The 72089-nt window shown below is 40.4% G+C and overlaps 1 long non-coding RNA gene across 1 annotated transcript; it reads right to left on the bottom strand.

The window, feature by feature from the left end:
* Positions 1 to 16210: 16210 nt before the first annotated feature.
* On the bottom strand, positions 16211 to 20664 carry LOC141627277 (uncharacterized). Its single transcript, XR_012536843.1, has 3 exons — positions 20379 to 20664; positions 18701 to 20239; positions 16211 to 17008 (listed from the first exon to the last, which is right to left on the bottom strand). It is a non-coding gene; the product is annotated as an uncharacterized LOC141627277 (long non-coding RNA).
* Between the last annotated feature and the right edge of the window lie 51425 nt (positions 20665 to 72089).

Consider the following 72089-nt stretch of genomic DNA (forward strand, 5'->3'; position numbering starts at 1 on the left):
TTTCCAAGGACCTTTCCCATCTAGCAGAGGTAACAGGTATATCTTGGTAGCTGTAAATTATGTGTCTAAGTAGGTGGAGGCAATTGCTTCACCTAATTGTGATGCCAAGACCGTGATTAAGATGCTTAAAAATATCATATTTCCCCGATTTGGTGTCCCTAGGGTCGTCATTAGTGATGGGGGAATGCATTTTAAGGAAAAGAAACTAACTTTTATTTTGTCTAAGGTTGGTGTTCAACACCGGCGTGGTTTGGCGTATAATCCCCAAATTAGAGGGCAAGTTAAGGTCTCTAATCGTGAGATTAAAGAGATTTTAGCTAAGGTAGTTACTAAATCACGTAAGGACTGGAGTCTTAAACTAGAAGACACATTATGGCATATAGGACTGCCTTTAAAACACCGATTGGTGCATCACCATATCGGCTGGTTTATGGGAAGTCCTGCCACTTACCTGTTGAGTTAGAATGTAAGGCTTGGTGGGCAATTTGTGAACTTAACTTTGATCCTACGTTGTGTGGTCAGAATCGTTTATTGCAGCTAGATGAACCGGAGGAGTTTAGGCTCAATTCCTATGATAGCTCACGCATCTACAAAGAGAAGACGAAGAGATGACACGACAAACGGATCCTACCTCGAGAGTTTCATATCGGGCAAAAGGTGTTGCTGTTTGATGCCCGACTACGATTATTTCCTGGCAAGCTGAAGTCCAGGTGGAGTGGTCCTTATACAGTGACAGCTGTCACTAAGTTTGGGTCTATTGATCTAGAAGGTTCCGAGGGAAATAGGTTCAAGGTAAATGGCCAGTATGTGAAGCACTATCAGGAGGCAAATGATGCAGACAACCGTGTTGAAGTCCTGTACTTCGACAATCTTGATGAGCCAGCTAATTGAAGCCAGAAAGGTCGTGCGGGACCTCTTAAACCTGCGCTATCCGGGAGGCAACCCGGCCTATTTTAGTGTACTTTTATTTGAACTTATTTTTCTTTTCATGTTGTCTGCTTGAAACTTCTTTTACGCTGAACTATCACGCATCTCCTAGCCTTGTATGTCCTTTTTATACGGTTTTCAGGTGTTTTAGGTCGATCGAGTGGTTTTTTCTACTCGATCGAACCTTTTTGCTGGAATTTAACTCGATCGAGCATCTGCTGTTCTCGATCGAAATGCTGCAAAACCACTTCTCTCGATCGAGTATCCCACCTTCTCGATCGAGCTCTTTTGGCACCAATTCCACTTGATCGACCCATCCTGATTTGTTCGATTGAGTCATTTCGCAGGCCAACTCCTATCTTTCGCTCCAAGTGATGCTGCGTGGCTACCCGTGACCTCCCATGTTCATGGTCGGTTTGGGGAGGTTCCTCCCTACGTTGTCTTGTAAGTTTTCCGACTCCCGATATCCTTTTCTCTTTAGTTTGCATTCTTTTCCATATTCTTGGTATAATGAGGGCATTCTACGGTTTGGTTTGGGGAGGTATGCATCCATATCTGTGTCTGCATGTTTTCTTGTATTTCCGTTTACACGTTTATTCTTTTCTTGCATGCATCATTGGTTTTAATTCGAAAAATCACATAAAATTCAAAAAAATTTCACGTTTATTTTGAGTCGGAACGATTGAACTTTGACGCTACTTTGAGTCTTTACCCTTGCCTTCCATATTCTTGACATTTTGTTGGCATGGTAATCTGCATAATCTACGAGTTTTTGTTTCTTTCTTATCTGAACGAATAGACTTGACTCATTTATTGGCAAACTACATTACATTCTGAGGTTAGAGGTTAATAAACTGGTGACATTCATGACCAGTTTCATATAGGATGTGAGTAGTACTCTCTATATGATATGTAACGTCAATTATTATAAGCATGAATTTGGTCTTCTTGATACCTGTATGCATCCGGTCTGTGGATGGTGACACATGTAAGGAGAGGCAGTTCCCTTTATTTCATTTTACCCATGAGCCTCACTTAGCCAAATTGCCTAATTTGTCCTGTTTAGCTACAATCTATAATTATGCCTACCCTAACCGAGCTAGTAATCAGTAGCTGTTTGGAGTGTTTTATTGCGGTTTGGTTATATATCTGACCTGAGAAGTTGGTGGAAATGTTGAAGGGAAAGGAAAGAAGAAAAATACGAAAAGAAAAAATTGTGTGAAAAGAAAAAATTAGAAAAAGAATTGAAAAAAAAAGAAAGAAAAAAAAGAAAAAGAAAATTACGAAACACCATAAGCTGAAGTTTGATATGTTGTGTTTTGCCTCCCATGTTCTATTAGTATCTTATAGGGAGTTAATAATTTTATGGTGGTTGGTGAGTTTTGTGCTTTAATATGGCACCGATCTGCATTAATTTATTGAGTATGAAGTTGGGATGCGCTTCGAGTTTGGATCCGTCGTTGCTAGCTTGGCTGCTAACTCCACACTTCCAAATTCATTATAGCCCCTTCCTACCATTACCTCACTTACCCAAATGTAAGTCCTCGGCATGTGTTTTGGTCATTAGTTGGTTGGAATGCATATGTACGGTTGTAAAGACCTTATTCATGTTAAACTACATGTATGTTCTTGTAGGTTGAGTTAGGTGAGTGTCTTTACTTCTTTCTATCTTCTACATATATACTCGCCTTGTGTATCAATTGAGTGATAAGCGACCTGTGAGAGTCCGATATTTATGAGTCTTGCAAGGTCGATGGTTCAGTAGTTTGAAACATTGATTTAATTCGTTTGCACTTACCACTTGCCACTTTGTTAGTTGTTGCATTAAATTGGTTTGGGTGGGTGATTTTTAGCTGATGAGTTGGTCCCGTTCCACTAGTTGTCTTTAGTTGCATTCATAGTTTGTTTGGGGACAAGCAAAGGTTTGGTTTGGGGAGATTTGATGCGTGTATTTTATATAAGGTTTTTACCTCATTTTTACATGCATTTCTATACTATTTATGTAGCATCTAGCTACGAATACCCCCAAATGGTCTACTTTGGTTTGTCTTGTGTAAATTGCAGGTACGGACCAGAAAGGAGCAAAACCGAGCCTAAACTTATCTCATTTGCATGCATTTGTGGAGAATAAGGAATTGGAGCTTGGAAACCATCACTTGAAGACACTTGAGCTGACTTCAGAAGGCGGCAAGGAGTCCTATGAGCTAATATAGCTCGATCGACTAACTATTTAGTCGATCGAATGCTTTATCTATCGAAGGTTCACTCGATCGAGCTGTTCTGGTGCTCGATCGATAGGGCTAATACAAGAAGTACTCCATCGAACCCTTTTCTATTCGATCGAGAGGAATTACTGGATATGTCCTCGATCGAGTGGTTTCATTCCACTTGATCGAGAGGTTTTACCTTGTATGTGTGTTTTTACCTTATTTCGAGTTGGGCTTTGTAATTAGGATTTAAGCTAGGTTAAGTACTACGTGATACGACTTCTTCTTGTTCTCTCTGACCTCGACATTCTCTTCTCTCTCTCGACTCTCTACTCTCTCATACTCTTACTCTAGAACTTTTGCTTGGATCTAAAACTTGTAATCGGTACCATCACTCTTTCTTTATTCTTAATTATTCATTGCTCTTTATTTATTTCTCTCTTTACCTTCAATTGTTATTATCAATCTTTCATTGCTTTGTTATTATGTTGAACTTCTCTTGCTTATGTGTGATTGTTGCTACCCCGATAATTATGCATAGCTAAATTCCCTTGCTAAGACATAGGGGAGCCATGATTCTAAGGGAATGGTAAATTGAATTATTAGGTTATAAGGCATAAGAGAGCCATGACACCAGTTTATAAGGCTCTAATTCCATAGAATTTATAACTAGGTTGCCAAAATTACAGGTCAAGTCTATTCGTTCAGCTAAATTTCAACATTAACTCGTAGATATGCAAAAGACAAAGCTAATAAGACATCAATTTGTTGCAAGGCTTAAGCAAAAGGACTAAAAGTAGTGCAATTTCATCATTGAAATCCACCGTTCCGACTCAACCTATATGCAAAAGTAAACGTGAATTTTTTTTGAATTTTTCGTAATTTTCTAATTTTTATGAGATTTTTGAATTTTTATAAAAATAAACAACAATGCATACAGAAATTAAATGTGATAACAGAAATGCAATAAAAACATAAATGCAGACACAGATATGTTATATATCGGCTATTATATTAGAGAAAAAATTTGACAGGCTAATCGTATACCTACCAAAAATAACCAACTGGTCTCTAACTAATATAGTTAGGGAAGTCGGGATCGTATCCACAGGGAGGCAAGATATCTGTTAAAGGTCCGTCTATTAGGTCACAAAATGGGGGTTTGATTTTGATTTCTAAACTAACAAAAGATCAAGGGAAAGAGAAATTAAGCAAGAGTAACAAAAGTAGAAAATGTGATAAAGATGATCAAATAAAGAGAGTATGCCAGGATTTTAGTTCACCATGGTAGTCTATCGACTCAGCTGCAAATAGCCTGGACAATCTACTGTGAGAAGGATACATGAAAGGTACTTCCGGTCCACTTTTTATCCTAGATTTACACTAATTTAACTTCCGTCCTCATTAAGGTAGTCTATTATTCATAGCAGGTCTATTTAATCCAATCTTCCGATCCAGGAGTAAAATTAACCAAATTAAAGGTAACTTAAAAGCGTGCACTCAACTAAGTTGATATTACAATTAAATTGCTATGGGGACAGATTCTCACAAATAAATCGTCTAGTCTATTCGCTACATCGTCACAATCCTACCATGGATTCCCTAATCCCGACATAAGAGGAATTAGCTACTCATGTTATTAAGGGTGTCAATAATAATAATAGTAAGTATACTAATCAAAGGCATGATGGAATAATGATAATTAAGCATAAACTAAATTAGGGCAGAAATAATAAAGAAGAAACAGGGATTAAAGCAAACAAAATAAATAAGATTAAAATTAAGAAAGAAAGAATGATTACAATCAATAGCGATCCGGCGTAAAGATCGATCCACTAAGCAAAGCAAGAGATTAAGGGAAGGGAAAAGAGTAATTAACAGTGAAGAGTATATGAAAGAGAGTTTAGAGTTCTTAAGCGTCTGCCAAAAATGTCCGAATGACCTAATTAACGTTTGCTTAAATAGGAAAACAAAAGACTTAACAAAATAAAACTAACACGGGTCACTAAAGCCCGCATAAGACTAAAAACCTCTCGATCGAGTGAGTTCAGACCACTCGATCGAGGTCTTCTCTAGCTTTTCCTCTCGATCGAGCAAATAAACCTCTCGATCGAGAAACTCTCAATATCAGCATTTCGATCGAGCATGTAGAAGTACTCGATCAACCTCTTGTGTCAGCCAATCCACTCGATCGAACACTAGAACCCTTCGATCGAGTGCTTTTCCTTCAAGACAGCCTCTAACTCGTCTTTGGCAGCTCTTGTGACCATCCTTCACGTACTCCAAGGCACTACTCTCGCTCTAATACTCCCGTCTCCTCATAATGCATGCTAAATGGGACGAATAAGATGCGGTTTCACCACTTTCAGGTTCATTTCTGCAAATTAGACAAAACAAACCAAAGTAGCCAATTCGAGGCATATTGCAATACATATCGGTACAAAAATGCATAGAAATACGTGCAATAAAAGGCTAAAAAGACTATATAAATTGCATGTATCAAATCTCCCCAAACCGAACCTTTACTCGTCCTCGAGTAAACTAAATGCAAACTAATGGAACGGAAATGAAAACTCAGAGCTAGCTATAACTTGTCTGCTTGAACCAATTTAATGCAAACAAAAATTGACAGTCATAGCTACAGCAGTCAATACGCAAACGAGTTATAAGATGTCCCTGACCTATCGACCTTGCAAGACCAACAAAATCGGACTCTCACGTGGTCACTCTTCTCTCATGAAGCAAAGGGTGAAATATATAAGTATAAGAGAGAAAGAGAAATAGTCACTCACCTAAACCGCGACCTACATAACATGCATGCAACAAAAATGATAGACGATTCAAGTACTATACATACATTCCAACCAACAATGTCTGTCACTGCTGAGGGCTTACAAATAGTATGGGAAAGTGAGGTTCAGGCGAGAGAAGGCAAAACAAATTATGGGAATGTGAAGGTAAGCGCCAAGCTAGTTCCTAAACAAGACCATATAAGACCATCCGAATCTCAACTGACTGAAAATAGAGTACAAGTACCCTTCGTGGCACAAAACTCACTAACGAAATACACTATCTCCTCAAAAATATATGAATAAGAACAAAGCAGTAGACCATCACAAACTTCCTTTTTTTTAATACGGTCCTATTTTCAATTCCAATTAACTTTCAATTTTTTTTTCTTTTTTTTTTCTTCTTCACACGTTTCCTTCTTTTTTTTTTTCTTTTCTTTTTCATGTCTTTTTTTCATTCCTTCTCAAAATCTCATCCTTCCTCATTTTTCTACCAACTCCAATCAAATGAACATACGAGCCAAACTCGCAACATGGATCAAAATACCGCAAAAGTTACACTAAACCAGCTTGACAAGGCAGGCTTAATTATGGGTGTAGCTAATGGGTCAGAAAGGCTAAATTTGGCTTAAGTGGAGCTAAATGGGTGAAAAATGAAAGAAAGGTGAATTTGCAAGCGCCTCCCTGCATGTGACACCGACCACAAACCCGAATGTATATAATTGACAAGAAATCGAATTTCATAAATGTGCAAAAATAATAAACATGATATGCAAGGAGTACTACTCTTAATTCCTATGTAAACTGGTCATGAATGTCACGTGCTATAAGGCTCTAAAACTCAGAAATTCTAAGTAGGTTGCTAATTTATCAGGTCAAGTCTACACAGTCAGCTAAATTTGAACAAAAACTCGTAGATATGGGCAAGACTCAGCTAATAACTGTCAATAAAGTGCAAGGCTCAAGTAAAAATGACAAGTTACAGTGCAATATCATCACGAAAATCAACCGTTCCGACTCAACCTATATGCAAAATTAAACGTGAATTTTTTTGTGATTTTGAAAATTTCTAATTTTTTTGGTATTTTTTTTTGGTTTTTGAAATAAATAAATACAATGCAAGCAGAAAAAAGAAACGTGAATTCAAAAACAAATGCAGATGCAGACTCAAAGGATGCATTACACTCCCCAAACCAAAATGGACAACGCCCTCGTTGTCCTCCAGCATACACCAGAAGATAAATACAGGGGAACGGGAAAATACAACCGATAAAGGCATGATAAATAAAAGGAGACTGAAATAAGTAAAAGGGCAAGAGTATACATACAAAACACGAACTTCCCCAAACCAGCCTGAAAACTGGCGAAGTGAGTAGACCAGTAGCTACTCGTCACCCTCGTCCTCCACGTCCTCCACCGTGAAGTCTGGGTCCTCCTGCTGCTCCCTCCTCCTCGCCTCCTCAACTTGAGTCCTCGCCGCCTCCTCAGCTGTGTCCTCGACACTGGCTGGCTGTGGGTACCCCTCAGCTGGGTACCGATAGAACTACGGGTATGGCCAACCCTCCGGAACGGGACGCTGCCTCATCATGTGATACTCGTATATAGGGAACAAAGCCAGAGCTATGTCCCGTTCCATACGAGCCTGCCTGCCAAGAAGCTCAAGAAGCAAACTGTCACGGCACCCTTGGTCAAGGACCGCGGACGCCTCAAAGGGTGGAGGAGGAAAAAAATTAGCTGGGTAAACCGGCTGTGTCTGGTCGGGCGTAGAAGTAGGAGTAGGAGTAGCGATCGGGGTAGGAATCGCCATGGAAGTCTCGCCACCCGTAGAAGGTGTGGATCCCTCTCCGGTCTCAGGTCTCTTCCGCTTCTTAGAAGCGGACATGGTAGGAGATGGAACAAGTGGGAGGTGGTACATGGGTAGTGGTGGAGTTATCTTGCCTTTGACAATGGGCAGGGGAACAAGACGAGGCAAAGTGGTGAAAGGTAAGGTCACAGACAAGGAACTACAAATCTTCCATGTCTGCTGCTCAGAAGCAAGCCAAAACATAGACAACATAATAGCAATGTCAAGGTACCTATCAGTGTTTAGGTGCTGTAAATCACGAGGAAAGGCGGGGAAGATAGAACGGGCAAGAAAAGTGGCTATGCCACCGCAAACGATGGTGCCCGTCGTCTTCTGCCCCACAGTATGAAAATACTAAGCAGTCAGGTAAGCAGTGTTAAACACAAAAGGTCCCTCACTATCAATGTTCACGTAACCTCCAAGAATAGACAGCTCGGTGTTATTCACATTGTTTGGTTCTTTACGGCCAAAGACAGTCCCACCAATGAGACGGAAGAAGTAACGGGCCAGGGGTAGGTGGACATGCGCTAGCTTGCGCTCCTCAAAACTAGTCTGTTCCAAGGTCCTCCACAACTGGCGGATGACCTTCCTAGGGGCGGAAGTGTCACCGGTAGAAGACAAACCTAACCTACTGCCAAACTCCTCTAAGGTCCAAGAAATAGTCCGGCTAAATAACCGGAAAGAAACACATGCACAAGTCTGGTCAGTGGCGTAGGCGCTGGCGAAAAAGGTAAAGGAGCTGAAAAACTCGAGGGTCAGCTCCTTGTAGGTCAAGGCACTCATGGTAATAAATCCCGACATCCCCAGCGCTCTCAAAATCTCAAGTACAGGCTGATAAATATCTAACCTATCAAGTGACTTACGACACAAAAACGTTGTCGAAGCAAAATCACAGCTCTCTAAAGCAAATAAACGAGTACGATGAATAGCATTAACGAAACGTACATAGGGGTAGTCGGGGTGCGGGTCAAGTGAGTCGTCAACTCGGATAGTGACAAGGCCAGCAGCAGGCATGGCTCGTCCGCGACCCCTGCCTCTAGTACCTGAGGAAGAAGCCCGTCCTCTAACAGAACGAGGTACCAAGGCCGCCCGGTAAGCAGCTGTGACAGCTGGTGACCACGCAGCAGTGGTGGACACCATACCAGAAGTGCTAGACATAGCTGTGCTAGTAGAGGTAGCAGGGACAGACGCAGAAACAGGGCTAGCAGCAATGCTAGCAGAAACTGAGGCAGACACAGAGGCGGAAACAGAGCTAGCCGCAACAGAGGCGGAGCTAGCAGCAGCAGTGGTAGTACCAACAACAACAGCATCTAAAACAGGGGAAGCAATAGTGGTACTATTAGTCGGAACGACGGTGGTGGCAGCAGGGACCACCGTCTCAGTCGAGGATGGAACAATAGTCGAGCTAGTCGAGGGCAATGAACTACTTTCCATCCTAATCAAGTAAGCAAGGGGAATAACAATCAATTAAACAAATTAAACATGAAAATCTCCAAATTAATCGGATTTTCGAGTGAAACCCGTAAAACCCTAAACCCTAAACCCTAACTACTTCATAATGTCGAAAATGAGCAATTAATCAACAAAATAGTAAAGGGAATACTTACTTGATGACGAATCCCAAAAAATAAGCAAGAAAATCGACAAAAATTGATGCAAATGACGGATTTTCGAATGGAAAACCCGCAAACCCTAATCACCCAAATTAAACGCAACAAAGAGGAATTTTAAGGGAAAAATTGAGGGCTTTAGTCAATTTATTAGCAAGTATGATATTGTGGGTGTTGGATTTGGTAAAAGGGATGGATTAAAGGAAGGAAGGGGGATTATCGCAGGTACTTATCGCAAATAGGGAAGAACAAATGAAGAATAGAATTAGAATGAAAAAATAGAAGTTAAAGAGGTAACTTCCTGCGTGTAATTAGCAATTTCACTCGATCGAGTGATTTCAAATCACTCGATCGAGAACTTTGGCCTCCATTATGCTCGATCGAATGAAATTCCTTTCGATCGAGTACTCTTCATTTTTGCCATTTCGATCGAGTAACTGAAACCTCTCGATCGAACCGTTCTCTTGGAAATTCCTCTCGATCGAGTACAAAAAGTACTCGATCTAGTTCTTTTCTCGTGTAACTCATCCCAATGCGTTATAAATTCCCCAAACCTGTATAAAACACGCAAAAACACATCCCGACAATACCAAATCACGAAATACGCATTCTATAGTCTTTTCTAGCTAAGCTAAATTGTCTAAAGTCTAGCAGTTCTAAAAATACAATAAAGAAGTTCGACAGAAATTTAAAGTTTTACAATTTGTTACAACGGTGCATTTCCCGCTTAATTCCCAAAACATTTCAGTAGCCCAAAGGAGGGCTTCTGACTGGAGGAGGTCCCCTCAGCATGTCGGACCGTCCTCTTCGATCTCCATGAGCTTGAGTTTGAACTAGTAAAGGGAGAGTAGTTGATATCTACATATGCACGAACTTTCTTCTTCCCCTTGTCTCTCCCATCAGCTGTGACATCACTACTGCTTTGATTGACTTCAACCACACTTTGATCAGTGACAACGCCAGCATCTATTCCATCTGTACCTGCAGCAAGGAAAACAGAAAAATGTTCCTTCTTTTCGCTCTCAGTCTGAGGCGGAGGGGTTACAATAGCACAAAATTCGACATTCTCAGCTGGAGTGTCTATATCTGAGTCAGTAGAGGATAGGGCATTGCAAGGTTGAGCTTGCATGGGAGCCCTACGATATTTAGACTGATGAAAAATCAATTCTTCATCTCCTACCTGAAACGTAAGTGTCTTACCCTCGACATCGATCACTGCGCGAGCAGTGAATAAGAATGGTCTCCCTAAAATAATAGGGGTGTGAGTGTCTTCGGGGATATCAAGCACTATAAAGTCTACGAGAATAAAGAATCTCCCGATCTTGATAGGTATGTCCTCTATAACTCCTAGTGGCCGCGATATGCTACGGTCGTCCATCTGTACGGTCATGTTAGTGCAATTAAATTTGGTCAAACCAAGTCTCTTAGCGAGAGACAGAGGTAAGACGCTCACGCTAGCGCCTAGATCGCATAGCGCATTATCAATCAAATGGGTTCCTATATGACACAGAATTGAGAAACTACCCGGGTCTGACTGTTTAGGTGGCAACTTATTCTGAACTAAGGCAGTCCCTACTTCAGTTAAAGCTACCGTCTCATGATCATTTATATGCCTCTTACGCGACAAGATTTATTTCATGAATTTTAAGTAAGAAGGTACCTAAGTCAGCAACTCAGCGAATGGAACAGTAACGTGTAAACTTTTCAGGAGCTCGGGGAATTTCCCGAACTGTTGATTAGCTTTGTTGTTCTGTAATCGCCTTGGAAAGGGCACTGTAATAGGAATCTTGAGCCCTTTGTTCCTGTCTTCCAACGTCTCAGCAGGTTCAAGCTCTTTTTCACTCGATCGAGTCTTTTAACCTCTCGATCGGGTCATTTCAGGTGTCTTTTCACTCGATCGAGCACTTCTATCTTCTCGATCGAGTTCCTCAATAGCAACAGTGTTCGATCGAGGTATATTTTCACTCGATTAAATAGTTTCTTCAGCAATTCCACCCGATCGAGTGGTTTCAACCTCTCGATCGTTTCCTTGAAAATCTAGTTTACTCGATCGAGCACTAATTCCATTTGATTGAGTAATTTCAGTAGCATTCCTACTCGATCAACCACCAGAAATCAGTCGATCGAGTATTTCCTTCGTGCTAGGCATACTTTCAGCAACATGTGACTGTTCATCCTCCATAATAGCATCCCTCGGGTCTGGAATGTCCTTATCAGTCGACATCTTTGGTCCTTCATAGGAGAGACCACTTCGCAGGTTAATCAAGTTAATCGTCTCATGAGGATTCTTCTCAAATTGAGATGGAAAATGACCCGGTTTCCTTGTGGATTGGCTTGCGGCCAACTGAGCAACTTGAGTTTCAAGTGACTTGATTGAAGCTTCCTTATGCTGGTCACTCATTTGCAATTGCTTTGTCAATGATTGAATCATTGTCTTTAACTCAGTCATCTCACTTACCCCACGAAAAGATGAAGCTCCTTGATGCGGTGGAGGGAAATAAGGAGGCTTTTGAAAGCCTTGTTGAGCTTTATGAGGAGGGACATAGGCTTGTTGCTACTGCGGTGGAGGAGTAGGATTAAGAACATTCGGACTTGTCCACCTCAAATTGGGATGGACTGCCCCTTGGTTATTGTAGTAAGAACCTCCTCCTTGCCTATATTGCTGAAAGGCAAGGACTTGCTCCTTTTCTGTCAGACAGTCAACAGCAGTGTGACCGTCATTGCTCCCACATCTCTCACAAGTGACAGTTTCCTTGCAATGCTCGTAGGGCTCCCATGCAAGCTCAACCTTGCAATGCCCTATCCTCTACTTACTCAGATATAGACACTTCAGCTAAGAATGTCGAATTTTGTGTTATTGTAACCTCTCCGCCTCAGACTGAGAGCGAAAAGGAGGAACATTTTTCTGTTTTCCTTGCTGCAGGTACAGATGGAATAGATGTTGGTGTTGTCACTGATCAAAGTGTGGTTGAAGTCAATCAAAGCAGTAGTGATGTCACAGCTGATGGGAGAGACAAGGGGAAGAAGAAAGTTCGTGCATATGTAGATATCAACTACTCTCCCTCTACCAGTTCAAACTCAAGCTCATGGAGATCGAAGAGGACGGTCCGACATGCTGAGGGGACCTCCTCCACTCAGAAGCCCTCCTTTGGGCTACTGAAATGTTTTGGGAAATAAGCGGGGAATGCCCTGTTGTAACAAATTGTAAAACTTTAAATTTCCGTCGAACTTCGTTTTTGCATTTTTAGAACTGCAAGACTTTAGACAATTTAGCTTAGCTAGAAAAGACTATAGACTGCGTATTTCGTGATTTAGTATTGTCGGGATGTGTTTTTGCGTGTTTTATGCAGGTTTGAGGAATTTGTATCGCATTGGGATGAGTTACACGAGAAAAGAACTCGATCGAGAGGAATGCCCAAGAGAACGGTTCGATCGAGAGGTTTCAGTTACTCGATCGAAATGGCAAAAATGAAGAGTACTCGATCGAGAGGAATTTTATTCGATCGAGCATAATGGAGGCCAAAGTTCTCGATCGAGTGATTTCAAATCACTCGATCGAATGAAATTGCTAATTACACGCAGGAAGTTACCTCTTTAACTTCTATTTTTTTATTTTAATTCTATTCTTCATTTGTTCTTCCCTATTTGTGATAAGTACCTGCGATAATCCCCCTTCCTTCCTTTAATCCTTCCCTTTTACCAAATCCAACACCCACAATATCATACTTGCTAATAAATCGACTAAAACCCTCAATTTTTCCCTTAAAATTCCTCTTTGTTGCGTTTAATTTGGGTGATTAGGGTTTGCGGGTTTTCCATTCAAAAATCCATCATTTGCATCAATTTTTGTCGATTTTCTTGCTTATTTTTTTGGGATTCGACATCAAGTAAGTATTCCCTTTACTATTTTGTTGATTAATTTCTCATTTTCGACATTATGAAGTAGTTAGGGTTTAGGGTTTTACGGGTTTCACTCGAAAATCCGATTAATTTGGGGGTTTTCATGTTTAATTTGTTTAATTGATTGTTATTCCCCTTGCTTACTTGATTAGGATGGAAAGTAGTTCATTGCCCTCGACTAGCTCGACCATTGTTCCATCCTCGACTTAGACGGTTGTCCCTGCTGCCACCACCGTCATTCCGACTGTTAGTACCACTGTTGCTTCCCCTGTTTTAGATGCTGTTGTTGTTGGTACTACCACTGCTGCTGCTAGCTCCGCCTCTATCGCGGCTAGCTCTGTTTCCGCCTCTGTGTCTGCCCCAGTTTCTGCTAGCATTGCTGCTAGCCCTGTTTCTGCGTCTGTCCTTCTGCCTTTACTAGCACAGCTACTGCTAGCACTTCTGGTACGGTGTCCACCCCTGCTGCGTGGTCACCAGCTGTCACAGCTGCTTATCGGGCGGCCTTGGTACCTCGTTCCGTCAGAGGACGGGCTTCTTCCTCAGGTACTAGAGGCCAGGGTCGCGGACGGACGAGCCACGCCTACTACTAGCCCTGTCACTATCCGAGTTGACGACTCACTTGACTCGCACCCCGACTACCCCTAGATACATTTCGTTAATGCTATTCATCATACTCGTTTCTTTGCTTTAGAGAGCTGTGATTTTGCTTCGACAAAGTTTTTGTGTCGTAAGTCACTTGATAGGTTAGGTATTTATCAGCCTGTACTTGAGATTTTGAGAGCGGTGGGGATGTCGGGACTGATTACCATGAGTGCCTTGACCTACAAGGAGCTGACCCTCGAGTTTTTCAGCTCCTTTACCTTTTCTGCCGGTGCCTACGCCACTGACCAGACTTGTGCTTGTGTTTCTTTCCGGTTATTTAACCGGACTATTTCTTGGACCTTAGAGGAGTTTGGCAGTAGTTTAGGTTTGTCTTCTACCGGTGACACTTTCGCCCCTAGGAAGGTCATCCGCCAGTTGTGGAGGACCTTGGCACAGACTAGTTTTGAAGAGCGCAAGCTCGCGCATGTCCACCTACCCCCGACCCGTTACTTCTTCCGTCTCATTGGTGGGATCGTCTTTGGCCGTAAAGAACCAAACAATGTGAACAACACCGAGTTGTCTATTCTTGGAGGTTACCTGAACATTGATATTGAGGGACCTTTTATGCTTAACACTGCTTACCTGACTGCTCAGTATTTTCATACTGTGGGGCAGAAGACGACGGGCACCATCGTTTGCGGTGGCATAGCCATTTTTCTTGCCCGTTCTATCTTCCCCGCCTTTCCTCGTGACTTACAGCACCTAGACACTGATAGGTACCTTGACATTGCTACTATGCTGTCTATGTTTTGGCTTACTTCTGACCAGCAGACATGGTAGATTTGTGGTTCCTTGTCTGTGACCTTACCTTGCACCACTTTTCCTCGTCTTGATCCCCTGCCCATTATCAAGGGCAGGATACCTCCACCACTACCCATGTACCACCTCCCACTTGGTCCACCTCCTACCATAACCGCTTCTAAGAAGTGGAAGAGACCTGAGACTAGAGAGGGATCCACACCTTCTAAGGGTGGCCAGACTTCCACGGCCATTTCTACCCCAATCCCTACTCGTACTCCTAATCATACGCCCGACATGACACAGCCGGTTTACCTGGCTAATTTTGTTCCTCCTCCACCCTTTGAGGCGTCCGCGGTCCGTGACCAAGGGCGCCGTGACAATTTGCTTCTTGAGCTTCTTGGCAGGCAGACTCGTATGGAACGGGACATAGCTCTTGCTTTGTTCCCTCTATACGAGTATCACATGATGAGGCAGCATCCCATTCCTAAGGGTTGGCCACACCCGTCGTTCTACCAGTACCTAGCTGAGGGGTACCCACAGCCAGCCAGTGACGAGGACACAGTTGAGGAGGTGGCAAGGACTCAGGCTGAGGAGGCGAGGAGGAGGGAGCAGCAGGTGGACCCAGACTTCACGATGGAGTACGTGGAGGGCGAGGGTGACGAGTAGCTACTGGTCTACTCACTTCCCCAGTTTTCAGGCTGGTTTGGGGAAGTTCGTGTTTTGTATGTATACTCTTGCCCATTTACTTATTTCAGTCTCCTTTTATTTATCATGCCTTTATCGGTTGTATTTTCCCGTTCCCCTTTATTTATCTGCTGGTGTATTGATACGGCTGTCGCAACCCTAATAAAAATAATCAACTGGTCTCTAACTAATATAGCTAGGTAAGTCGGGATCGTATCTACAGGGAGACTAAAAAGTGTTCTACTTGCTAAATAAAGTCTGTCTAGGTAACAAATTCGGGGGTTTAGAAGTTTTGTTGCTAAACTACGAGTAATGAAGGAAAGAGAAATTAAGAATAGAAAACGAGTTCAAATAATAAGAGAAAATAGCTAGGACAACGGGTCACCATGAAAATGCAACGGTCAAGCATAGGGTCAAAGATCAGTCATAAAACGGTCTGCAGGGTAGAGAATAGGTCCTCTCGGATCGCTATTCGCCCAAGAATGATTCTAGCGGGCTCTCGCAACTTACTAGGGCACTCTATTATTTGTAGCAGGTCTAGCTCTCACCAGGCTTTCGATCTTAGGTCGGAGTTTACCGTATTAACAAATTAATCATGCGCATTAATCAACTAATCGCTATTAAATGTTACAATTAACAACACAGACACAAATTCATGACAGATCTAATGAATTAATTAGGACCGCATTATTATCATGGCTCCCCTAAATCCTAGCAAGGGGAATTAGTTACACATAATGAAATTAACGAAATTAATAATAATAACGATGATTAAATTAGGCATAGCGAATTTATGAGAAGAGCAATTAATCATAAACAATTAACAAGAATAAAAGAGAAACAAAGAAAAGCTAAAAAGGTGAAGAATTGAAGAAGGAATAAAAGCTAATTGATTACCGAATTAAGGGAAGGTTATGAGTGTTCCAGATCCAAAAGTCTGAGAGAAAGTAACGTAGGAATTGTTTTCAGTCTGTAAAACGTAACCTAAGAAATTTTACAACCATCTCTTAAATAATAAGAGTCCAAAATAAATCACCAAATAAACTAAATGGGCCGAATTGAAGAAAGCATAATTTCGGACAAAAATACACTTTAGTCGATAGACTGAAAACTCCAGTTGATCGACTGAAGTGCTAACTCAGTCTTTGCCAAAACCATATCAGTCGATCGAATGACAATCCTAGTCGATCGACTAAATAGAAAGTTCAAGGTTCGTCAAAAATAGCCCAGTCAATCGACTATAGAAGTCAGTCGATCGACTAGAACCTCACGTCAGCAGCACTTCCTTCACTCCAACTCTCCTCAATCCGTCTTTACGTATACTGAGGCCTAAGTTTCCGAGCTCACTTCTCGAAACTGCAGCTCCAAAGGCGGGTTTTGGCTCGTCTGCTAACTCAGTCTTTGCCAAAACCATATCAGTCGATCGAATGACAATCCTAGTCGATCGACTAAATAGAAAGTTCAAGGTTCGTCAAAAATAGCCCAGTCAATCGACTATAGAAGTCAGTCGATCGACTAGAACCTCACGTCAGCAGCACTTCCTTCACTCCAACTCTCCTCAATCCGTCTTTACGTATACTGAGGCCTAAGTTTCCGAGCTCACTTCTCGAAACTGCAGCTCCAAAGGCGGGTTTTGGCTCGTCTGCTAACACTCGGGTCCACAACCTGCATAGATTACAAAACAACCCAAAGTAGTCAATTCGAGGGAGAATAATATCTAAATCGCTATACAATAGGCATAGAAATGCGTGCAAAGTAGTAGAATAAATAGATACAAAAGGCACGCATCAAACCTCCCCAAACCAAACCCTTGCTTGTCCCCAAGCAAGCAAGACACAAAGGACAAAAAGGGGAACTAATGAAACGGTATACAATCTCAGAGCTAGCTACACTTATGACTCGCCTAAACCATTTAATGCAATAAATCAACACCATAGTAATAAATCAAATGCAAACGATTTAAATCAATGACAAGACCACTGAACCGCCGACCTTGCAAGACTTGTTTCTGTTGGACTTTCACGGGTCGCTCATCACTCATTTAAAGAACATGGTGAGTATATTGTAAGATAGAAAGAATGAAACCACTCACCTAACTGCGACTTATAAGAACATGCATGCAATCTAACATGATAATTACCTCTACCGACCGTACATACGCATTCCAACCAAACTGGACCAAAACACATGTCGAGGACTTACATATAATGTGAGGTGAGGTAAATGAGTGAAAAGGGGCAAAATAAATTTGGATATGTGGAGGTAAAGCCAAGTTAGTACAACCGTATCCAAATAATAAACTCATCCCGCCTTCTAAACCCAACTTGAAAGAATTAAGAACGATGCCAACGCGGCATAAACTCACTCACATCAACAAACACAACTCCCAATAATATATAAAGATGAACATGGGAGAAATAAACTTTTGCTCATTTTTCACAATCAACCCTTTTTTTTTCATTTTTTTTCTCCTTTATTGCTGATTTTTTTCTTTCTTTTTCTCATATATTTTTTTTTTCATTCACTTTTTTTTTTCTTTTTTTTTTCTTTCCTTCTCATTTCAAACCCTCTTCTCATAATGGTTAACGAATACCAAACTGACAATCAAACGCGTACCCCATATTAACAACCAAACTAGCTTGACAAATGTAGGCTAAATTTTAGGATTGTCGTTAATAAATGGGTCAAAATAAGTCAATTGGGTTAGTGAGGCTCAAGGGTAAAATAGATAAGAAAGGTTTTGCCTCTTCACATGTGTCACCACCACAAACCGAATGCATACAGGCACTAAGAGGCAAATGTCATGCTTATGCAAATTGATGTTACATGTCTTATAAGGAGTACTACTCTCATCCTAAAAAGAAACCGATCATGAATGTCACCGGTTTAAATAAGGCTCTAAATCTCAGAAGTATATAAGTAGTTTGCCAACATTAAAGTTAAGTCTATTCGTTCAGCAGAATTAATCAAAAACTCGTAGACTATACAAATGACCATACTAGTAGAGGTGTCAACTATGCAAGGCTTAGGCAAAGAAATAAAAGTGTAGTGCGATTTCATCATTGTTATACAACCGTTCCGACTCGACCTAATATGCAAAAGTAAACATGTTTTTGATTTTTTTTTTAAGTGAAAGAAACAATGCATACGAAAATGCAAGAAACATGCAAACAAACAAAAATGCAATAAAATGCAGATGGATGCAAACAAAGACAGATGCATACCCTCCCCAAACCAAATCACACAATGCCCTCATTATGTTCAGCAAACAATCACCAGCAACAAAATAGACGGGGAAAGGGATACGCAAAACGAGATGGAAGAAAATGAAATAAAGCAGTTGAAGAAGGATCTTACAAGGTATATACAAGAAAAACCTCCCAAATCGACCAACAACAAGGGGAGGTCATGGTCTGCTGCCACTAGTCGTCGCCCTCGGCGATCTCTCTCAGTAGTTGTGGCAGTTGTAGCAGGATAGCCACCTTGCAGGTAGCTGTAGTACGAAGGGTGCGCCGCGTCACGTGGTATCCGTCCACTACGTACATAAGACTCGTAGATGTGGAACCCGAAGGGTGCATGGTCCCTCTGCAACCTGTTCACATCTCTGCAAACTTGCAACAACAAAATATCACGTGCCCTTTGGTCCATGATCTCAGGGGGCACGAGCAGAGGAGGGGGAATAAAATTAGCCGGGTAAACCGACTCAGTGGTGTCTTAGTGGGTTCCAGTTCCAGAAGATTGGCCCACCTTCCTCACCGAACGCGAGGATTTCCGTGACCGAGAAGTATTCCTCTTAATACGTGTTTAGGGCACCCAATAATAAGGGTAAGGTGGTCGGACCTCAGTCGGGGGAACATAGGGGAAAGGAACAATGGGAGGTAGGGTGGGACAAGGCAACTTGACGGACGGATACTGATCAATTTTCCAAGTACAATTCGGAAGGATCCAGTGTACTGAGCGCAAGAAAGGGATGCTAATAAGACAATTTTTGTCAAGAGACACATGGTCATCTGTCCTATGGGCAGCAAACCACGAGGAAAATTAGGTATAAGGCGACGGGCCAAGTAAGTGACGATGCCTCCACAGTGATTGGAAGCCAAAGCCCCGTGACTAATATTGTGAAAGTGTTGGGCCACAGCATTGGCCACGTTCACTAAAAAGGGGTTGTCACTATCGATATTAAGGTACTCATCCAACATGTTTAGCTCTTCCGTGTTGATATTATTAGGTTCCTATCGAAAATTGTGTACCCGATCAATCGGAACCAATATCGAAAAGGTGGCATGTGCACAGAACGACCCAGGTAGCGTTGTTTGTGTATGTCAGACAAGGCATCCCACATATCTTCTACTAGTCGCCTAGTGGCGACGGGATTACTACTATGGAGTCCTAGTAGTGCACGAAACTCAGCAGTAGTGAACGAGTAGTCAGTGTTAAACAGACGAAATCTGACCGATAAGGCATCGGGCTCGTCTCGGTTTGAAAAATCAAAACTACTGAAAAACTCAAGTGTTAGGATTCTATAGGTGTATTCGCACATATCAATTAGACCCCACATACCCGTCCCTTTCAAAATGCCGATAACTTGCTCATAAATACCCAATGTTGTTAGACACTCACGGTCAAGAAAACGGGTCGGAATAATACGCTCACGGTTTAAAGCTATAAAAGTGTCTCACTGAGCTTTCGTAAAGAAACTAACCTCGGGATAGTCATGTAAACTATCCACCCGTTCCGTGAGCAGGAGTACGCCCGTTGAGGGGCCCACGTCGCCACCGCTGCTGCTTGCGTCTACCGCCTGGTCCGTCGTCTTAGTCGCGGTCTGTTGTCGCGTCGACTGTCGTCGTGGCTGTACTCCGGTTGTCTTTCTCCTTTTGTCGCCATTTATCTTAAAGTCTATCACACAAAGTAAACCAAAGACAAATTAGTAATAACAATTTTAGAATCTATTCAATCAATTAGTAATCAAAACCCTAATTTTTTTCAATTTGGGGAAAGAACAAGGATTACTAAAGATGAAGAAGTAGATTGGTACTTGTGTAAATCTGGAGCGGAAATTAGAAGATGAAGACAGATAAAAAAAAGGGATGAAGATGGGATTATCTAAAGGGAAGTAGTTGTTGTGTTTGATGCGTCGTTCGTATATCGCTCCTCCTCCTCTTTGTTTCTTTTTTTTTTCTTTTTAAAAAAGGAATGAATAAAGGGGTAAATAGAGTATTTCCCATTTTTTTACGTCTAACACAACACAACAGCCACAACAAACTGATTTTAGTCGATAGACTGAAAAAGACATTCGATAGACTAAAATAAGAAAAGTCACAAGCTTTCAATCGATAGACTGAGAAATGCAGTTGATAGACTAAAATACTCCCTTTACGCTTCAGCAATAGATAAACATCCGTGCTTTAGAGCTCGCGACTCAATTCCCTACACAATTCTTCCAATGAAGCGTTAAATCCCTCATCCTCATGCAACACAAATGTACGGTATTTAAAATGCTCTATCTGAAATCCGACATTAAAAATGCCAAAACATTTAAACGACGAATTAAACTAAATGCAAGTACGTAAAAAAATTAACTAAAAGCGTTAATTAAATAAATTTAACTAACGTTCAACTAAAAACTTAGTAAATTTAATTCACGCAAATTACAAACTTTTATAATCTGGCTTGCCTCCCGGTCAGCGCTGGTTTATATGGTCCCGCACGACCTTTGTTACCTCAATTAGCAGACTCGGTAAGGGGTTCGAGGTGCAACACCTCAACCACTCCAATAAAATCATCTTGGACATAATAATGCTTTTCTTGATGACCGTTTACCTTAAACTTTTCTCCCGCGGAGTTCTCTAGCTCAACTGACCCAAACTTCGAAACAGATGTTACCGTATAGGGGCCAGACCACCTGGACTTCAGCTTACCAGGAAAAAGGCGTAGTCGGGAATTAAACAGCAACACTTTCTCCCCAACTTTGAACTCACGCGGTATGATCCTCTTGTCGTGCCATCTCTTCGTCTTTTCTTTGTAAATTCTGGAGCTATCATAGGCGTTGAGCCTAAATTCTTCAAGCCATCTAGCTGCAATAGACGCTTCTCACCACACAATTTAGTATCAAAATTTAGTTCACGAATTGCCCACCAAGCCTTATGTTCCAACTCTACGGGCAGATGACAAGACTTACCATAGACCAACAGATACGGCGAGGCGCCAATCGATGTCTTAAATGCAGTTCTATAAGCCCATAAAGTGTCATCCAATTTAAGACTCCAATCTTTTCGTGATTTAGACACAAATTTTGCTAAAATATCTTTAAGTTCCCGATTGGAAATCTCTACCTGACCACTAGTTTGAGGGTGATACCCCAAACCTCAACGGTGTCATACACCATACTTAGACAAAAGAACAGAAAGTTGTTTTTCCTTGAAATGCATACCTCCGTCACTGATGACAACCCAAGAGACACCAAAGCGAGGGAAGATTACCTTCTTGAAAAGTTGGATAACAGTTTTTGCATCACAATGGACCGAAGCAACGACCTCCGCCCACTTGGACACGTAGTCTACGACTACCAGAATATACCTGTTACCTTTGCTTGACGGGAACGGGCCTTGATAGTCAATGCCCCAGACATCGAAAATCTCAACCTTCAATATTCCAACTTGAGGCATCCCATGCCTCCTAGATAAGTTTCCCGTCCGCTGGCACACATCACAAGTTGAAACAAAAACCTTAGCATCTTTAAACATAAATGGCCAATTAAAACCTGACTGAAGTACCTTAGCCACGGTCCTGGATGGACCGTGGTGACCGCCATAGGAGGAACAATGGCAAGCTTTCAGGATAGCTTTGGTCTCCCACTGCGGTATACACCGTCTAAAAAAGTCCATTTGCGCACTCCTTAAATAAATAAGGAACATCCCAAAAGTACTGCTTCACATCGTGAAGAAACCGCTTCCTCTGCTGATAAGACAAGTCAGGAGGTAAAATACCACCTACAATAAAATTAGCATAATCAGCATACCATGGATTTTCAGCGTTAGTAATAGCCATTAAACTATCATCAGGAAAGGAGTCATTAATAGGGAGAATATCTCCCTCATTTTGTAACTCTAGTCGAGACAAATGGTCAGCAACAAGGTTTTCAGAGCCTTTCTTGTCTCGATTCTCCAAATCAAACTCCTGAATCAGGAGTATCCATCTCAATAATCGCGGCTTGACGTCCTTCTTAACAAGAAGCTGCTTTAAAGCCGTATGATTGGTAAAAACAATCACCTTGGACCCGAGCAGATAGGACCTAAACTTCTCTAATGCATATACTACTGCCAGCATCTTCTTCTCAGTAGTAGCATAATTAACCTGAGTCTCATCCAATGTTCGGCTAGCTTAGTAAATAGCACTCAAGGCCTTGTCTTTCCTTTGGCCTAACACCGCGCCAACTGTATAATCGCTGGCATCACACATTATCTCGAATGGCAGCTCCCAATCTGGAGCTTGAATAATCAGTGCTGTGATCAAGGCCCGCTTTAACCTGTTAAAAGCAGAAAGACACTCATCAGAAAATTCAAAGGGAACATCTTTAATTAGCAATCGTGTAAATGGTTTAGCAATTTTAGAAAAGTCCTTGATGAACCGGCGATAGAAGCCAGCGTGACCAAGGAAACTCCTAACTCCTTTGACGTTAACAGGAGGTGGTAATTGCTCAATCACTTGCACTTTTGCTCTGTCAACCTGTATACCCTTATCAGAAACTAAGTGACCAAGGACAACTCCCTCGTTGACCATAAAATGGCACTTTTCCCAGTTCAACACCAGATTAACCTCAATACATCTCTACAAAATTTTATCAAGGTTAGACAAACAAGAAGAGAAATCAGACCCATAGACACTGAAATCGTCCATAAAAACCTTCATAATTGACTCAATATACTCGGAAAATATCCCCATCATGCACCTTTGAAAGGTAGCAGGGGCATTACACAAACCAAATGACATCCTGCGATATGCATAAACACCATAGGGACAAGTAAAAGTCGTTTTCTCCTGATCATCCGGATGGATAGGGATCTGAAAGAACCCTGAGTATCCATCTAGATAACAGAAAAACTTATGGGAAGCTAATCTCTCTAACATCTGGTCAATAAAGGGAAGGGGGAAATGATCTTTCTTAGTTGCGGTATTTAATTGTCTATAATCTATGTATATCCGCCAACCAGTCACAGTTCTAGTCGGTATTAATTCATTCTTATCATTTTTCACCACTGTAGTCCCTCCTTTCTTCGGAACTACATGAACTGGGCTCACCCACTTAGAGTTAGAGATAGAATAAATTATACCTGCATCAAGAAGTTTCATTACCTCTTTCCTTACCACATCCTGCATGTTTTGATTCAACCTACGTAAACCCTGTGCACGAGGCTTATAACCTTCCTCCAGGTTGATCTGATGCATACAGAAATCTTGACTAATACCTGTCAAGTCATCTAAACTGTATCCCATAGCCTTCTTATTCTTTCTCATAACAACCAATAGATCGGCGAGTTGGCTATCATCAAGTTTGGAACTAACAATAACTAGATATTGTTCATGGTCATCTAGAAAGACATACTTAAGGTGGGAGGCGAGAGGTTTGAGCTCCGGTTTCTTTACCTCAACAGTATAAGAGGTTTCCATTATCGCATTTACCATCTCACCTTTCTCAATAGTGAACTCCCTACCTTTCAAAGCAGCATTCATCTTCGCGTTATCGACCAGTACATCCTCTGCAAAATCATCAAGAACAATCAAAGCCTCTAACAGGTCCCCAATCAGGGAACTCGACCAAAAATCAAACATAGACTCATCAATAATATCGATAGCATAACAAGTATCCTCTATCATCAGCTTAGCCAATGTTCTAGCCAAGTTAAAAATCACTTTCTCATCTCCTATCTCTAGGGTCAAACGTCCCTGCTTGACATTTATTATGGCCCCCGCAGTATGTAAGAACGGCCTACCCAATATGATGGGAATGTGGGTGTCCTCAGCCATATCTAAGACAATAAAATCAACAGGTATAAAGAATTTACCTATCCGTACGGGTACATCTTCCAAAACACCTAAAGGATGCTTCACTGACCTGTCAGCCATTTGTAAGGTCACACTAGTAACTTTTAGGTCTCCCATATTCAGTTTCTCGCAAACTGAATAAGGCATAACACTTACACTCACCCCCAAATCGCATAAGGCTTTATCTATAACATGAGTGCCAATGGTACAAGGGTTTGAAAAGATACCCGGGTCCTTTAACTTAGGGGGAGACTTGCTTTGTAGGAGTGCACTACACTCTTCTGTAAAAGCAATGGTCTCCATTTCATTAAAGTTTCTCTTACGAGTCAAGTGTCTTTCATAAATTTAGCGTAAGATGGAACCTGGGTAATTAGCTCAGTGAATGGTACGGTTACCTGAAGATTTTTGACGACCTCCATGAACTTACTGAACTGCCGCTCGATCTTTGTGTTTTTCAATCGTCCCGGAAATGGAACTTTGATTACTACGGGTGGCTCAATAGCTTTCTTCTTCCCTTTATCAGCATTGGGCGTCTTATCAACCATAGAAGACGGTCCATCAGCAGCTTTGAATGAAACATCAACTTCATCAGACGACTTAGTCGATTGACTGACATCTCCAGTCGATCGACTACCGACCTCAGTCGATCGACTACCATTTTCAGTCGATAGACTAAATTCAGCATCTTTTCCATCCACTTCACGAGTTTTAGTCGATCGACTCACGTTTCCAGTCGATCGACTATAATCGGTAGATACAACACTCTCGCCTAACGTTTCAACTTTCGCATCAACATCTAATTTTTCAATAATGACATTATCGCTCCTTTTAGGCATCTCTGGTCGATCATACGTAAGACCTCTTCGATGATGTATCACATTAGCTGTATCATGAGGTTGATCCGGCTGAGATGGCAACAAACCCGGTTGCCTAGTAGCTTGCTTAGATGCCAATTGTGCTATCTGAGTCTCTAGCATCTTAATTAACGCATCCTTAGCTTGATCACTCTTTTGGAGTTGTATGATAAGAGATTTCACCATACCTTTTAACTCTGTCATGTCACTTGGATTTTGAGAGGTGTTTTGCTAAGGCGGAGAAAACGATGGAGGCTTTTGAAACCCTTGTTGTTTGTGATGCGGTGTAACATAAGTTTGCTGCTGTTGTTGCGGTGGTGATGGAGTAGGATTCAATACATTTTTGCTTGTCCAAGAGAAATTAGGGTGCTCCCTAGTTCTCTCATTATAAAAATTTGACTACGGATTAGCTTGCTTGTAGTCACGAAAAGCAAGCACTTGCTCCTTCTTCGTCATGCACTCGGCTGCATAATGTCCCTCAATTCCACATCTTTCACAAACTTGCTCTTGTTTTACCATAGCATTACCATTTGGTGACCACTCGAGGCTTGACCCAATTCAAGTTTATCGAACCTGGCATTCATAGCTGCCAATTATGCAGCGACGGCACTATTGTCACCTCCACTACCCCGCACACTTCCTCTTGGATTCCCATACTCAGCCTTGTGGGTGGCCATATCCTCAATTGTGTTCCACCCCTTATCATCATCAACATTGTTCTGGAATCGGCCATTAGCAGCGGCATCTAAGATGGCCTTATGATCATCGTACAACCCATTATAGAATTGGTTGCAAAGGAATCATTGTTGGAAACCATGGTGGGGAATGGAGCGAACCAGCTTTTTAAAACGAACCCATGCCTCATATAAATCTTCTGTGGGTGCTTGCTTAAAGCTAGTAATCTGTCTTCTCATGGCGTTCGTTCTTGTAGGAAGGTAGTACCTTTTATAAAAAGCAAGTGCCAGCGAGTTTCAATCAGTCACACCAGCAGCTACTTTGTCTAGGTCACGGTACCATTCACGAGCAGCATCTCGTAAAGAAAAAGGAAATAAAACCTCTTTCACTTTCTCTTGCGTAACACCAGCAGCCAACGGAATAGATCAACAATAGTCAGTAAAAATATCCATATGTTTCCCGGGATCTTCACTAGCAGCTCCCCCAAAAGTATTCCTCTCCACCAAATTGATGTAAGAGGGGCGGATTTCAAAAGTACCAGCAGTGGCAGAAGGGAGTGTAAACCCCTTGGGAATAGAATCGGCCGTAGGCTCAGAATGACTTGCTAGTTTAGGCATGATCTTAGTAGTATCAGCAGGAATAAGAATTTCCTCATCAAAGGACTGATCTCCTGCAGTATAATCAGCGTAGACGGATTCAAGCGTACTCAAGTCTTCGGCTTGTTTAATCTACTTCCAAAAGTTTCGTCTAGCTCGAAATGTCCTTTCTGGTTCAGGATCGGGCGGTAAGAGCTCGGACCTGAGGGACCTGGGCATAAACAACCACTAAAGGAAAGAATAAGAACGGTCTCAAGGAACTGAAGTTCCGTGAGACAAAAGACAATCTAAAATAAACAAATAGAAAAATCATCGTCTCCCCGGCAACAGCGCCAAAATTTGACACGGCTGTCGCAACCCTATCAAAAATAACCAACTGGTCTCTAACTAATATAGCTAGGGAAGTCAGGATCGTATCCACAGGGAGACTAAAAAGTGTTCTACTTGCTAAATAAAGTCTGTCTAGGTAACAAATTCGGGGGTTTAGAAGTTTTGTTTCTAAACTACGAGTAATGAAGGAAAGAGAAATTAAGAATAGAAAACGAGTTCAAATAATGAGAGAAAATAGCTAGGACATCGGGTCACCATGAAAATGCAACGGTCAAGCATAGGGTCAAAGATCAGTCATAAAACGGTCTGCAGGGTAGAGATTAGGTCCTCTCGGATCGCTATTCGCCCTAGAATGCTTCTAGCGGGCTCTCGTAACTTACTAGGGCACTCTATTGTTTGTAGCAGGTCTAACTCTCACCAGGATTTCGATCTTAGGTTAGAGTTTACCGTATCAACAAATTAATCATGCGCATTAATCAACTAATCGCTATTAAATGTTACAATTAACAACACAGACACAGATTCATGACAGATCTAATGAATTAATTAGGACCGTATTATTATCATGGCTCCCCTAAATCTTAGCAAGGGGAATTAGTTACACATAATGAAATTAACGAAATTAATAATAATAACGATGATTAAATTAGGCATAGCGAATTTATGAGAAGAACAATTAACAAGAATAAAAGAGAAACAAAGAAAAGCTAAAAAAGTGAAGAATTGAAGAAGGAATAAAAGCTAATTGATTACCGAATTAAGGGAAGGTTATGAGTTTTCCAGATCCAAAAGTCTGAGAGAAAGTAACGTAGGAATGGTTTTCAGTCTGTAAAACATAACCTAGAAAGTTTACAACCATCTCTTAAATACTAAGAGTCCAAAAGAAATCACCAAATAAACTAAATGGACCGAATTGAAGAAAGCAAAATTTCGGCCAAAAATACACTTCAGTCGATAGACTGAAAACTCCAGTCGATCGACTAAAGTGCCAATTCATTCTTTGCCAAAACCATATCAGTCGATCGACTGACAATCCCAGTCCTCGACTAAACAACAAGTTCATGGTTCGTCAAAAATAGCCCAGTCAATCGACTATAGAAGTCAGTCGATCGACTAGAACCTCACGTCAGCAGCACTTCCTTCACTCCAACTCTCCTCAATCCGTCTTCACGTATACTGAGGCCTAAGTTTCCGAGCTCACTTCTCAAAATTGCAGCTCCAAAGGCGGGTTTTGGCTCGTCTGCTAACACTCGAGTCCGCAACCTGCATAGATTACAAAACAACCCAAAGTAGCCAATTCGAGGGAGAATAGTAGCTAAATCGCTATACAATAGGCATAGAAATTCGTGCAAAGTAATAGAATAAATAGATACAAAAGGCGCGCATCATGTATGCTGGAGGACAACGAGAGCATTGTCCGTTTTGGTTTGGGGAGGGTAATGCATCCTTTGAGTCTGCATCTGCATTTGTTTTTGCATTCACGCTTCCTTTTTCTGCTTGCATTGTATTTATTTATTTCAAAAACTAAAAAAAAAATACCAAAAAAATTAGAAAGTTTCAAAAATCACAAAAAAAATCACGTTTAATTTTGCATATAGGTTGAGTCGGAACGGTTGATTTCCGTGATGATATTGCACTATAACTTGTCATTTTTACTTGAGCCTTGCACTTTATTGACAGTTATTACCTGAGTCTTGCGCATATCTACGAGTTTTTGTTCAAATTTAGCTGACTGTGTAGACTTGACCTAATAAATTGGCAACCTACTTACAATTTCTGAGTTTTAGAGCCTTATAGCTGGTGACATTCATGGCCAGTTTACATAGGAATTTAGAGTAGTAATCCTTGCATACATTCGGGTTTGTGGTCGGTGTCACATGCAGGGAGGCGCTTGCAAATTTCCCTTTCTTTCATTTTTCACCCATTTAGCTCCACTTAAGCCAAATTTAGCCTTTCTGACCCATTAGCTACACCCATAATTAAGCCTGCCTTGTCAAGCTAGTTTAGTGCAACTTTTGCGGTATTTTTATCCATGTTGCGAGTTTGGCTCGTATGTACATTTGATTGGAGTTGGTAGAAAAATGAGGAAGGATGAGATTTTGAGAAGGAATGAAAAAAAGACATGAAAAAAAAAAGAAAAAAAGAAGGAAACGTGTGAAGAAGAAAAAAAGAAGAGAAAAAATTGAAAGTTAATTGGAATTGAAAATAGGACCGTATTAAAAAAGGGAAGTTTGTGACAGTCTACTCCTTTGTTCTTATTCATATATTTTTGAGGATATAGTGTATTTCGTTAGTGAGTTTTGTGCCACGAAGGGTACTTGTGCTCTATTTTCAGTCAGTTGAGATTCGGATGGTCTTATATGGTCTTGTTTAGGAACTAGCTTGGCGCTTACCTTCACATTCGCATAATTTGTTTTGCCTTTTCTCACCTGAACCTCACTTTCCCATACTATTTGTAAGCCCTCAGCTGTGACAGACATTGTTGGTTGGAATGTATGTATAGTACTTGAATCGTCTATCATTTTTGTTGTATGCATGTTATGTAGGTCGCGGTTTAGGTGAGTGACTGTTTCTCTTTCTCTCTTATACTTATATATTTCACCCTTTGCTTCATGAGAGAAGAGTGACCACGTGAGAGTCCGATTTTGTTGGTCTTGCAAGGTCGATAGGTCAGCTTTATTTATGGACATCTTATAACTCATTTGCGTATTGACTGCTGTAGCTATGACTGTCAATTTTTATTTGCATTAAATTGGTTCAAGTAGACAAGTTATAGCTAGCTCTTAGTTTTCATTTCCGTTCCATTAGTTTGCATTTAGTTTACTCGAGGACGAGTAACGGTTCGGTTTGGGGAGATTTGATATGTGCAATTTATATAGTCTTTTTAGCCTTTTATTGCACGTATTTCTATGCATTTTTATACCGATATGTATTGCAATATACCCCGAGTTGGCTACTTTGGTTTGTTTTGTCTAATTTGCAGAAATGAACCTGAAAGTGGTGAAACCGCGTCTTATTCGTCTCATTTAGCATGCATTATGAGGAGACGGGAGTATTAGAGCGAGAGTAGTGCCTTGGAGTGCGTGAAGGATGGTCACGGGAGCTGCCAAAGACGAGTTAGAGGCTGTCTTGAAGGAAAAGCACTCGATCGAAGGGTTCTAGTGTTCGATCGAGTTAATTGGCTGACACAAGAGGTCGATCGAGTACTTCTACATGCTCGATCGAAATGCTGATATTGAGAGTTTCTCGATCGAGAGCTTTATTTGCTCGATCGAGAGGAAAAGCTGGAGAAGACCTCGATCGAGTGGTCTGAACTCACTCGATCGAGAGGTTTTTAGTCTTATGCGGGCTTTAGTGACCCGTGTTAGTTTTATTTTGTTAACTCTTTTGTTTTCCTATTTAAGCAAACGTTAATTAGGTCATTAGGACGTTTTTGGCAGACGCTTAAGAACTCTAAACTCTCTTTCATATACTCTTCACTATTAATTACTCTTTTCTCTTCCCTTAATCTCTTGCTTTGCTTAGTGGATCGATCTTTACGCCGTATTGCTATTGATTGCAATCATTCTTTCTTTCTTAATCTTAATATTATTTATTTTGTTTGCTTTGATCCCTGTTTCTTCTTTATTATTTCTGCCCTAATTTAGTTTATGCTTAATTATCATTATTCCATCATGCCTTTGATTAGTATACTTACTATTATTATCATTGACACCCTTAATAACATGAGTAGCTAATTCCTCTTATGTCGGGATTAGGGAATATATGGTAGGATTGTGACGATGTAGCGAATAAACTAGATGATTTATTTGTGAGAATCTGTCCCCATAGCAATTTAATTGTAATATCAACTTAGTTGAGTGCACGCTTCTAAGTTACCTTTAATCTGGTTGATTTTACTCCTGGATCGGAAGATTGGATTAAATAGACCTGCTATGAACAGTAGACTACCCTAATGAGGATGGAAGTTAAATTAGTGGAAATCTAGGATAAAAAGTGGACCGGAAGGACCTTTCCTGTATCCTTCTTGATGTATCCCTTTTATATATAATTTTATAGCTCCTCTCATACCATTTTATATACCGTTTTCGTGCCTTTATATCGTTTATACGCCTTATTTCAGTGAATTGTCGATACTGCCGCTACTTTATGTTTTAATGCAGAAATGACGCATTACGAGGATAATCAAGCTAAGATGAGCATAGCGGAGATGGCATAGTGGAATACACGGAGCATGGCACGAAGAACGAGGTAGCATGAAGGCTAGAAGTGAAGAAACGAAAGAATCTTTCTGTGTAGCTGGTTCTCGATCGAGTCCCCTGAGGCTCGATCGAGTAATTGTCCTCGATCGAGGAACCTCTCTGGCAGATTTATTTCTGGATTTTCCTAAAACAGTTATTTTGTATTATAAATTCTAAACTCGTACGGGATTATTATGTTATGCTTTATTTTGCTTAGAACGGCTGAATACTCTCTCTAGCTTTAATCTTTCCTTGCTACGGTACTAATCTTTCTTCAACAATTAATCATTCAAGTTTATGTTATTCAATTATTGTTCTTATTTAATGTCTTCAATTATTATTATTGTTGTTATTGCTTTAGTCATGAGTAGCTAAATTCCTCATCTAGGATAAAGGGGATCTAGGTTAATTAGAAAGGGGAAATTGATTAATTGCTAGAGAAATCATATAACTTGTCGTTTGATTATTGTTCTTATTCTAGTTAATTAACTTAGGCTTGAGTTATTAATTAGTGTAGCGAATTAATCCTTATTTCACCGACCGGGTTAGAATTAATATAGGCTGCGATAATCAAATAGATTGTATCTAATTATAGCGATCGCATGTTAGAATCGATCTAAAGAGCATAAATAGAATCGACCGATCTTGTGACGTTAGACAACTTGATAGATTTAGCAATTGATTAAGAGACCCCATATATTTGACCTAGTGAACCGAAAATCCTAGACTTTTAATATCATTGTTTTAAATCCTTTTAATTACTCGCAATTAGTTTGTTTGATAACAAACAAAACAAACCCTCAAGAAAACGGTTACCTTCGGACAATTTAAATATTTACAGACTGACTATTACCGCCTCCCTGTGGATTCGATACCTGTCTTACAACTAGCTATTCTTGTTAGTTTTGAGATAGTTTTATTTTGATTTGGTGATACGACTTTAGCCATATCAAATTTGGCGTCGTTGCCGGGGAGGCAACAATTGTTTAGTTTGTTTCTGTTTATTTTGTCTTTTTGTCTCAGGGAACCTAGTTCCTTGAGACCTCTCTCACACTTTTCTTGTTAGTTCCGTGTATGCCCAGGTCGAATAGGTCCAAGATTATTCCTTTTGATCCTGAACCAGAAAAGACTTTTCGCTATATACGGAAATTTAATCAAGAAGTGGGTCAAGTAGAAGCCTTGAGTATACTTGACGTCGAGACGGCGAGCTTGGCACAGTCGGCCGATCAGCCCTACACAAAGGACGAAATTCCCGAGGCCGATATCCCAGTCGAAACTCCTATTCCCGAGACTACCATCATGCCTACTCTTGCTTGTCACTCCGAGCCGACCTTAGCTTCTATCCCACAAGGATTTAAGCTGCCCACTACTGACAATGGAACTTTTGAAATTCGGCCATCTTACATCAATTTGGTGGAACGAAACTTATTTGGAGGGGCAGCTGCTGAGGATCCTGTGACAAATATGGAGAAATTTGTCACTTATTGTTGTTCTATTCCTTTAATAGCTGGAGTGACACAAGATCAGATAAAGCAGGTGTTTTTTCCTCTCTCTGAAAGATGGAGCTGCTGAGTGGTTGAGTGACTTGGATATGGAGGGTGAAGGAATTACAGACTGGAATACCTTAGCTCTTACTTTCTACAAGAAGTACTTCCCGCCTTAGAAGACTAATGCACTACGAAGTCAAATTACTAGTTTTAAGCAAGGAGCTACTGAAGATTTGAATGAAGCATGGACTCGCTTCAAACGGTTGGTTCGATCTGTTCCCCATCACAGTTTTCCAAAGTGGTTTCTTTGCAACCAGTTTTATAACGGGTTGTATGACGACCATCGTACCTTATTAGATTCATTAGCTAATGGAAGGTTTCAGGACAACACCAACGATAGTAACGCGTGGAAGTTAATTTATCAGATTGCTACCCATACTGCCAAGTATGGAAATCCTAGGGGAAGCACGCAAGGAACCGGTCTTGATAGTGCTCTTACGGCACAATTAGAGGCTATTAATGCCCAACTATTTCTGCTCAAATTGCTGAGATAAAGACTACTCATTCATTGGGTAGTAAAGAGAGAGTTCATGCTATGAGTCAATTAAAAGAGGAGTCTTGTGCTAGATGTGGTTTAGACAGTCACAATGCAGCCGAGTGTTTGAGCACAGTGGAGCAGGTTAATGCCTTTCAGTCTTACAGACAAGGTGCCCAAGGTACACCCTTCTCCAATTTTTATAATGAAAGAACGAAGGAACACCCTTTCCTTCAATGGTCAAGTCAGAATGTGCAAACCCCGCAGCAGCAACAACCAGAAAAGAATGTTTATATTCCTCCCAACAGTCGTGGTAATCAACCAAACGGAGGATATTAAAGGCAAGTTCAAGGAGGTCAGCAGTTTAAAAATAAATATCAACAACCTCCTCAACAAACTCCTCAACAAGCTCCGAACAATGAGATGGCGGAGTTGCGTAATCTTTTGCTACAAACTTTGTCAATGCAGCAGAAGCAGACGTCTCAAATTTCTGAGTTGATTGCCCATAATAATATGCTAGATAACCAGGTGGCTTAGATGGCACTTCAAAATCCATCAAAACAGGCCGGGGGTATTCCTCCTCAAGATAAAAAAGCTCACGAACAAGCCAATGTTATTCAGCTGAGGAGCGGTACCACATATGCAAATCCCGACCTACAAAGCCTTGATAATGATGTGCCCATTGCTGATGATGAGGTACATTACATGCATCCCAAGGGATTGGATAATTTGGAGCTTAATGATGATGAGAAAGGACCTGACGAAGTTGAAACACGAGCTAACGATAAAAGCAAAAAGAACGAGAAAGCTGAACCTGCAGAGGTTCCTCGATCGAGTCAGCCCAGGCTCAATCGAGGAACTAGTGTGATCGATCGAGTCCCATCAAGCCTCGATCGAAGCACCTCCGTGACAGACGACGGTGTTTCAAAACTTGATTCTAAGGTCAAGCAAGTCGAGCCCATTACAATTGCACTACCTTTTCCTCATCGGCAACAAAAATCCAAGCTGGACAAGCAGTTTAGTAAGTTTATGGAAGTCGTGAAGAACCTACAGGTAAGTGTTCCCTTTACTGAATTAATTACTCAAGTGTCGGCTTATACAAAGTTCATGAAGGAGATTTTGACAAAGAAGAGATTCTTTGATGCGGTGGAAACTATTGCTTACACTCAGAAGTGCAGTGCCATGTTGCCGATCAATTCACCACCTAAACTAAAGGACCTAGGAAGTTTTTCTATCCCTTGTCATATTGGTCATCTTGCTATTAGTAAAGCTCTTTGTGATTTAGGAGCTAGCGTCAGCGTTATGCCTTATTCTATTTGTAAGAAATTAAATATGGGTCAATTGACGGTTACTAATATGACACTACAGATGGCCGATAGATCTGTTAAACACCCACTGGGGGTGTTGGAGGATGTTCCCGATCGTATTGGGAAATTCTTCATCCCCGTTGATTTCGTTGTCTTAGACATGGCTGAGGACAACCAAATCCCTATCATTTTGGGCAGACCGTTCCTTCACACTACAGGGGCGGTTATAGATGTTAGGCAAGGGAGATTGACTCTAGCTGTAGGGAATGATACAATTGTCTTTAACTTGGAAAAAGCATTAAAACATCCCATGATAGAAGAGACTTGTCATAATATAGATTTTGTTGATTTTACTATTGATGAGTGTCTTTCTATGTGCTTGGACAGGGATCCTCTAGAGATTGCCTTAGTTTCGGATTCAGCTGATCAGACGGGTTCATGGAGTCCAGAAGTTCATCAAATTGAGAGGTTTCTAACAGGAGAGGAATGCCCCCATCAAAAGGTATACAGTTTGGGTACCACACCTAAGGTAACTGAGGTAAAGAAACCTGAACGAAAGCCCCTTCCCTCTCATCTTAAGTATGAATTCCTTAATGACTGTGAAATGAATTGATACCCGTCGTTGTGAGTACCAAAAATAATATTTATATTTCCTATTAAAACTAACCTAGGCTAGTGGTAACAGGGTCGAACCACAAGGAGGCGAATGTAATTAATAATTTTCTAATTCTAGTCTAAGGTAACGAATGTGGGGGTTGAATTGATTTGGTCTATAGCTAAAGGCAATAAAGATAATAAACTAAATAGACAGATAAAACAAATATTAAAAAGGGGTGCAAGGATTGTCGGTTCACTATAGTTTCGGCGGCAGCATACTAAGTAGGTCTAAATCACACAAGAGGCAGGAAAACAAGAGGTCCTCTCGGTCCACTCTTAACAAGTAACATCTTTCGATCTCGCTACAAGTCCCTAATATCACTAGTACTGACTCTCGTCCTGAAAAGTGACTAAAAACCTAAACTTTACCTATCTTTCGATCTCAGCATAGTTTAGTCATTTTAATTGATGGTCAATCAACCTTCCCTATCTTTCGATCTAATGGGTCAGTCAAATCCTAAACATTCAACTAGTCGCGTGCACTCGATTCGTCAAATATAGAAATTAAAACAATTAAAACGAAGGTAACACCTCACGTGGTCAATCGATCGACCAGGTTTGTGATCGATCGATCGACCGACACGCGATTTCGATCTACTATTCTAATACCGCCTAATCCTACAGATTCCCTACATCCTAGCACGAATAATTTAGCTACTCATGACTATAGTGGAAACAACAATAATATTAAGGATTAAAACTACGGAATTAATGCTTAAAACGATTAGGCAAATAAATAACATAAAACGATAAAATTAGCTTTTGGAACCTAACTAGCAATTTCTATACTATCAACGCAATAAAGATGAACTGAAATAGAGCAGAAGGAATACCAAAATTGCAGAGGAATTGTAACGGAATGATTAGAAGTACGAACGAAAATCCGATGCAAACCAATATTCTGAACCCTAATTATTTGATATTCTAAAACTGATAAAAACTGAATGTAAAACTTGATTGAAAACTGAATGTCAAACTTGATGTTCCAGGTTACGTTATATAGAAAATATACGTAACACTTATTATCAAAACCTAAACACAATGGGCTTGCTTTTCCTCGATCTTCTTATTCACGTCTGATTAGCGGTGTGGTCGATCAATCATGATGCTCAGTCGATCGACTGCTCTTTAGTGTACAGTGGCTTCTGTAAGTCGTATGATGGTCGATCGACCATAGGCATCGGTCGATCGACTGCTTTAGCTGGTAGTCCGCTTCTAAAACTTCGTGGATTAGTCTTTCGGGCCTCGAAATGCGCACCAAGCTCGTTCCTCGAGTAAGTAACTTCATGTCAAATGCAATGCAAGGTACTCGGGGACGGATTTAGCTCAATATCTACTCATTTCCGCATAGATCTGCAATATTACATAAAAATACGAAACTAGATGGAATGGGGCAAATAGTAGCCTTAAACCGCATAAATGAGCTCTGAAATGTGTGTAAAATATGGTGTAAAACATCATATAAAAGACACGCATCAAACTTCCCCAAACCAAACCCTTGCTTGTCCCCAAACAAGAACTAGACTCGATCTAATGACCTATTGGAACGAGTTCAATCTCAGAGCGAATTGCAACATATAAAGCTTAAACCATTGTAAGGCAACAACTAACAATTAATTAGCAATGCGAATCATGCAAACGAATTATGAAGTCGTTAAAAACTGCTGAACCGTCGACTATAGAGACTTATCAAATTGGACTCTCGCGGGTCGCTCATATCACACATAAGCACAGGTGAATATATAAGAGGATAGAAAGAATTCATTTTGTAAAGACTCTCACCTAACTACGACCTATAAGAACATGCCGGCAATATAATATGAAAGTAATCTCTACAACCGTACATATGCATTCCAACCGAACTAATGACCATAACACATGCCGAGATGTATATGGATATGTGAGGTATGGGTAAGAAGAGGCAAAACATTTTATGGAAAAGTGAAGGTACAGGTGATCAAGCTAGTACCAAAACGGAACCATATGGCAACATCCAACTTCTTGCTCAAATTCAATCGAAGCAGTGCTATAGCAAGCACCAAACTCACATTCTCCGTAATAAATCAACTCCCCATAATATATAAATGAAACATGGGAGCAAAAATCGCCATTTGATAAAGACTTGAATTATGCGAATTGATTCTTTTCTTTCTCTCTTCTCGGGCGACAGTCGATCGACCAAGTAAAGCAGTCGATCGACTGCAATGAACAATACATCACTCGTTTTTTCCTTTCTTTTTTCGAATCATTTTTTTTTCTACTCTTTTTTTTTCTTTTTTTTTTGTTTCTTTCTTTCCTTTTTCATTTTCCAATCATCATCTCAACAGAGCATATGCCACCAAAAACGAGTAACAAACCCAAAAACTAAACTACTAGCTTGACAAGGGCAGGCTAAATGTAGAATGTAGTAAACGGGACAAAAAGGCTATTTTTGGCAGTGTGGAGCTTACGGGTAAAAATGAGAAAAGGGAAACCTCTACCACATGTGTCAACAAACCACAAACCGAATGCATACAGGTATTAAGCAGATTAAGTTCATATTTATGCACATTTATAAAACATGTCTTACAAGGAGTACTACTCACATTCCTAGATGAACTGGTCATGAATGACACCAGTTATAGGCTCTAAAACTCATAAATATAAGTAGTTTGCCCAATATCTAAGTCAAGTCTCAAGTCCAGCAAGAATGTAACGAAAACTCGTAGATATGCACTTATACGATTCTACTAATAACATGTCAATTAGCAAGGCTTAGGCAATAAAACAGATGCAAATGCAATGTCATCATCGAAATACTACCGTTCCGACTCAACCTATATGCTAAAATAAACGTGCAAATTTTTGAAATTTGATGAAATTTTTCAATTTTTTTGAATTTTGTATATATGAGAAATGAAATAAACAATGCAAAACAAAATGTAAACGTGAATGCAAGCAAATGATATGCGACGCAAAACCCTTCCCCAAACCAAATCGCACAATGTCCCCATTGTGCAAAATCATGTAATGAAGAAAAGAGAAACGGGAATTTGCGATAAAATAAAGAAATACGACAAAAAGTGGAACTCGAACTCACAAGACTTTAAGCGCGAAAAGGAAACCTCCGCAAACCAAGCATGAGCTAGGAGGTTTCAAGAGTGCGCAGTGCTACCAATAAGTACCTGAAAAGACAAAAGAACCACGCATAAGTCCGAGAAAACAATTTTGAAGCGGTAATTATGTGCACAATTTAGAAAATGGAAGATATCGTAAATATGACGGAAAATAAAGTGGAGTAGAAAACTCCCTTAATTCCGCAAATCGACCAAACACAAAGAGGGGAGAGGTCGTGAACAGTCACAAAGATGCGGGCGGTCGATCGACCACATATCCCGTCCCAATGATCGACCAGAGTGAACAGAAATGAAGCTCCTAGAATCGCGTGCGGCCGGTCGATCGACCATACAGATCGGTCGATCGACTCGATCAAAATACTTTCTTGTAACCGATTTCTTCGTATTTGCTCAATAACTTGAGCTAATAAGGTCCAAAAACCTGCAAGTGCACAATAATAGGTGCCCAAAATTGCGCAAAACCCAAAGTAAAGTCCAAAGTGCTTAAAACAAACTAAGCAAAATAATTAAATGCGAAGTCTCGCGCACACAAAAGCACTAAAAAGGTTCAAAAGCAATAAAATGTAAATGTTTGAAGAAGTCTCAATCAACTAATAGTTGATCAAGAACGGCCACGGAATGGCCCACTTGACTGGCTTCTGGCTACAGGAGGTAGCCTCAACGGTGCTCATCTTCTCAGCTGCACCCTTCCTAACTTCAACATTCGTAGAGCTCAACGGATCAACAGCTTCATCATCACCCCAATCAATGACCTCTTCTAGCTCATCAAAGTCCAGGCCGGACTCTCTCACTTTGACTGGCTCATCTTCAAGCTCCTCATCCGTGCCATAGCTAAGGCAACCTAGACCGCCTCTCGAAACGACTTGCTCCTTCACAGCTGGAGCAACAGGCATCTCTCCCTTCCCCAAACCAGCTCCTGCAATGTCTAAAACAGAAGAATCTTCCTCCACTTTGCTCCCAATCTGGGGCGGAGGTGTTACAACAGGAGTAGGAATAGAGACAGGCATATCAGGAAGTATAAAATAGGATTTCTTTTCAGAAACCGTATTGCAAGTGACAGGCCACATGGGGTCTTTCTTCCTAGTTGTATGGGCAAAGACAATGGAATGCTTGCCTACCTTAAAGGTCAAAGTACCCGAACCAACATCAATAACTGCACCAGCAGTGTGCAGGAATGGTCTACCTAGTATGATAGGTATGTGTGCATCTTCGGGCATATCAAGCACCACGAAGTCAACAGGGAAGAAAAACTTCCCTTTTTGCACGGGGATGTCCTCTAAGACTCCTATTGGCTGGACCGCAGAGCGATCAGCCATCTGTACTGTCATATTTGTGACTGTAAACCTATTCAACTTTAGCTTCCTAGCAAGACTCAAGGGCATGACGCTAATACTGGCTCCTAGGTCACATAAGGCTTTCTCAATAGGAAAGGTGTCAATATTACAAGGGACTGAAAAGCTTCCCGGGTCTTCTAGCTTAAGGGGTGCAGTATGGGACAAATAAGAGCATGTCTCCTCAGTTAATGCGACAGTATGCACAGTTTCAAGTGACTTCTTTTTAGACAGTAATTGCTTCATAAACTTCATATAAGCAGGCACTTGATTGACTAATTCTAGGAAAGGTACTTGTACGTTTAGACTACGAACAACATTTTCAAACTTATTAAAAGATACATGTTCTTTCGTCGGCACCAATCTCTCCGGATAAGGGGCTGTAAGAAGTAACTTAGCCCTCTCCTCTAAGTCTCTCATGCCGGCGTCGGTGGACTTAGGCTGAAAGTCCACTACCTTCTCTTTGTTGTAGCTTGACCCTTCTTCAGACCGTCTCAAATGTGAACCGTTAATTGACATAGGGTCGTACTGAACCGAATGCACCCATCGTGTTGAATCGGTCTGCTCTCAATATTTTCGGGGCGTCGTACCCCGAAACAAATGATCCCTCAAGTTATCGGGCATTGGAGGACGAAAAGGTTCACTAACAGCAGCAATCTCAGTCGATCGACCGGTTAGGTCAGTCGATCGACTGACTTGAAGAGGACCAGAAGCTACTGTTTGTCGCACTTCAGTCGATCGACCGGGTATGTCAGTCGATCGACTGACATACCTGATGTTCGTCTTTTTCTTGTTTTTGTTCGTTCTAGCTTTCTTTTGACTCGGTTCCGCCTCATCTTTTGCAGCATCGTCCTCGACCATGACGGGCCCCTCAAGGGTAGACCCACTCCTCAAAGTGATGGCATTAAGGGTCTCTTTCTAGTCCGTCTGAGTCGGTAAGTGTCCCGGAGCTCGAGTTGTACTCTTGCTAGCCAATTGAGCAATTTGGCTCTCTAGTAGTTTCATCCCGGCCTCTCTAGCTTGGGACTCCTTTTGCAACATATTCTTCAACTCAGCAAAGTCAAAATTTTGAGATTGTTGCTGCTGCGGCACATAGGAAGGTTTTTGAAACTGTTGTTGCTTATGAGGAGGCACATAAGTTTGCTGCTGCTGCTGCTGTGGAGGTTGAGTAGGATTTAACACATTTTGACTACTCCACCTCAGATTTGTATGAACATTCGGCTCATAATAGGTATTCGTTTGCCTATAATGTTGAAAGGCAGCACAAGACTCAAAGGGACTAGGACAATTTTATGAAACATGTCCCTCAGCTCCACATCTTTTGCAGACGAAAGGACCGTCTGACACAGCATTTACATGGTAGATTCCCCCTTTTGAAGCTCCTCCCAACTCGTACTTGTCAAATCTTGCCGTGAGAGCTTCTATTGCAGCCACAGAAGGAGATTTAGCACTCCTCCTTTGATTCCCTCTGGAATTCCCATACTCAGCTTTATGGGTGGCTAAGTCATCAATGATCTTCCACCCTTTGGTTTCTCCAACATTCTCTGCAAATCGACCACTTGCTGCAGCATCCAAGATAGCTCTTTGATCATCATAGAGCCCATTATAGAACTGATTGCATAGGCTCCACTTCTCAAACCCATGGTACGGTATGGTTCGCACCAATTTCTTGAAACGGACCCAGGCCTCATGAAAGTTCTCATCCGGCCCTTGTTTAAAACTCGTGATCTGAGCTCTAATCGCATTGGTCTTCGAGGCAGAAAAGTATTTCTTGTAAAATGCCAAGGCCAACGAACTCCGCCGATGATCCCATTAGCAACTCGATCCAGGTCTCTATACCACTCTCTTGCAAGATCACGAAGGGAGAAAATAAACATGGTCTCCTTTATCCGGTCCGAGTCACGCCAGTGGGTGCGGGTATGGAACAAATAATCGATAAAGGTCTCCATGTGCTTGGCTGCATCTTCAGTTGCAGCTCCCCCGAATTGGTTTCTCTCAACCAAATTAATATAGGCAGGCTTTGGCTCGAATTTTCGGTCTTCCTTGGTAATGCGAATCCTTTGTAAAGATTCACAAAGATCGGCTCGAGTGACTAGCTATGCTTGCTTCTTCACCATGACTGGAATTTACGGAGAAGTGACGGTCTCGGTGAAGAAGTGGAAACATGAGAAGAAGGTGGATCTTCCTCAAATAGAGCGTTCTCGTAGTAACTTGACAGAGTACTCAGCTCTTCCTCTGTTGGCAATATCCTAGATGATCGTATCAACTCACGCAAGGTCTTCTCAATCTCAGGATTGAAAGGTACTAATTCACCACCCCGTGACTGCTGCATAAGAGGAAACTACAAAAAGAATATGAGAATAGTTTAAGGAACGAATGTCCCTTAAACTAAGAAACAGACTAAAATAAAACAACTAAAAATTAGAACAATTGCATCCCCAAGAATTCGGCGCCAAAATTTGATACCCGTCGTTGTGAGTACCAAAAATAATATTTATATTTCCTATTAAAACTAACCTAGGCTAGTGGTAACAGGGTCGAACCACAAGGAGGCGAATGTAATTAATAATTGTTTAATTCTAGTCTAAGGTAACGAATGTGGGGGTTGAATTGATTTGGTCTATAGCTTAAGGCAATAAAGATAATAAACTAAATAGACAGATAAAACAAATATTAAAAAGGGGTGCAAGGATGGTCGGTTCACTATAGTTTCAAGCAGATACTAAGTAGGTCTAAATCACACATGAGGCGGGAAAACAAGAGGTCCTCTCGGTCCACTCTTAACAAGTAACATCTTTCGATCTCGCTACAAGTCCCTAATATCACTAGTACTGACTCTCGTCCTGAAAAGTGACTAAAAACCTAAACTTTACCTATCTTTCGATCTCAGCATAGTTTAGTCATTTTAATTGATGGTCAATCAACCTTCCCTATCTTTCGATCTAATGGGTCAGTCAAATCCTAAACATTCAACTATTCTACTATTCTAATGCCGCCTAATCCTACAGATTCCCTACATCCTAGCACGAATAATTTAGCTACTCGTGACTATAGTGGAAACAACAATAATATTAAGGATTAAAACTACGGAATTCATGCTTAAAACTATTAGGCAAATAAATAACATAAAACGATAAAATTGGCTTTTGGAACCTAACTAGCAATTTCTATACTATCAACGCAATAAAGATGAACTGAAATAGAGCAGAATGAATACCGAAATTGCAGAGGAATTATAACGGAATGATTAGAAGTACGAACGAAAATCCGATGCAAACCAATATTCTGAACCCTAATTATTTGATATTCTAAAACTGATAAAAACTGAATGTAAAACTTGATTGAAAACTGAATGTCAAACTTGATGTTCCAGGTTACGTTATATAGAAAATATACGTAACACTTATTATCAAAACCTAAACACAATGGGCTTGCTTTTCCTCGATCTTCTTATTCACGTCTGATTAGCGGTGTGGTCGATCGACCATGATGCTCGATCGATCGATCGCTTCTCTTGATGTACAAAGTTTCGTAAGTCGTATGATGGTCGATCGACCATAGGCATCGGTCGATCGACTGCTTTAGCTGGTAGTCCGCTTCTAAAACTTCGTGGATTAGTCTTTCGGGCCTCGAAATACGCACCAAGCTCGTTCCTCGAGTAAGTAACTTCATGTCAAATGCAATGCAAGGCACTTGGGGACGTATTTAGCTCAATATCTACTCATTTCCGCATAAATCTGCAATATTACATAAAAATACGAAAGTAGACGAAATGGGGCAAATAGTAGCCTTAAACCGCATAAATGAGCTCTGAAATGCGTGTAAAATAGGGTGTAAAACATCATATAAAAGACACGCATCATGAATCCCGTGATTGTCAATGCTAGCCTAACTAAAGGTCAACTATCTGGTTTGTTGACTGTTTTGAAAACTCATAAAAAGGCCATTGGGTATAGCATTGATGATTTGAAAGGTATTAGTCCTGATTTTTGCATGCACCGTATTTATTTGGAAGAAGGCCACAAGCCTAGTGCACAAGGTTAGAGACGACTAAACCCTCCAATGCAGGAGGTGGTAAGAAAAAAGGTACAGAAACTACTAGATGCTGGCATTATCTTCTCTATATCTGATTCTAAATGGGTTAGTCCTGTCCAAGTTGTACCTAAGAAGGGAGGTACTACAGTAGTAAAGAATGATAAGAATGAGTTGATTGCTACTAGACTTGTTACAGGGTGGAGGATGTGCATTGACTATAGGAAGTTGAACACTGCTACTAAGAAAGACCACTTCCCACTTCCTTTCATTGACCAAATGTTAGAGAGATTAGCATGTCATAGTTATTTCTGTTACCTAGATGGCTACTCTGGTTTCTTTCAGATACCCATTCATCCTGATGATCAGGAAAAGACCACTTTCACATGTCCATATGGTGTATTTGCTTATAGGAGGATTGCCCTTTGGTTTATGTAACGCTTCTGCTACTTTTCAGCGTTGTATGATGGCCATATTTTCTAATTACATAGAGTCTATCATGGAAGTCTTTATGGATGATTTCAGTGTGTATGGTACTGATTTTGATGTTTGTTTGAGAAACTTGACTAAAGTTTTGCAGCGCTGTGAGGAGAGCAACCTTGTTCTCAACTGGGAGAAGTGTCACTTCATGGTTATTGAAGGGGTGGTACTCGGTCACTTGGTGTCAGGTAAGGGTATTCAAGTGGACAAAGTTAAGGTTGAGGTAATTTAGCAACTCCCGTACCCGGTTAATGTTAAAAGTGTGCGTAGTTTTCTTGGTCATGCAGGGTTCTATCGCCGCTTTATTAAGGATTTCTCTAAAATTGCTCAACCTCTAACTCAGCTACTTCATAAAGATACACCTTTTGTGTTTACTGACGAGTGTGTTAAGTCCTTTGACAGGATTAAACAAGCTCTCATCTCAGCTCCCATAATCCGATCTCCGGATTGGAGCCTTCCTTTTGAGATTATGTGCGACGCCAGTGACTATGCAGTTGGAGCTGTTTTTGGGCAGCGAAAAGATAAGGTGTTACATGCCATTTACTATGCAAGTAAGACTCTTGATGATGCGCGGATCAACTATGCTACTATGGAGAAGGAGCTTCTTGCAATTGTCTATTCTTTAGACAAATTTAGAGCTTATCTTGTTGGTTCTAAAGTTATTGTTCACACTGACCATGTAGCTTTAAAATATCTTTTAACCAAATAAGAGGATAAGCCACGACTTATTAGATGGATTTTGTTGTTACAAGAATTTGATTTAGAAATTCGTGATAAGTCTGGTGCTGAGAATGTTGTTGCAGATCATTTGTCTAGGCTGAGATTTGCAAGAAGAGAGATTTTGCCCATTGATGACTCTTTTCCAGATGACCAACTTCTAGCTGTAGCTACAAATACTCCATGGTTTGCAGATTATGCCTATTACTTGGTAGGAGGTATGCTTCCTCTTGATTTATCCTATCAGCAGAAGAAGAGATTTATGCATGATGTGAAGCGGTATTTCTGGGACGATCCATATCTGTTTCAGGAGTGCATAGACGGTATCTACAGACGATGTATTCCAGAGGGTGAGGTACGTGCCATCCTTTCTCATTGTCACTCTTCTTCTTATGGTGGTCATCATGGTCCTTCTAAGACATTTGCTAAGGTAATGCAATCGGGTTTTTATTGGCCTACTATCTTAAAGGATGCTAATACTTTTGTCCGTTCTTGTGATGTGTGTCAAAGAACGGGTAATATCTCGCAAAGGCATGAGATGCCTCAAACTGGAATCTTAGAAGTGGAGATTTTTGATGTTTGGGGTATTGATTACCAAGGGCCATTCCCTACTTCTCATGGGAATCAATATATATTAGTAGCTGTAGATTATGTTTCTAAATGGGTGGAGGCAATTGCCACCCCCACTTGTGATGCTAAATCTGTTGTTAAGATGTTTCATAAAATTATCTTTCCACGGTTTGGAGTGCCTCGCGCGGTGATTAGTGATGGAGGAAAGCATTTCAACGAGCGTCATCTTAATTCTCTCTTGAAGAAATATGGCGTTACACACCGTAGAGGATTGGCTTATCATCCTCAAACCAGTGGACAAGTAGAGGTTTCTAACAGAGAGCTGAAACAGATCTTAGAAAAGGTAGTAAGCAAGAACAGAAAGGATTGGAGTCGGAAGCTAGATGACACCTTGTGGGCTTACCGTACTGCATTCAAGACACCGATTGGAGCATCACCTTACCGTCTAATTTATGGCAAATCTTGCCATTTACCTGTAGAGCTTGAGCACAAGGCTATGTGGGCCATAAAGGAGCTGAATATGGATTCCTCACTGGCGGGTGAGAAATGACTAATGCAGTTGAACGAGCTCGGTGAATTTTGACTGCATGCCTATGATAGTGCTCAAGTGTACAAGGAGCGAACGAAGAAGTGGCATGACAAGCATATTTTGCAAAGGGAATTTCATGTTGGTGAGAAAGTTCTCTTATTTAACTCTCGTTTGCGTTTGTTTCCAGGTAAGCTGAAGAGTAGATGGTCTGGACCGTTCACTGTTGCTGATGTGAACAAATTTGGGTCAGTTACACTGCAAAACTGACAAAGGAGAGACCTTCAAAGTGAATGGGCAACGACTGAAAGTTTACTATGAAGGAGCTCATGTTGGGGTAATAGAGGCCATCGACCTCTTTACCATTGATTCTTCTTACTGATGAAGAATTACGGTCGTGTGGGACCGCAAAAACCAGCGCTACCGAGAGGCAGCTCGGACATTGTAATTTATTAATTTGTAAATTAGGGTTTAAATTTAAGTATTGCATTTATTTTCATTGAACTTTGAGAGATGAGAGGAGGGAATTTGATATGCTTTCAAGGTATTTTGTGCAGGTTTCGACGTCTTTGCAGCTAAGAATAACAAATGACGAAAAAAGACGCCATTAGCAGGTTCCTCGATCGATTCAAGCTAGGCTCAATTGAGGCACCAACCCCCTCGATCGAGTGCACCCAGGGCTCGATCGAGGCACCAACAAAGGGAATTAAAACCCCTTAAAATGAGAGTTGGCATCTTCTGAAATTGGTTCCTCGATCGAGTCACCTCAGGCTCGATCGAGGCACCTTTGTGAACCGGGTTCCGCGATTATTTCCAAGCCGGTTTTCTCTATTATTTGCTTCTAATATTTGCAATCCCTTCTTATTTCGTCATTATTTTTCTGCATATTCCGCCTGCCCTCTCTTTTTTCTCTCCTAAATCATCATCATTCATCATCAAATCTCCCATAAAACTTGTGTTTGTTTGCATATTAAGTGATTACATCAACCTATTGTGCTTATTTTTGCAATTTCATTGCTCTATTTGCTAAGGTAAGTCCCATTTTGCCCTCTAATTGTTCCGGAAAATCTGAAATTTCTTGTTTAAATCTTGAGTTTATTGCTTTGAATCTTCCATTGCTCATATACAATTGTTATTTCCTTGCTTTTTAGCCCTTTATTTGTTGAATTAAATGCCTAATTTGCTAATTTGGGAATTAGGGTTCTTCAAAATCCGGGTTGAATTTATGCATTAAATTGGTTAGAAATTATGTTCTTATGCTTGGAATCTTCATTATTTGATATATAATCATGATCCCCTAGCTTTTTCGATGGTTTAATTGTGATTTTAGGCCTTAAAACTCGATTTTTCGACCCATATTTGCCAAAATACGGGACTATTTTTGCTTCTTGGTTGGGGTATGATTGTATACTTGTCTATTTTGCAGATAATGTCGTCTACTAGGCAAGGAAACAAGAGGACACGGGAGAGAAGCGCTCCTATTCATCAACCGGAGGTGGTGCCGGAGGTGGTGGAGTCTTCCGAGGAGGAGGATTTATCACCATTTGACGACTATCCTTTTGTTGAGTTCCGTGACAAGGAGCAACGGGATAGGTTCGAATTCTTGATGACTAAAACCATGAATGCCACTAGGTGTGTGGATCGAAAATTTTTGCGAACCTTCAAGATTGATAACATTATGTTGGGTATGTTTGTTGAGATTGAATTACAGGGTCTTTTTCTACTACACGAGTTATCGTATCCTGCCTTGACCCTTGAGTTTTTGAGCTCATATGCTTACTTTCCTAATGACCATCTTATTCGGTTTAGATTGCTTAATATAGAATGGTCTTTTACTTTTGACCATCTTTCCGAAATTCTGGGGATTGATAAGCATACCGATGGGGACTTATATAATGGTAGTGGGATGTCTGCAGTCCGATACTTTCCTTTGTTTACTGGCTATGCGGATGCAGACGTTAGTAGTACGACTTTGTTGGATGTTCAACATGTTTGTCTTCGACTTTTTCTACGGTATTTGAGCTACTTGCTTTACGGGAGGCATGACAAGAGCAAGGCCTCTTCCTTAGAGGTCTTGATTTTAGTTACTTGAACCCATTTCAGGAGAGGACCTTTCAGTTTTCTCCCCCTGCTCTTGTTTACCAAGCTTTTGACCGTATGATTGGGAAACATGGTGATTTAGACTGTGGTGCCCTCATTACTAGGCTTGCTCGGGTTTTATGTGATTTTGAGGGGGATGACCCCTATGAGCCTACGGCTGACCATGAGCCCTTAGCTGATGACGACCACCTTCATTACGATATCTCCTACATTGACATTAGGAACGGGAAGGATCATTATTGGAAGGTCCGGGGTCATTCTTATATGCTTTTGCCTTGTGACCGCTTGCCGGCTCTGGATCCTCTTGAGGAGAGTGCAGCTAGGGAGAGACCCCCACTTGTCACTTATTTGATTCCCTAGGATCTTCTGGTTACTTTTCCTAGCTCTAGTACTACTACTACCACTGGCGGGCGTCGTAGACGTCGTCATCTTACCACCCACTTACCTGGTTCATACTAGCCCACTCCTCCACCTCCTACAGCCTATCCTACCTAGGGTTATCACTTTGACCCAGTCCTTGCGAGAGAGGTGAGGATTCATCAAGGCATTAACGCCGCATTGACTGACCGGCGTATGTGGGAGCAGGTGGAGGCTATGACTCTTGCTGCAGGGGGACAGTACACGGGCACTTCTCCTAGCTACTACACCACACCTGGTGATGATAGCCGTGTCTTCCACCTTTTTGGAGTGACTCCTGCTAAGTTTGGACAGTTTAGTACTGATTATGGTGTTTTGTGCCGTCCTTTCTAAACTCCAGTCCGTCCCCATCAGCCTTCTTCTATCTTTCTAGAGGATGTGGGTGTTCCTTTATCCCAGCATGGGCAGTTTGGTCAGTTTGGAGCTTCTACTTCTGCTGCAGCAGCTTTCCCAGGAGGTGGCTGTTCTAGAGGTCGTGGTAGACGAGCTGGTCGTTCTAGAGGTCGTGGTACCCCATTCTCGACCCCGAGTTCTTTGGCTATGTATCTTTGAGATTGATGAGTTCGATTAAGCTAACCTTGATGATGATGATGGAGCTCAATAGTGACAGCTGGTCACTACATCCCTCACTTTCCAGCTGGTTTGGGGGAGGCTTTTGCATTACAGCTGGTGCTATCTTTCTTGTTTTTGTTTTTATTGTATTTCTTATTTTCCCTCTTCCCTTTGTTAGTTGTGTCCCATAGGTTGCTGGATTTCTATGTGATTGTTATGCTGTAGGCATCACAATGCGGACACTGTGACATTTCGGTTTGGGAGAGGATATTCATTTCTGTTGTGTGTTTATTTTATTGTTGTGTGTAAAAAAAAAATTCAAAAAAATTGGAAAATTTATAAAATACAAAAACATGTTTTATTTATTTTGAGTCGAGTCTTGGTGAATTGTTTAGCAATGATGATAATTTGCTTTGTCTTTGCATTTGAATCCCATCTAGTTGTCCATGTACATTGTTTTGACCCGTTAGCTATGATGAACAAAGCTCTTTACTCAAGTCTTGACCGTCACAATATGCCTTATGCCGAGTAAATTTGACTTTATTTTGTTGGTAAACCACTTAAATTTCTGAGGTCTTTAGAGCTTCCTAGGCCGGGAACATTAATAAACCGGTCTCATTGTTATTTAGGCTAAAGAGTGTGGTCTCCTTATGGAATATGTAATATCAAACTGCATAAGTGTGACATTAGTTTCTTAGCTTTTGCGCGTTCATATGATTGAGTATATGAGGAAAGGCGGTTCTTATTGTTCAAATATGTCATACATTACCCAGTTTTTGTTAGCCCGTTTGAACCATGTAGCCATTCTATATCCTATTTCTTAGCAACATTTCAGAATTTGCCTACCTTTTTCGGGACAGTCGCAGTTACTTGAGTCTTTGTTGTTATAGCTGCTTTGGTTGGGTTGGGACTTTTATGTCATGTGGGTAATAGCTATCTTTTTGTAGCAATTGTGTGATCTCCTATGTTGAAAAAGAAAAATATTATGAAGCAATGAAAAAAAAAAAAGAAAAAAAAAGACCAAAAGAAAAAAGAAAGAAAAAAAAGAAATCGAAAAAGAAAGAAAGAAAAAAAAAGAAAAAAAATCTTGCTTCATCAAGTTTTGTTAGGAGGTCATGCGTGGTAATTACTGAAGTCTAATGCACAATTGGAGAGTCTTTTCATTCTCTCTTATGTTGTCAAAGTTGAGATGATTTCTCTAGTTGGATGATTGTTTTCTTTACTATTAGATTTGGCTATTGGTGTAGCGCTGCGACTACCGTCTGAGCCTCACATACCCATACGTGCTTTTTCACAAGCCACTTCTATACCCATGCCACTTTACCACCATTCTGTCCTTGATACATGTACTGGTCTGTATTATGAATGCGCACTAGTTGGAGAATCTTCTATCACATTAGATTGCATGCATGTTTCATAAGTTGAGTGAGTGTATTTATTCTTTCTATCTTACATATATCTCACCCCTTATGAGTGCATGAGTGAAACCGCGAGAATCCAACAAAATTGTCTTGCAAGGTTGAAAAGCATTTGGCTGAGTCTCGGTATCATGTCACATCTTGAGTAGAAGCTGCGTTAATCTGTTACCCGTGCCTTTGAATTTGTTTTATTGGCACAATTTTTGGTCATTACTTTGTTATAGATGTGGATAGCTGGGATTTGTATGTGCCTAGACATTTGCTCTGAGTTATTATTCACCAGTTGTTTGTTTGTCCTTTGTTTGGTTTGATTGCTTTGCTTGAGGACAAGCAAAGGTTTGGTTTGGGGGAGTTTGATGTATCACTTTTATATATACTTTTATAGCTTCTCTCATACCATTTTATATACCGTTTTCATGCCTTTATATCGTTTATACGCCTTATTTCAGTGAATTGTCGATACTGCCGCTACTTTATGTTTTAATGCATAAATGACGCATTAAGAGGATAATCAAACTAATATGAGCATAGCGGAGATGGCATAGTGGAATACACGGAGCATGGCACGAAGAACGAGGTAGCATGAAGGCTAGAAGTCTTCTCTGTAGCTGGTTCCTCGATCGAGTCCCCTGAGGCTCGATCGAGTAATCGTCCTCGATCGAGTCACCTCAGCCTCGATCGAGGAACCTCTCTGGCAGATTTATTTCCGGATTTTCCTAAAACATTTATTTTGTATTATAAATTCTAAACTCGTACGGGATTATTAGGTTATGCTTTATTTTGCTTAGAACGGCTGAATACTCTCTCTAGCTTTAATCTTTCCTTGCTACGGTACTAATCTTTCTTCAACAATTAATCATTCAAGTTTATGTTACTCAATTATTGTTCTTATTTCATGTTTTCAATCATGCCTTCAATTATTATTATTATTGTTGTTATTGCTTTAGTCATGAGTAGCTAAATTCCTCATCTAGGATGAAGGGGATCTAGGTTAATTAGAAAGGGGAAATTGATTAATTGCTAGAGAAATCATATAAGTTGTCGTTTGATTATTGTTCTTATTCTAGTTAATTAACTTAGGCCTGGGTTGTTAATTAGTGTAGCGAATTAATCCTTTCACCGACCGGGTTAGAATTAATATAGGTTTCGATAATCAAATAGATTGTATCTAATTATAGCGATCGCATGTTAGAATCGATCTAAAGGGCATAAATAGAATCGACCGATCTTGTGACCTTAGACAACTTGATAGATTTAGCAATTGATTAAGAGACCCCATATATTGACCTAGTGAACCGGAAATCCTAGACTTTTAATATCATTATTTTAAATCCTTTTAATTACTCGCAATTAGTTGGTTAGATAACAAACAAAACAAACCCCCGAGAAAACGATTACCTTCAGACAATTTAAATATTTACAGACTGACTATTACCGCCTCCCTGAGGATTCGATACCTGTCTTACCACTAGCTATTCTTGTTAGTTTTGAGATTGTTTTATTTTGATTTGGTAATACGACTTTAGCCATATCACTTCTGACAGTAGATTATCTAGGCTATTTGCAGCTGAGTCGATAGACTACCATGGTGAACCGAAATCCTGGCATACTCTCTTTATTTGATCATCTTTATCACATTTTCTACTTTTGTTACTCTTGCTTAATTTCTCTTTCCCTTGATCTTTTGTTAGTTTAAAAATCAAAATCAAACCCCCATTTTGTGACCTAATAAATGGACCTTTAACAGATATCTTGCCTCCCTGTGGATACGATCCCGACTTCCCTAGCTATATTAGTTACAGACCAGTTGGTTATTTTTGGTAGGTATACGATTAGCCTGTCAAATTTTTTCTCTAATATAATAGCCGATATATAACATATCTGTGTCTGCATTTATGTTTTCATTGCATTTCTGTTATCACGTTTAATTTCTGTATGCATTGTTGTTTATTTTTATAAAAATTCAAAAATCTCATAAAAATTAGAAAATTATGAAAAATACAAAAAAAATTCACGTTTACTTTTGCATATAGGTTGAGTCGGAACGGTGGATTTCAATGATGAAATTGCACTACTTTTAGTCCTTTTGCTTAAGCCTTGCAACAAATTGATGTCTTATTAGCTTTGTTTTTTGCATATCTACGAGTTAATGTTGAAATTTAGCTGAACGAATAGACTTGACCTGTAATTTTGGCAACCTAATTATAAATTCTAAGGAATTAGAGCCTTATAAACTGGTGTCATTTATGACCAGTTTCATGTAGGATTGTGAGTAGTTACTCCTTGCATAACATGTTCATTAATTTGCACGTTTATGAAATTCAATTACTTTTTGCCTGCATACATTCGGGTTAGTGGTTGGTGTAACATGCAGGGAGGCGCTTACATTTCCCTTTTCTTTCATTTTTACCCATTTAACTCCACATTTAGCCAAATTTGCCTTTTGACCCTTAACTACATCCAGATTTAGCATGCCTTGTCGAGGTAGTTTAGATTGTTCTGTGGTATATTGTTTATTGTGCCAAGTTTGGTTTGTATTGTATTATCAGGAGTTGGTAATTTGTGAAAGGAAAGGAGGATGAGAAAAAAAATTAAAAAAAAAAACAGAAAAAAGTAAAGAAAAAAAGTCGTAAAAAAAGGAGGAGAAAAAAAAAAGAAATCGAGAAAAGAAGAAAAAGAAAAAAAAAGATGTTTGATTGTTGACGGTTTCACTCCTATGCTTTATTTATATCTATTGAGGAGTATGTTCAGTTCGGTTTGGTGAGTTTGAATGCCAAATATGGGCATTGTGCTTCATTTTGATGGATTAGAAATGGATATGTTCCATTTGGTTCTGTTCAGGTACTAGCTTGGCCGCCTATACCTCCACATTCCCAAAAATGTTTTGCCTTTTCTTACCCATTGCCTCACTTTACCATACTTTTGTAAGCCCTCGGCTGTGACAGACCTTATTTGGTTGGAATGTATGTACGATAGTTAAAATTGTCTATCATATTAGCTGTATGCATGCTTATGTGGGTCGTAGTTTAGGTGAGCGACTATTTTTCTTTCTCTCTTACTTTTAATTGCTTACCCTTTGCTTCATGAGAGAAGAGTGACCCATGAGAGTCCATCAATAAATGTCTTGCAAGGTCGACGGTTCAGCTTTATTATAAACATCCTACAACTCGTTTGCATTTGACATTTTTGCTATAGGTGTTAGTTTCCTGCATTAAATTGGTTTAAGTGGACAATTTGTAGCTAGCTCTGAGTTTTCTTTTCTGTTCCATTAGTTGCATATAGTTTGCTTGGGGATAAGCAAAGGTTTGGTTTGGGGAGATTTGATGCGTACATTTTATATAGGTATTTCGTACTTCATTTGCACGCATTTCTATGCATTTTATGTAGTGTTTAGCTATAAATGTCCCCCGAATAGTCTACTTTGGTTTGTCTTGTATTATTTGCAGGTATGAACCAGAAAGGAGCATAATCAGGCCTAAAATATGTCCCTATGCATGCATTTAGAAGATGAGTTGAGTCGGAGCTTGTAAACTACTAATTGTGATGTGCAAAGAAGTAAGATAGCTAGGCGAGCAAAGGAAGAGCTTCAAATTATTAGTGCCTACTTTGATGAGACATATCTCGAGTTCTAAAACTGATTTTCAGGCGATTCCAATTGGGGATAAAATCTTGTCCTCTTAGCTTTCCAACGCCACCAAGAACGCTCTGTTTTCCCAAGTAACGAAGAAGTGGCGGCCGTTTTAAGTTCAGTGCGCGAAGCAGGAATTGTGCGCTGGAAAGTACTCGATCGAGTACTATAGTGTTCGATCGACTCCTTTTTCTACTCGATCGAATGTACCTTTTTGATAAGTGTTTGATCGAGTACCTAAAGTACTCGATCGAGAGGTTTTTGCTGGATTATGTTCGATCGAGCATTTACAAAGGGCTCGATCGAGTAATAAGTTGTTGGACACGGGCTTTTGTTCTAGTATTATGTTTTAGGTCGAATAATAAAATCCCTCTCCTATAAATAGGACAGGGGTAATTAGGTTTTATTATCACTTCATACATTACTTTCCTTTTTACTGTTGAATACTGTTTCTCTCTCTTTTTCGGATCTAATTCACAGTAACTCTCTCTTTCTCTTTTATCCTTTTTATCTCTTATCTCTTTATTATGTTGATTATTCCTTTATCTTTCACTCTTGCCTTATTTACTAGTATGCGTACCTAATTCTCCTGCTAGGATTTAGGGGATTCAATGAATTATTGTTAGTTGCTAATTAGGTTTACAGATCTTTCATTGCTATCATGTTTTTGTTGTTAATCACTGCAATTAACTGTTATTAGCTGCTTGAATCGATGCATTTAGCTAATTTATTTGGTAAGCCTTAACCTAGACCGGAAGGTTGGAAGGGGTGAGACCTGCAGTGAACATTAGGATACTTTAGTGAGGGTGGAAGCTAAGCTAATAGTGTTTTAGGCCGAATTGAGACCGGAATGAGATATTCGTTGCCCCTTACACTGATACAAGCGACCGATCTGTGACCTTAGCTGCAATTATCTGACATTCATTGATGACCCGACAATCCTAGTCCTCTCTCTTTATTGTTAATCCCTCTTATTCTCTTCTCTCTCTTTAATCTCATTTAGTTTAGTTCACACAATTCAAATCCCCATCTGGTGACCGTAGACAGACTAGAATTAACAAGTAGATAGTGTAATACTACGGTTTTATGAGTCTCTGGGTACTCTATCGAGTGGGCCTTACTCTGTCGAGTAAGGGTGTGTTGCGTTTTAAAATAGTTTTTGACCTGTTGGGTACTCGATCGAGTAACCTGGATACTCGATCGAGTAGGAGGCACTCGATCGAGTATGTCAGGTACTCGATCGAGTAGCCGGTTTACGGGGGGATGATTTGTCGGGTTTTGTTAATAATGCGATTTAATATATAATTACTTCCGTCACTTTCTTTAAACACTTTTACAAACCTAATTACTTTCAAAAGAGAAAACAAACTACGTTCTTCGCATCAATCGCATTATTGGCAAATCCCGGAGCTTGGAAGGTCGGAATTCGTCTTTCTTTATACCTTTGTGATCCTTCCGTCGAGGGTAAGATCTACGTACTGTTTTTATAGTAATTCGTTTAAGTTAGTTAAACCCTAATTTGGGAAGTTGGGGGTTTTGTTGTGTTTCTTGATTGGTAGTAATTGTATGATTGTATGTTAGGAGGAGGATTCGTAGAAGAAGCCTTTTGATATCAGTTGTTGAGATCGTCTGACTGTGTTGCTTTCCAGGTAGGGTTTCCCCTACTCAGTATTAGTCCCATAATGTGTTGTTGGTGTTTTGTGGTTGTTGAATATTATCATACTCGTATTTTGACGATTGTTGGATTTGGTTGTTGATAGTAGTTGTGATTGATTGTATCTGTCTGTGTTCTTCGGGGCGCATCCCTGGCTGAGTGGAGTCACTTACGGGAGTGGCTTCACGCCCATTATTCGCCTTCTATGGAACCCACCACAGAAGGGATGTGCACATTAAGGAATTTGGGTTTATCGCTCGACGGAGATGAGCGGGGATTTGGTGGGTATGGCTGCGGTCCCCCACTAGCGGCGTGGAGTGACCTGTTGCGATGGGCACTCTGGCAGGGCTACACACTTTAGTGTGTAGTCAGTATTGTGGAGTTGGGATTGGAGTTCGGAGTATATCTATGATGATTGAACTGTTTGTTTCTGTGTTGTTGGTTTATATAAATTGTGTGATTAGTAATCGACCCGTTTATTGTTTTAAAAACTGTGGTGATCCATTCGGGGATGGTGAGCAGTTGTTGAGCGGGTATGAGTCGAGTTACATGGGATAGCTGGGATGTGCCACCGTCTGATGATAGAGTCTTCCGCTGTAGCATGATTAGTTTATTAAACATTTCATTTAGTTGAGTAGACAGTTGGTTTTGAGAACATGTAGCCGTATTTTGGTATTTGGTTTCGGATTGTATCTTATTCACTAAAGTTATACTATTTAAATGATTGTTTCGTTATTGTCTTATGATTATCATTGCCTCGGACAACCGAGATGGTAACACCTTTATACCTGGGTGGTCCTGGTAAGGCACTTGGAGTATGGGGGTGTTACAAAATGGTATCAGAGCGACGATCCTGAAACCTGTAACCAATGAATCTAATGAACATAGGGAGTCAATTAAAATGAACCCGGGGTAAAGGTTGTAGGAGCTAATGCAAAGGCTTGGGAGACGTCCTAAAGTCGCGAGCTCGCCCTACAATTTTGAACCGGTCACCTGGGAGGTATATGTCAAGGTCATATATGGTGTTTGTTAGCTTGTATGTGAATGTGACGATATATGTTGTGAATTGATGGATGTTGGGAGTAGAAGATTGATGTGGTGATTGAAAGTTTGTGAGTATATAAATATGTTGTTTGAATAAGAAGCATGATGGTTGTTTATTATGTGGCATTTGGTAACATGAAATTGTTGTTTTGTTGATCATATGAAGAGTTGTGTAGAATTGCATGTTTAGCTATGATATAATGTTGAGTTTATAAAGTTGTATAGTATGTTGGGATATGTAAGATAACATGCGGGTAGTATATACGAGTCAGCATGACTCGATCGAGTAGGGGGTACTCGATCGAGTAGGTGAGGTACTCGGTCGAGTGGGTCTGACTCGATCGAGTGGGTATTTGACGTTTTTACAACCAGAATCGTGTTTTTGGGTACTCGATCGAGTATATAGGGCACTCGATCGAGTAGGGGGTCACTCGATCGAGTGGTTGTGCTACTCGGTCGAGTATGTTAGAGATCAGAAGGTCTGTTTTGGGTCTGATGTCGGGGCACTCGATCGAGTAGCCTCTACTCGATCGAGTAGGTTTAGGCACTCGATCGAGTGTGTTCTGGGCAGTCTGTTTTCGTGTTTTGGGGTTATAGTGCGTATGTTTATATCTACCCTTTCGTATATAGTTTCAAGATGCCGCCCAAGAGAAATGCTTTGTATGCGAGAGCTGAGAGCATGAACATCGATGATGTCGTTAAGATGTTGGAGCATCAGGATGCTCTTACGGAGGCCCTAAAGAGTGTGGGAAAGGATAAGGAGGTTGATCACTCTAAAATCAGCCTTTATATAGCAAGGTTTAACCCAAAAGAGTACAAGGGGACCGGGGAGCCTAATCTTCTTAACAACTGGCATCGTGAGATGGAGAACATACTAGACCTGGTACACTGTCCTGATGAGATGAGAGTAGAACAAGTTGCGTTCTACCTGAGGGAAGCAGCTGGTGAGTGGTGGGATAAGGTGAAGGTGAGTGCTAGGGAGATGTACACGAAGCAGGGCTTACCTGCTATACCTTGGGAAGAGTTTCGGAGGGCTATGAGGAAAGAGTTCGTACCTAAGCATGTGAGGAGTAAGTTGAGGGAGGAGTTTGATGGGTTTAGGATGACATCTGACATGTCAGTGGCTGAGTACTACAAGCAGTTTAATGAGAAGTCTAGGTACGCTGAGGATATGGGTTTGAGTGAGGATTACCTAGCGCTGAGGTTTGAGAGGGGATTGACCCCTAAGATCATGGATAAGCTACCCGTGGGAGTCCTTACCGATGTTAAGGAAGCTTATGAGAGGGCTGGGAGAGCCGAGAGGTTGGTGGAGATGGCTCAGGAGAGAGCAGTTGAGAAAAGAAAGGCTGAGAGTGAAGGTGGTGGCCAATCTAGTCACAAGAAAGGCAACCAGGCTAGAGCGTTTTCTTCTGGGTCAGGGTTCAGTGCTGGGGCTTCCTTTGGGCGTGGCCGTATGAGTGGTAGTGGTAGTTGGGGAATGACCTGCTATGGCTGTGGCGGTGTAGGCCACAAGAGATATGAGTGTACGAGTTTACCTGGAGCTTTTCAGAGATCGGCTTAGGGGAGCTATTCTCAGGGGCCGACACAGAGTTATGCGAGCAATAGACCATCTGGGTCATGGTCTAACCGGGGAAGTCAAAGCTATCAGGGTGGAGGTAACCGCAATGGCGGTAATTCCTATCAGAAACCAGCTACGAACAACAACAACAACAACAATCAGGGGTCGGGTGCTAAACCGACCACATCAGCCAGTATTGTCCAGAGAGGTGGGCAGAAGACCAGTGGAAAGTTGTTCATGATGGACAAGAAAGCAGCTGAGGATGATGCACATGTTATCACTGGTACTTTTCTTGTTAACGGTATTCATACCTTTGTTTTGTTTGATTCGGGGGCGTCTCAGTCGTTTGTATCTTCGAGTCATGTTAAACGGTTGGGTTTGAGGGTATATGAGTCTGTAAGTGAGAAAGTTTTTAAACCTTCGGGTGAGTCTGTATCATGTGGGAGGTTGTATAGAGATGTGTCTATGATAGTTGGGCAAGTTGATCTACCTGTAGACTTGCTAGAGTTTCCTTTTGATGGTTTTGAGATGATAGTCGGGATGGATTGGTTGGGAAAGTATAAAGCTAAGATAGACTGTCATCAAAAGAAAGTGTCTTTGAGATGTCCTAAGGGCGTTAGTATGTCTTATCTTGATTGCAGCTGTTACCTTGAAGTCCTATCTGAGGAAGGGATGCCCTTTGATCTTGTGCCATGTGAGAGATGACCGAATAGAGAGTCCGACAGTTGATCAGATACCAGTGGTGGGTGAGTTTGCAGTTGTCTTTCCAGAGGAGATTCCGGGGTTGCCGCCGAAGAGGGAGATAGATTTCACAGTTGAGTTGAAACCGGGGACGGGGCCAATCTCTAAGGCACCGTACCGGATGGGTCCTAAGGAGATGGAGGAGCTCAGGAAGCAGTTAGATGATCTGATAGAGAAGGGATACATTAGACCTAGTGTATCGCCGTGGGGAGCACCAGTTCTTTTCGTGAAGAAGAAAGATGGAAGTTTGAGGTTGTGCATAGACTACAGGGAGCTGAACCGAGTGACGGTAAAGAACAAGTATCCTTTTCCAAGGATAGATGACCTGTTTGATCAGTTGAGTGGTGCGTCAGTCTTTTCCAAGATTGAGTTGAGGTCGGGGTACCATCAGGTGAAGATCAGAGAGGTGGACATACCAAAGACAGCTTTCACGTCGAGGTATGGCCATTATGAGTATGTGGTGATGCCGTTTGGGTTATCTAATGCACCGGCTGTGTTTATGGATTTGATGAACAGAATCTTCAGACAGTCTTTGGACAAGTTTGTAGTGGTGTTTATCGATGACATCTTAGTCTACTCCAAGACTAAGGAGGAGCATGAGGAGCATCTGAGGATTGTGTTGCAGACTTTGTGATAAGTCTAAAGTCGTATCACCTTAATCAAAGTAAACCTAAACTACTACTAACAAAATAGCTAGCGGTAAGTCAGGGTCGAATCCATAGGGAGGCGGTGATTATCTAGTTTGTTTATATTTAAATTTGTCTTAAAGTAACCAATTGTGGGGGTTTGTTTTGTTTGTATGCTAACCAACTAATTGCAAGTAATTTAAAGGGCAAATAACAATAATATTAAAGGTCTAGGATTTCCAGTTCACTAGGTCAATTATATGGGGTCTTTTAATCAATTGCTAGATCTGTCAAGCTGTCTAAGGTCATAAGATCGGTCGACTCTATTATGCCCTTTAGATCGATTCTAACATGCGGTCGCTATAATTAGATACTGTAGGGAAATATCCGTAAAATTCCCTTAAAATTAAGGATTATAACGCAAATTTAACATGTGAATAATTGTCATAAACGAAAAACAAGAGAAAACGATAAGAGAATGAAATCAACCTCGGGTCCTTTGTGAATTCGGCCTAAGAACAGAAATCAATATAGATTTCCTCCTAATCGTTGCACTCAAGACCGTCTGAGACTATGCCCCTTGTGCTAGAAATTACTCTCTAATTGCCTTGCAATATTGAGAGAGTTTTTGTGAGTTTTTCTGATGTGAGATCTAGGTTTTCAGAGAGAAATGCTCCAAAAACCTAATTTTTTTGCAAATGAAATGAATTAGGTCAAAAGGAGAGAAAGACTCTCCTTTTGTTCTTCTTTGGTTCGGCCGTGAGTTTCCAAGAGGAGGGAGTGGGCTTTCCACTTTCTCCTTATTTAACTCGTGGTCCGACTCGAATCGCTAAAATGTATATGACGGGTTTTAATTATAAATCGTCATCCGTCATCGGATATTAAAATATCAACTAGTAACATGACTCAGTCGATATATTAATACTTGTCCGACAATGACAATATTGTATAATTAATTAATTCAATATACATTAATTAAATATAATCGTTTATATTCAATTACGAATTAACTGCTTAATTCACCTTAGCCATTATTATTTAATCCGTATTAAATAATTATCTCAACATCGCGTTTGACTAATTATTAGTCAATAACTCCGACTAACCGCTTAGTCATATTAGGCATCAACATGACTGTATTTTCATACCGTCACATCTCTCAAACGTATCCTATAGGTGTGACTTTTAGGGACCAGTTGATCACCGCCATCTGTATGACAATAACGTCAAACTTATCTAGAAAGCCAACCGTTATTGATAAACGTGGACCAACTGATAATAATACAAAAGTATACCCTTTGATCCTTTTAGAGATTTATATGTCATTGCACTAACTGTGGAGGACACCAGCCCCAACAAACTCCCACTTGTTCGTACAAGTGTACGTGCAATAACGTTATCCGCACTAACTGGAGGACACCGGCTCCAACAAACTCCCACTTGTCCGTACAAGTGTATGTGCGATAACCGATTCTCATATCCATTTAAAATTTCTCCCACTCAATGTAAAACAATTTGCAGATCCGTATCCGCAAAGGTCGTATTTTACAATCGATCTGTATCAAGAGTGGTTTCCCCGACTAGAGAGTAACTTAACTGATAAAACGAATTCGTATTCGAGCATGGCCATGCATTTCAGTTACAGCTCCTCGAGTGGCCCTGAGAAATATCGAGTACCTGATAAAGGCTGAATATTTCCTTCAACTCGACTCCTGCCGATCTAAGCACAGCATGAAATGACCCAGAAAACAATCTACTTGGCCCCCTGTTACGGATGACCGTGAGAAAGAAACCAAAGTCACCCAAAATCTGCCTTAGTCTCAAGAGACAGTCGATAGTCAAAAGAATCGACTCTTAGGATCACCATGGAGGTCCTATCCACAACCTGGCACCGAATGTTATAAAACATTTAGGACTCCACGTCGTTGTCACAATTGTGTCCTACGAGATATCCGTATAACTCGCCTCTGTGATTGGTTAGTCAACCGTTTGACTTATGGCTCGTTGAACCCACCATCAACCAACGTCACAAAATAATTGCCAGAGTTATCACCACGTGGGGCAATTAAGGACCATAATATAATGTTTGTTCAGTTCACTTTGTGGTGTTCAAATATTGTCGTACAACTCCACATGAAAAACAAAATATATAAATATCAAAACGATGATGTCGTATAGAGTACACAAGAAAATGAATCTAATCCATAAAAGAGTACTACAACTCAGGAACACGTTTAATTCCCATGGAATTAACATGCCCTTCATGCTTATCTTGTCGTAATGGTTTAGTGAGAGGATCTGCTATATTATCATCTGTAGCAATCTTTTCTATCACTACCTCCTTTTGCTCCACGTAATCTCGGATTAGATGAGCTTTCCGTTGTACATGTCTAGACTTGTTGCTAGACTTAGGCTCCTTAGCTTGGAAGATGGCACCTCTATTGTCCTAATAGATGGTGATCGGGTCATTCGAACTAGGCACTACAGATAGTCCTTGTAAGAACTGACGCATCCATATCGCTTCCTTTGCGACTTCGCACGCGGCATAGTACTCGGACTCAGTCGTAGAATCTGCTTTAACACTTTGTTTGGAACTCTTCCACTGATCATGCGCGCCATTAAGAGTAAAAACGAATCCAGACCGAGATTTCGAGTCATCTCGATCCGTTTGGAAGCTAGCATCTGCGAACCGATTACAAGATAGCTTTTGATCGCCTCCATAAGTCAATGCCCAATCTTTAGTCCTCCGTAGGTACTTAAGAATGTTCTTGACTGCCATCCAATGTGATTCACCTGGATGCTGTTGGAATCGACTTGTCATACTCAATGCATATGCCACGTCCGGACGTGTGCATATCATGGCATACATGATTAATCCTATAGCCGAGGCATAAGGAATCCGTGTCATGCGCTCTTTCTCTTCCGGTGTCTCTAGTGCCTGAGACTTGCTCAAATGCACCCCTGGAGCCATAGGAAGAAACCCCTTTTTGGAGTTAGTCATGCTGAATCTCTCTAGGATCTTGTCTATATAAGACTCCTGACTGAGAGATAACATCCGACGTGATCTATCTCGATAGATACGGATGCCCAAAATTCTTTGTGCCTCACCCAGATCTTTCATCTGGAAATGGTTCTCCAACCATACTTTTACCGAAGTTAAGAGAGGGATGTCATTCCCAATCAGGAGTATGTCATCAACATACAATATTAAGAAGACAATCTTACTCCCACTCGACTTGATATATAGACATGGTTCCTCGACCGATCGAGTAAATCCATTTTCTTTTATCACTTGATCGAAACGATGATTCTAACTCCGAGAAGCTTGCTTAAGTCCATAAATGGAACGCTTAAGCTTGCACACTTTCTTAGGATGTTCAGGATCGATGAAACCTTCGGGTTGTACCATGTACAACTCTTCCTCCAAATAACCGTTTAAGAAGGCGGTTTTCACATCCATCTGCCAAATTTCATAGTCATGAATAGCGGCAATCGCTAAGATAATCCGAATGGAACGCAGCATGACTACGGGTGCAAAAATTTCATCGTAGTGCAAACCTGGCACTTGGGTGAAACCTTTAGCAACTAGTCGTGCTTTATAGATATCTTGTTGACCTTCCACAAAATGCTTTATCTTGTAAAGCCATTTGCATTGAAGGGGACGAACCTTAGCAGGCAAGTCAACAAGATCCCATACGTTGTTCTCATACATGGAGTCCATCTCGGATTGCATGGCCTCAAGCCATAGCTTTGAGTCGGAACTAGTCATGGCACCTTTATAGGTTGCGAGTTCACTACTCGTTAAGAGCAGAATTTCATCTATGTCATGTTCCTCGACCATACCAATGTATCTGTCCGGAGGAATAGAGACTCTTCCCGACCTCCTAGGTTCCTCAGGAATATTAACCGCAGCCGGGATTGAAGGAACTGGTTCCTCCAATGGTTGCTCGGCATTTGGTTCTAGAATCTCCGACAGCTCGAAGGTTCTATTACTCTTCGCATTCTCGATAAACTCCTTCTCTAAGAATGTCGCACTAGCCGCAACAAATACACATTGTTCGGTTGGCGAATAGAAGTAATGACCAAATGTTCCTTTAGGATAACCTATAAAGTATGTCTTGACCGATCGCGGGCCGAGCTTATCCTCGTGTCTCCACTTGACATAAGCCTCGCAGCCCCAAACCCGTATAAAGGACAAGTTAGGGACCGTTCCCTTCCATAGTTCATATGGAGTCTTGTCAACAGACTTTAGACGGACTTGATTAAGTATTAGAGCAAATGACGAAGAGCATAACCCCACAATGAATCAGGCAACACGGTGTGACTCATCATGGATCGAACCATATCAAGTAGTGTTCGATTTCTCCGTTCGGACACACCATTCAACTGAGGTGTTCCAGGTGGAGTTAACTGTAAGGCAATCCCACAGTCCTTAAGGTGTTGATCAAACTCGTGAGAAAGATACTCGCCACCACGGTCTGATCGTAGTGTTTTAATATTTCTACCCAGTTGGTTCTGTACCCGATTCTGGTATTCTTTGAATTTCTCAAAGGACTCACTTTTATGCTTCATCAAGTAGACATAGCCATATCTACTTAAATCATCCGTGAAAGTGATGAAATACCTATAGCCTTCTCGTGCGGTGATTGACATAGGTCCACACACATCCGTATGTATGAGTCTTAATAGGTCAGCAGCGCGCATTCCAACACCTTTGAAGGAAATTCGAGTCATCTTACCAATGAGACATGATTCACACGTGCCAAATGATTGAAAATCAAAGGCCGAGATAGCTCCATTCTTTATGAGCTGTTTAACGCGTTTCTCATTAATGTGTCCCATACGGCAGTGTCATAGATAAGTTTGATCTTTGTCACCAACCTTTAACTTTTTATTCATTACGTGCAATATTTCAGTGGTCTGATCTAAAACATAAATTCCATTCATGGAGACTGCCTTGCCATAAATCATATCGTGTAATGAGAAAATGCAGCTATTATTCTCTATTACAAATGGAAAACCAAGTTTGTCAAGTGCAGAAACTGAAATAATGTTTTTGGATAGACTGGGTACATAAATGCAGTTATATAAAAATAACTCAAATCCGCTAGGAAGCTGGATCACATATGTTCCCCTTGAGACGGCAGCCACTCGTGCTCCATCCCCGACACGCAGGTCCACCTCACCCTTTACGAGGGGTTCGATGTTTCGGAGGCCCTGCACATGATTGCACAGATGAGAACCACAACCAGTATCTAGTACCCAAGTTCCGTAACTTGCGTGGTTTATCTCAATCATATGAATAAAAGAAGAAGAAGAAGAAGACATACCAACAGGGTTAACGCGACCGCTTTTATGTCCTCATGGTATACAGACATGTACGCCTCCAATGCTCGATCTTGTGGCAATGATGGCATTCCATGTTACCGGTCTTGCTCTTTGTCGCGCCTGATGAGGTGCTCGACTCACCAGGCCCACTCTTACCTGATCCCGACTTCTTAAACTTCGGTTTACCTACTGCTAGGTCTGCCTGAGCTTTGCCCTTACCCTTGCCCTTGTTTGACACAACGAGAACATCCTGTTTCAGGCTCCCACTAAACTTCATGTCCTTCTCGGTCTGTACGAGAAGGGAGTGTAGTGCATGAGGACTTTTCTTCAAATCATTCATATAGTAATTGGCTCTAAAGAGCGCAAAACCATCGTGGAGTGAATGAAGCATGTGGTCAATCACGATGTTCTCACTGATCTTACAATCAAGTGCCTCCAGTTTCTCGACATTCTCAATCATGCTGAGAATGTGTGGGCTAACCGGTTGGCCCTTCTGGAGTTTCGCCTCAAAGAAGCGACAGGTATGCTCATAGGTCACGATTCTCGGTGCTTTCAAGAATTCCTTAGTGAGCGTGGTGAAAATCTTGTTCGCACCTTGGGCTATGAAGCGTTTCTGCAAATTGGATTCCATTGCAAAAATGAGTACGTTTTTAATCGCACCCGCTTCCATGACGAAATCGCTATACGTGGCGATCTCGTTAGCTCCAGCCGTGGGGCCTGGGTTTGGCGGGATGGACTCGATCGATATCTCCGAGCTTCCCGTCGCAATGGCGGATTCCGTAATGCCGCCTCCCAGTCCGCGAAGTTTGATCCATAATTCTTCAGTCGAGTAGACTGATTCATCTGATTCATGAAGATCCGAAGCCAGGACTCACGGTCCAATGTGGCACTTGGCATTGGGTCGTTCATACGGCTAGCCATTTTGTTATACGCAGTTTAAATGATCGTGATCTACACTGAAAAAGAAAGGAAAAACAAAACTAAATAAGCAACTCATCGAGGTGATTTAAGTCTAATTAAAATTCATGTTAACGTGTAGACTCATTGCACTTGTATAATCGATCTACCTCAAGAACTATACAAATGATCCCAAGACTTAATTTCTGTAAATTGATAAGCCAACTGTTTGGCTAGTTCTACCGTTAGAACTCTCGGTCGATGGATTTCCGTAAATCCTATCTATAGTCCACCATAATCACAGGATCGTACGAGTGACCATAGTGTTGAGATAAAATAGGTCAATCTGTTCCAACTTACCCGACGTAGAAGGGGTCATATTATGCCTACCGACGAAGAAGGGATTCATTGGAGTTTGACCTATAAAGACTATTCTCAATTTTTGTTTATACGAGGAAGATCCCATCAACTTAGTTTTAATTCATTTTAAGTGAACGAAAAACTAGCATTGCGTGAATGAATTAATTTAGGTGATAGCTTATAAAAACGTGTGATATCTGTATATCAAAGAAAACTAATGCGTAACCTCTATATGAGTCAGTTTTCATGCAAATATTAGGTGGTTTGGTTTTAGGCGGAATATGATGCAAACTATCGTTACGATGAAAAACATAAAAGAATGCAAAACGTAAATAAAAGTCCTAGTGTGGCCTATCCTAGTAAAAAGAACATAATACAACTTTGGAATCCACCGTTGGACCCGAGAAGCTTGTCTTGATGTTCCATCTTTGTCCATGCAAATGAGTGAGCATCCGATCTCCATCTTTGGTCTTCTCAAAATTACAATTTAAAAATTTACAAAATATAAACCTATTTACATTCTAAATTAAAACTGTAATTACAAAGAAAAATTCAAAACGGAGATGCGAGATCTCAAAATACAACCAAGACCGTGTTCCATCATTACGGTAACACGTTCTACTAAGGCCACACTAAGTTACAACCGTTTGTAAAATTAAATACGTAATTAAAAAACATTCATGGCATTCAAAAGTAACGATAAATAAAAATGCATCAACTAAAATAGAATTATTCGTGACATAATTCCGTAATTATGTTAAATTTATCCAAACCACCTTTTAACGATTAAAATTATGTGACAAAACCGCTTCTATCAACTTAATTTTAATTCATGATAATCCGTTACTTTAAATTGCTTTAAAATAACTAAATGGTACGTGAGTGAACTGTTTCACTATCAAGCGAGTGCACAAAATCCGTATTATGTACATGTTATGGCCGAAAAAAAATAAAACACAAATTTTTTTTTTTTTCTTTCACTGCCTGACCGAGAGCTAACCAAATTTTTTTTTTTTTCTCAGCTCATGCCGTGAGCTTTAACAAACCAAACAAAATCGATTTGACAAAAACCAATTGCAATTTAAACATAATCCGTATTAAAATAAATCTACAATTGACAAGACCTTAACATATTGCTATAATTATCGTTTAAAATAACAATATGCAAAGAACAAATCGAAAAACAAAACAGATCAGCCGTGTATATACATGTCACGGTTTTCAATGAAGAAAAAAAAACAGAAAACAGCCGAGAAAAAAAAATTTCGGCCGCACGGTTTTCTATGCAAAAAAAAAAATTATCGATTCAAATCGTTTAATGAAAATCACAATGAAAAATTTGCGTAACCTGGCTCTGATACCACTTGTAGGGAAATATCCGTAAAATTCCCTTAAAATTAAGGATTATAATGCAAATTTAACATGTGAATAATTGTCATAAACGAAAAACAAGAGAAAACAATAAGAGAATGAAATCAACCTCGGGTCCTTTGTGAATTCGGCCTAAGAACAGAAATCAATATAGATTTCCTCCTAATCGTTGCACCCAAGACCGTCTGAGACTATGCCCCTTGTGCTAGAAATTACTCTCTAATTGCCTTGCAATATTGAGAGAGTTTTTGTGAGTTTTTCTGATGTGAGATCTAGGTTTTCAGAGAGAAATGCTCCAAAAACCTAATTTTTTTGCAAATGAAATGAATTAGGTCAAAAGGAGAGAAAGACTCTCCTTTTGTTCTTCTTTGTTCTACCGTGAGTTTCCAAGAGGAGGGAGTGGGCTTTCCACTTTCTCCTTATTTAACTCGTGGTCCGACTCGAATCGCTAAAATGTATATGACGGGTTTTAATTATAAATCGTCATCCGTCATCGGATATTAAAATATCAACTAGTAACATGACTCAGTCGATATATTAATACTTGTCCGACAATGACAATATTGTATAATTAATTAATTCAATATACATTAATTAAATATAATCGTTTATATTCAATTTACGAATTAATCGCTTAATTCACCTTAGCCATTATTATTTAATCCGTATTAAATAATTATCTCAACATCGCGTTTGACTAATTATTAGTCAATAACTCCGACTAACCGCTTAGTCATATTAGGCATCAACATGACTGTATTTTCATACCGTCACATCTCTCAAACGTATCCTATAGGTGTGACTTTTAGGGACCAGTTGATCACCGCCATCAGTATGACAATAACGTCAAACTTATCTAGAAAGCCAACCGTTATTGATAAACGTGGACCAACTGATAATAATACAAAAGTATACCCTTTGATCCTTTTAGAGATTTATATGTCATTGCACTAACTGTGGAGGACACCAGCCCCAACAAACTCCCACTTGTCCGTACAAGTGTACGTGCAATAACGTTATCCGCACTAACTGGAGGACACCGGCTCCAACAGATACAATCTATTTGATTATCGCAGCCTATATTAATTCTAACCCGGTCGGTGAAAGGATTAATTCGCTACACTAATTAACAACTCAGGCCTAAGTTAATTAACTAGAATAAGAACAATAATCAAACGACAACTTATATGATTTCCCTAGCAATTAGTCAATTCTCCCCTTTTAATTAACCTAGATCTCCTTTATCCGAGATGAGGAAATTAGCTACGTATAATAGAAAGAATAACAATAATAGTAATGGAAAACATGATGAACAATAATAAAGATAAATAAGTAATTGAAATAATAACTTAAGAAAGATTAGAACAATACCGTAATTAAAGGCAATAGATCCGAACAATAATTAAACTAAACTAAGTATTTGAGAGAGTTTTCTAAGGTAGCTATACTAAACATATGCAAAATAAAGCATAATATAACTAGAGTATGAGTTTTGGTATTTATAGTAATACATAACCGGCTTAAGGAAAGTTGCGGAATATTACGGAAACTAGTGGTTCCTCGATCGAGCCAAGGTTGACTCGATCGAGGCACCAATTTCCAGATACCCCAACTCTAGACATTTCAAAGTTTATTGATTAGGTTGGTTCCTCGATCGAGTCGAGAGTGACTCAATCGAGCGTGAAGTTCCTCGATCGAGCCAAGGTTGACTCGATCGAGGCACCAATTTCCTGCTTCGCGCACTGAACTTCAAACGGCCGTCATTTCTTTGTTACTTGTCAGAAACAAGCGATTTTTGCGAAGTTGGAAAGCTAAGAAGATAATATTTCACCTCCAATTGGAATCACTTGAAAATCTGTTGTAGAACTCTAGATATATCTCTTCAAAGTAGGCACTAATGATAAGAAGCTCTTTTCTTCGTGTTTTCTTCTTAACTTCTCTTCCTTCATTCTTATAGATTCTCGTGCCATGCTTCATGTATCCCTTCATTCCCACTCCGCGATGCCCATTTCATTCATTTGTTCCTCAATGCATCATTCCTGCATTAAACATCAAAAGGCAGAAGTATCGACATTCTAACATAAAAGGCATGTAAATGATATAAACTAGCACGAAAACCATATCAAAATCAATTAAGGGAAGGCATAAATATGCATATAATTATGACTCATAAAACTCCCCCAAACCATCTCTTTGCTTGTCCTCAAGCAAAGCAACACACAATTACAAAAGACAAACATACAAATGGCGAATAAATAACTCAGAGCTAATGTTTAATGCACATATAAATTCCAAGCCATCCATATCTGTAACAAAGTAATGACTAAAGTGTACCAATAAAACAAATTCAAAGGTACGGGAAATAGAAAACGTAGCTTAAGTCTCAAGTTACCATACTATAGACAAATGCCAAATACCTTTCGATCTTGCAAGACAAATTAGTCGGATTCTCGCGGATTCACTCATGCACTCATAAGTATATAGGGTGAGTTATATGTGAAGATAGAAAGAAGTAGAAACACTCACTCAACTTATGAAACATGCATGCAATCTAATGTGATAGGGATTTCTCCAACTAATATGCAATCATCATATGTAGACAAAAGTACATGTATCAAGGACAATAAGGGTGGCAAATGGGTTAAAGGAATAGAAGTGGTTTGTGCCAAAACACGTTATGGATATGTGGAGCTAAGATGGTAGTCGCAGCGCTAACCCAAACCAAATCTAAATCTTAAAATAACAAATGAACCCAACTTAGAGAAATAATCTGAACTTTACAACATATGAGAGCTAACAAACTACTCTCCAATTATAAATTAGACTCTAACAACCACCTTTTTGATCCTGACAAAACCAAATGAAGCAATCTCTTTTCTTTTTCTTTTCTCTTTTTCAATATATTTCGATTTTTCCTTTCTTTTTTTTTCTTTTTTTTCTTTTTTTTCTTTTTCTTTCGCTTCATATTTTTCTTTTTCCAACACAAGGATACAACACAATTGCTAAAAGTATTTTGCTATACCCACATGACAACAATAAGTCCCAACCCAACCATAATAGCAAAATAGACATGATAAACAAGCAACTGCGACTGTCCCAAAAAGGTAGGCAAATTCTTGGATTGCATGCATGTTTCATAAGGCTAAAGTCGTATCACCTTAATCAAAGTAAACCTAAACTACTACTAACAAAATAGCTAGCGGTAAGTCAGGGTCGAATCCACAGGGTGGCGGTGATTATCTAGTTTGTTTATATTTAAATTTGTCTTAAAGTAACCAATTGTGGGGGTTTGTTTTGTTTGTATGCTAACTAACTAATTGCAAGTAATTTAAAGGGCAAATAACAATAATATTGAAGGTCTAGGATTTCCGGTTCACTAGGTCAATTATATGGGGTCTATTAATCAATTGCTAGATCTGTCAAGCTGTCTAAGGTCATAAGATCGGTCGACTCTATTATGCCCTTTAGATCGATTCTAACATGCGGTCGCTATAATTAGATACAATCTATTTGATTATCGCAGCCTATATTAATTCTAACCCGGTGGTGAAAGGATTAATTCGCTACACTAATTAACAACTCAGGCCTAAGTTAATTAACTAGAATAAGAACAATAATCAAACGACAACTTATATGATTTCCCTAGCAATTAATCAATTTTTCCCTTTTAATTAACCTAGATCCCCTTCATCCTAGATGAGGAAATTAGCTACGCATAATAGAAAGAATAACAATAATAGTAATGGAAAAAATGATGAACAATAATAAAGATAAACAAGTAATTGAAATAATAATTGAAGAAAGATTAGAACAATACCGTAATCAAAGGCAATAGATCCCAACAATAATTAAACTAAACTAAGTATTTGAGAGAGTTTTCTAAGGTAGCTATACTAAACCTATGTAAAATAAGGCATAATATAACCTAGAGTACGAGTTTTGGTATTTATAGTAGTCATAACCGACTTAAGGAAAGTTGCGGAATATTGCGGAAACTAGTGGTTCCTCGATCGAGCCAAGGTTGACTCGATCGAGGCACCAATTCCCAGATACCCCAACTCTCGACATTGAAAAGTTTATTGATTAGGTTGGTTCCTCGATCGAGTCGAGAGTGACTCGATCGATCATGAAGTTCCTCGATCGAGCCAAGGGTGACTCGATCGAGGCACCAATTTCCTGCTTCGCGCACTGAGCTTCAAACGGCCGCCATTTCTTCGTTACTTGTCAGAAACAAGCGATTTTTGCGGCTTTGGAAAGAAAAGAAGATAAGATTTCACCTCCAATTAGAATCACTTGAAAATCTGTTGTAGAACTCTAGATATGGCTCTTCAAATTAGGCACTAATGATAAGAAGCTCTTTTCTTCGTGTTTTCTTCTTAACTTCTCTTCCTTCATTCTTATGGATTCTCGTGCCATGCTTCGTGTATCCCTTAATTCCCACTCCGCGATGCCCATTTCATTCATTTGCTCCTCAAATGCATCATTCCTGCATTAAACATCAAAAAGCGAAAGTATTGACATTCTAACATAAAAGGCATGTAAATGATATAAACTAG

This window comes from Silene latifolia, chromosome Y, assembly GCF_048544455.1.
Source record: "Silene latifolia isolate original U9 population chromosome Y, ASM4854445v1, whole genome shotgun sequence".
NCBI classification, from domain to species: Eukaryota; Viridiplantae; Streptophyta; class Magnoliopsida; order Caryophyllales; family Caryophyllaceae; genus Silene; species Silene latifolia.